Raw genomic sequence first — 72,089 nt, 5'->3', positions numbered from 1 at the left:
GCGGCACTGATAAACACTGGTAGGCTGCACTAGTGAGCACTGGTAGGCTGCACTAGTAAGCACTGGTGGGCTGCACTGGTGAGCACTAGTAGGCTGCACTGGTGAGCACTGATGAGGCTGCACTGATGAACACTGGTAGCCTGCACTGATGAGCACTTATAGGCTACACTGATGAACACTGGTAGGCTGCACTGATGAGCACTGGTAGGCTGCACTGATGAGTAAGATGAAAAGGTGGGGCCTAAAAAGGAAGGGGTGTGGTTTACAGATGATAGGGCATGTCTTAAACAGGAAGAGGTGTGGCCTTGATAGGAAGGGGTGGGTTGTATTTAAATTAGGGGGTGCATGAGTTTAGTCAGACCTAGGGCAGAACAAAACCTAAATACATAGGGCCCCATAGCAAAAATGTAATGGGCCCCCCAAAAGGAAAACATCACACCATTGTATGACATCCTAATTACCACAACAAATAATGAAGGACTGAAGAGGATGTGGTGATACTATTAGGGTAAATACTGATGTGTGGGGTGGGGAGGATGAGTCTCTTTCAGCCAGGGGACCTAGATAACAAAAGAAAAGTGTACTTTAAAAAAAATACACTTATTCTTTAAAGGGACCCTATCACTCACATGCCATACCCGGATAAGAGTCTTTTAAAAAATTTCAGGGGACCTCATTTTTTTTGTTTAAAGTGTCAGTACACAATAAAAAAAAAATAGCAAAGGTTCTCCCTGAAAATACATAAATTAATAGGAGGGGGTGCAGGCTAGGTGGCCAGGAAAGGGGGAAGCAATGTGTGGCTCTCCCCTCCTGAACCATACCAGGCCATGTGCCTCCAACAATGGTAAGGTACCTCGCAAGGGAGGGCAGAAGAACTACCCCAACATGCAAGGCACTTCGTCCCCAATGTTGACAGGACAAGGGCCCCATCCCTATATTCTGCCCCCCCAAAAGGGGTGTAGGAGTCTGTGAGGGGGGCTTATCATAATCTGGAAAACCCCACATACACAGCCCCCCCCTGGATGATTAAGGAGTAAAAAGAATAAATAAAAACGCTTACAATATGAAAAAAGTCCTTTATTAGAAAAAACTGTCAGCTGATGTAAATCCAACATCAATCATATCATCTGGCAATGTAGGTCCATGTCAATTACATTAGCTCACCACCTGACGATATTGACTCATAAACACAATGAGCCACTGCTTCCAGAAATATCCATGTGCTGCTATCCCCAGCTAGCTTCTGTTTGTAAACAAAGGGTCAGGAATTTTGGGTGTGGTCATTGACCAGTTTAGTCAATAATACCATCAAGGATCCCTGGCCTGTTTGTTTACAAACAAAAGTCAGCAGTTATCTGCCATTTAGCAGCAGTAGTGCTACTGCTGAAAAATTACAGAATTCCATGCAAAAAAAAAACAAGAATTCCATACCTGGCCCCTAATTCGAACATGCAGCCTGGTTCGCCAGCAAAGGGGGAAGCAGGGGGATGAAAGTGCCCCCCCCCCCACCTCATGGACCATACCAGGCCACATGCCCTGAACATGGGGGATACCTTGCCACTTGGGACCCCCTGGCAACTTCACTGGTTGTTAAGGACTCAGAGGTGTTTGCATCCACCGGTGTCTTAAACAGCCATTGACAGAGGGAAGCTGTCATGTATAACTGTAGTAATACAATGATTATACATGGTGTTTGGCTTACGTACTTCCAAATGCCCAAGCAGCCGAAGTTAGGTCCGAACTTTTGTTAGGACTGAACCTTGAGCTCATCCCTATCCATAATATACTCTTACAGACACACATAAACCTCATAGCAAAATATAATTTCTCAAACTCTTCCATTATACATTTCTGTCTGAGTGTATCTTAACAACTTCAATACAGGGCACTTATACCCTTTCCCGCCCAGACCAATTTTCAGTTTTCAGTGCTCTCACACTTTGAATGACAATTACAAGGTCATGCTACACTGTACCTGAACAAAATTTTTATCATTTTTTTCACACAAATAGAGCTTTCTTTTGGTGGTATTTAATCAGAGCTGGGCTTTTTATTTTTTGCAACATAAGCGGAAAAAGAGGGAACATTTTGAAAAACAAACACTTTTTTCGTTTTTATTGTAAAATTTTGCAAATATGTAATTTTTCTTTATAAATTTGGGCCAAAATTTATACTGCTACATATCGTTGGTACAAATAGCCAAAATTAGTGTATATTATTGAGTCTGTGTGAAAGTTATAGAGTCTACAAGCTATGGTGCCAATTACTGAAAATTGATCACACCTGATCACACCTGATGTACTGACGCCTATCTTATTTCTTGGGACACTAACAAGCCAGGAAAGTACCCCTTTTCGGAAAGTAGACAGTCCAGGGTATTTAGTAAGAGGCATGGTGAGTTTTTTGAAGTTGTAATTTTTTCCCACAATTCTTGGGAAAATTAAGATTTTTTTTTTTTTTTACACAAACTTGTCATATTAACAAGTTATTTCTTACAGACAGCATATGCATACTTGCAATTACACCCTAAAATACATTCTGCTACTCCTCCTAAATATGGTGATACCACATGTGTGAGACTTTTACACAGCCTGGCCACTTACAGAGGTCCAACATACAAGCAGCACCTCCAGGCGTTCTTGGAGCATTTATTACACATATAATTTTATGACGACCTATCACACTTTTGAAGGCTCTGGAGAACCAGGACAATGGAAACGCCCACAAAATTACCCTATTTTGGAAAGCAAACGCCCCAAAGTATATTCTATGAGGCATTATGAGTCTTTTTGAACAGTTCATTTTTTTCCACAAGTTTTCGGAAAACGTGGAAAGAAAATGAAAACGTATCTCTTTTACACAAAGTTGCCAATTATAAGATATTTCTAACACACAACATGTACATAGCAAAATTGACACCACGAAATGCATTCTGCTACTCCTCCTGAGTATGATAATATCACATGTGTGAGATTTTTATACAGCCTGGCCACATATAGAGGCCCAGCAGCAAAAATTATACATATAATTTCATGACAACCTATCAAACTTTTGAAGGCCCTCGAACACCAGGACAATGGGAACACCCCCAAAATGACCCCATTTTGGAAAGCAAGCACCCCAACGTATATTCTATGAGGCATTATGAGCCTTTTGAATGGTTCATTTTTTCCCACAAGTTTACGGAAAATGTGAAAAGAAAATGAAAAAGTCTTTTTTTTTACACAAAGTTTTCAATTTTTAAGATATTTCTAACACATAGCATGTACATAGCAAAAATGATACCCCAAAATACATTACACTACTCCTCCAGAGTATAGCAATATCACATGTGTGAGTACACAGCCTGGCCATATACAGAGGCCCAACATTCAAGTAGCACCTCCAGGCGTTCTATGAGCATAAATTACACATATAATTTTCTGAATACCAATCACATTTTTGAAGGCCCTTCATACTTTTAAAGCATAGCATGTACATACTAAATAACAAAAGATTACCTGTGATTTTAGTAGTGCAGTGGTCCAGAGAGGAGAGCATCAGTCCAGGCAATAGACAGTGATGTGATCGGCAAAAGCAATCATCCAGGCAGCAGGCAGGAATACTGTCCATAGTTAGTACAAGCAGAGATACTGTCAGCACAGCCACAGCATTGGTCCAGGTAGCAGGCAGAGATGTCCAGGCAGAAAAACTGACTGGACAGTCAGTAGAGGCAGCAGGCAGAGATATGGTCACCACAGCCAAAGTATTGGTCCAGGCAGCAGGAAGAAACATGGTCCATAAAGTTCTGGGTCATTACAGGCAGCTATATGATCAGCACAGCCAAGGTATTGGTCCAGGCAGCAGGAAGGACCATCAAGCTTAGGGCCAGGGGGACAGGGGTAGAGGCTTTCCTCCACCCAAATCTCTTTGAAGCCTGTGGCCACCAGACCCTGTTCAGGGAACACAGAAAACCAAAAACTGTTTTTCTCTACTCAGAACTCTATTCTGAAGCTCCTCACATATGTACTGAAAGTAGAAGGGCAAAAGATCAGTCCAAGTAGCAGGCAAAAAACATTGTTGATTAACAGGCCAAGAATGGTGCACGTGGAAGTCAGAAACGTGGTTTAAAACGGCAGGCAAAGGCATCGTCGGTAAACAGGCCAGAGTCAGTTAGCATGGAAGGTAGAAACAGTTAACCTGGAAGGTAGAAACAGCCAATTTCATTGGCTGTTTACCCTGATTGGGGATGGGCTATGTCCAAGGGACATGAGCTATCCCTGATCACCGTGGTGCGCGTCCCCGGGGTCGCACATTGTGTATTGTTTACAAATGTGACCGGCTCTGATTGGACACAGCTGATCATGTGATAAACAGCCAATTTCATTGGCTTTTTACCCTGATCGGGGATGCACTGCATCCGAGGGACAAGTGTCATCCCCGACCGTTAGGGTGCATCCTGCCCGACGTCATATGATGTACGGTCAGGATAATTTAACCACTTTGAGCACTTCATTTTGTTATATGGCGGGCTTGAAATGGTTAAAGAAGAACTTAATTTATATAGTTGGGGACCACTTAGCAACCAGCAACCAGACAATAAATACTTAAGTCGGGAGTATGTATCATAAAACAGATTGTACAGAGTTCAGTAGTTTAGGATTATGTAACATAGTGGCCCTTACAATGCTGGTCAGCAAAAACAAAAAATTCCCAGGTGTTGGTAGTCAGTGGGAAAAAAGTGTCCAGCAGCATTGGTCAGTGGGAAGAAAAATAACTCAGGTCACTGGAGAAAAAAATAATGTCCCACTGCTAGTGGGCAGTGGGAGAAAAAATGCCCGGCATCATTGATCAATAAATAACCTCAGATCAAGTTCCTCTTTCTGTCTAAACAATTTCAGACCCCAGATCAGCTCCTCACTCTTTTCTACTCTAACCCTTTTCAGTCCTCAGATCATCCTTTCCTCCACAACCAGCTACACCACTGTGGCAGCACAGTGGTGTAGTGGGTAGCACTCTCACCTAGCAGTAAAAAGGGTCGCTGGTTCGAATCCCAACCACGACACCACCTGCCTGGAGTTTGCATGTTCTCCCTGTGCCTGCGTGGGTTTCCTCCGGGTACTCCAGTTTCCTCCCACACTCCAAAGACATGCTGGTAGGTTAATTGGCTTCTATCCAAAATTGGCACTAGTTTATGAATGTGAGTTTGGGACCTTGGACTGTGGGCTCCTTGAGGGTAGGGAGTGATGAGTGTGGAGTGCTGTGTAAATTGATGGCTCTATATGGGTACCTTAAATAAATAATGATATAATAGATGAGTATCTTAATGAGACACAATGTATGGGGATAGGCAGTCACTCAGGTTGAACTGGATGGACTGGTGTCTTTATTCAACCTTACTATGTTACTATGTAACCACTTCATATCACTTCAAATCAGCCACCCGATCAGAAACAGATTTCCCCACTGCCCTGTACTTGCCTTACACAGTACACCCCTGATTCTTGGGTCCCCCCTATCCGAGCCTCATATCAGCTTCATGGGCTTTTATGGCGGTAGTGCCCCCACTGTTAAAGAGTGAAGTAATCAACCCATACTTAGCCTTCATAGGCCTTTCCTTGTTTACTGCTGAAGCTCATGCAACCTTAGATGCATTTCTTGGTTTACAATGGTTCACCCAATTCCCATAGGATGAATAGTTCTAACTTCACAGATAGTCCCTGCAGTAACTAGTATTTTCCAAGAGAACAGACAAGCCCTGTCATCTCCACCTGTGGTGGAGGATAGCCAGGAGTCAACCTTAAGCAGAATAGTTTGCTATACCTTTTGCAGTTATATATACAGTAATGAATAAATGAATAAATGATTTCGCACAAAACACAAGAATAAACCTAAAATGAAATAAAATGAAAACTTAATCACATACGTGACGTTGTGTAAAAATGTGTACTAAGTCACCAGGTGATGTTAATAAATATACGCATCCGATGAATAATCCAATAGTGAAAATCTATGGTGGTCATGTGTACACTATAGATTTTGTAGCAGTACACCCAAGTTCTTTTACAAGTTAGTTTATTGGTCATTGAATAGTAGCGCAGAGGTCCTTTCACAATTATATATACAGTACCCGTAGATAGAAGGGTCCTGTCACCCCTTACACATCAATTGCCTCTGAGAATAAAAAATGTTGCCCTGGTTTATAATATCACAACAATGGTAACTATAGAATGTCTATCCCCGGGAAGTTATCTTTAAATAAACAAATTAATTATCTGAGAGTTTTGCTGTTGTCAGGGGCTAGGGTCTAAGAAACGATACTAATAAATCTAGTCATTGTCTTTGATAAATATGCCAAGCTGTCAAACAGGTTTATTGATTATTGACTTCCTGCTGGCTCTAGTACTGCAAAATACTCTGATTTATTTTACAAGCTCAAAGCTCTGCAGTTGTGTGACTTGATTCTTTTCACAATGTGAATTAATGACTCTATGGAGGGCAGAGCTCTGTGTCAGATAGCTGAATTTTTGATGTAATAATATTTCACATATTTCTACAGTGCAAATGGAACACGGCACAAACTAATCATTCAGCACCCCATCCATGACTCCTAAACAGTGCAACCAATAAACAAAAATATATCAGTACATATTGCAGCCAAGTACATATCTTGGATAACAAAATATAAAGCTTAATGAATGTGCATTCTTTGTAAATAAAAAACAAAAACAAAAAAACAACAGGGATTTCTTGTAGCCCCCCGGAGTGGGTGCTCGAAATATACAAGTTTTTCTTATCTGTTAAGAGGCTGCCAGCCCAGGTACCCACTCCAGAAGCACACCAACAAACTCAGTCTGGGGGTGTCATTTTATTGCAGATCTTAAATATGAGCAGGAAGGAGGGATAATAGTTTAGGACAGGGATATGCAATTAGCGGACCTCCAGCTGTTGCAGAACTACAAGTCCCATCATGCCTCTGCTCTGGGTGTCATGCTTGTGGCTGTCAGAGTCTAGCTATGCCTAATTGGACTTGTAGTTCTGCAACAGCTGGAGGTCCGATAATTGCATATCCCTGGTTTAGGAGAAGCAAAAGCACATGCAGATCTTGGAGGACAGATTCCTGGAAAATCTTGTTTCAGCAGTATTGGGGCCTTCAGTAGTGGCCTAAAAGCAATACTGGTAGTAGAGGAGACAGCCAGTTAATCAGTTAAACTGAGACTCTGTAAGAGCAGTCACAGTCCTTGCAGCAACCTGTGGTGTCTAACCCTCAAAACACTTTCACACCTGGAGCTTTAGTAATCAAAACTGCATGGTTTATCCTCATGACACGCCACAGGGAGCACCCTCATGGCTACAGAGGATAAAATTAGAAATATGCCTAACAAACTTAACACAAATAAGTCTCTGGGACCAGATGGCTTGCAACCGAGGGTCCAGTCAAATGATTGCCAGACCATTGTTCCTAATCTTTAGGAACAGTTTACTGACATGAATGGTACCAGCTGATTGGAGAAAAGCCAATGTAACACCAATATTCAAAAAAGGGCCAAGATATATCCTGAAGAACTACAGACCAGTTAGCCTAACGTCAATAGTTTTCAAGCTCTTGGAGGGGATAATAAGGGACTATATACAAGATTTTGGTAATAAAAACTGTATCATTAGCAGTGATCACTGTGGATTCATGAAGAATCATTTTTGCCAAACCAATCTATTAACCTTCTATGATGAGGTGAGTTGCCATCTAGATCAAAGAGGGGCAGTAGACGTGGTGTATCTGGATTTTGCAAAGGCATTCAATACAGTTCCCCATAAACGTTTACTGTACAAACTAAGGTCTGTCGGCATGGACCATAGGTTGAGTACATGGATTGAAAACTGGCTACAGGGGCGAGTCCAGAGGGTGGTGATAAATGGGGAGTACTCGGAATGGTGGGGTGGTAAGCGGGGCCCTCCAGGGTTCTGTCCTGGAACCAATCCTATTTAATTTATTTATAGACGACCTGGAGGATGGGATAAAACAGTTCAATTTCAGTGTTTGCGGACGATACTAAGCTAAGCTGGGCAATAACTTCTACACAGGATTTGGAAACCCTGTAAGAAGATCTAAACAAATTAATGGGGTGGGCAACTACTGTACATAGCAAATAAGGTTTAATGTTGAAAAATGTAAAATAATGCATTTGGGTACCAATAATATGAATGTAATCTACTCGCTAGGGGGAGAACCTCTGGTGGAATCTAGGATGGAAAAGGACCTGGGGGTCATAATAAATGACAGGCTCAGCAATGGCATGCAATGCCAAGCTGCTGCAAGCAAAGCCAACAGAATATTGACATGCATTAAAAAGGGGATGCATTCCAGATATGAAACGGTAATTCTCCCACTATACAAGACTCTGGTCTGGCCGCATCTGGAGTATGCCGTCCAGTTCTGGTCACCAGTCCTCAGGAGGAATGTGCTGGAACTGGAGAATGTCCAGAGAAGGGCAACAAAGCTAGTAAAGGGACTGGAGGATCTCAGTTATGAGGAAAGACCGCAAGCATTGAACTTATTCTCTCTGGAGAAAAGACGCTTGAGAGGGGATATGATTTCAATTTACAAATACTGTACTGGTGACCCCACAATAGGGATAAAACTTTTCAGAGCAAGGGACTTTAAAAAGACACATGGCCAACGGTTCTTTACTGTAAGAGCAGTAAGGATGTGGAATTCTCTTCCACAAGCAGCAGTTTCAGCAGGGAGCATTGATAATTTCAAAAAACTATTAGATAGGCACCTAAACTACCACAACATATAGGGATATACAATGTAATATTAACATGAAAGCACACACACAGTCTGGACTTGATGAACTTGTGTCTAAAAAACCTTTTTGCAGCAGCCCCCCCCCCCAATAGTTACCCGAGCCCCCTCTCGATCCAACAATGTCCACGAGAGTCAGGCTCTCCGGGGACTCGCACTTCTGGTTGGCTAATGACAGCAGTGAGAACCGTTAGCTCCCACTGCTGTCAATTACAGAAATTGGGCCAATCAGGAAACAGAGGGGTCAAACCACAGCTTCGTGTGTGTGAATGGACACACAGAGCAGTGTCTCAGCTCGGGTGCCTCCATAGCAAGCTGCTTGCTGTGGGGCACCCAATGGGAGGGAGGAGCCAGGAGCGCCGGCGTGGGACCCAAAAAGAGGAGGATCCGGGCCACTCTGTGAAAAACATTGCACAGAGCAGGTAAGTATAACATGTTTATTATTTTAATGAAAAAAAAATTAAACCTTTACAATTACTTTAACCACTTCACTACCCGGCCATAGACAAATGACGTCCACAGATGGGATCTCTGGCCGTCTAGGACCCGGTGCGTGTGCACCCGCGATTGCCCGTTAACCGTGCCGGACCGTGGATCTGTGTGTGTAAACACACAGATCCACGTCCTGTCAGTTGAGAGGAGACCGATCTGTGTTCCCAGTACAGAGGAACACTGATCGGTCTCCTCCCCTTGTGCATCCCCTCCCCCTACAGTTATATTCACTCCCCTAGGAAACATTTAACCCCTTGTGTCCCCCTAGTGGTTAACCCCTTCATTGCCTGTCAAATTTATACAGTAATCAATGCAATTTTATAGCATTGATCGCTGTATAAATGTGAATGGTCCCAAAAAGGTGTCAAAAGTGTCCGATGTGTCTGCCATAATGTCGCAGTCACAAAAAAAAATCGCGATCGCCGCTATTACTAGTAAAAAAAATCAATAATTTTTTTTTTTTAATGCCATAAATCTATCCCGTATTTTGTAGACGCTATAACTTTTGCGCAAACCAATCAATATACGCTTATTGCGGTTTTTTTTACCAAAAATATGTAGAAGAATACATATCGGCTGAAACTGAGGAAAAAATTTGTTTTTTTTTTTTAAAATTGGGATATTTATTATAACAAAAAGTAAAAAATATTGTGTTTTTTTCAAAATTGTCGCTCTTCTTTTGTTTATAGCGCAAAAACTAAAAACCGCAGAGGTGATCAAATACCACCAAAAGAAAGCTCTATTTGTGGGGGAAAAAGGACGTCAATTTTGTTTGAGTACAACGTCGCACAACCGTGCAATTGTCGTTTAAAGTGCGACAGCGCTGAAAACTAAAAATTGGTCTGGGAAGGAAGGGGGTGAAAATGCCCTGTATTGAACCGGTTAAAGTAGAACTATAGGCATTTTTTTTGTATTTTGGATAGAGCAAGTGAGGGTTATAACCCCTTGTCAGAATTTGTATATTTTACCATCTGTGTCTCATTTTGAAGATTTCCCTTCACTTCCTGTCCCATATACAAACAGGAAGTGAGAGGAAATCCCTGCAAATTAAGGGAACTACTTGGGGACCCCCAGCTCACCAGGACTAGTGTAAGATTTCCCCTCTATTACATTTCTGGGGACAACCCAAAATTTGCAATTTTCTTTCACTTTCAATAATAATGGTAAATGGGACAAATAGAGAGGGTGAATCTCAAAACCGAGGGCACAGACAGCAATAAAAACTGACAGGTGTTCTAATCCACCTCTCCTCTATCCAAAGCTAAAAAAAGTTTTGCTTTTAGTTATACTTTAGGGCTCTGGAGAAAGTCCAAAGAGGTACAACACAGAAGCTCCTAAACTGAAATATGCACATGGGTATTACTGGTGTTTCTTGCATTTGCTAAATAATTTGTAAAACATGATTACATTTTTTGTTTTTAAGAATATAGTTTTCCCTTTACTTTATTTCATGGTTTTTCTCTCCAATATTTGCATCCTGTACACTTGTATGATCATCCTGTGGATGCGTGTGTGCTAAAAAATAAAATTGGAAATTTATGACAAACTGTACCAGAGCTCTATGTGTTGGCATAGCTGGTTGTAGTTGAACTCTGGAGTACACAGGTAAAGGTGACAACACTGCATTTGAATTGAAGTGTTGTCACCCTAGGAAAGGTAGTGATTCTTGATACATTTTGCTTGTAAGATGTAATTAAAAGCAGGACAAAAAAAAAAAAAAGATATTTTTACATCTCAGGAATATGCGCAACAATATATTAAACAGGATTCTAATAATATTCTTGCATAGGAGCGATCAAATTCATTCTAGTTTGATTTGCAGGGGGTTAATCAAATCCTTTTATTTTTAACAACATACCTACCTTGTGTCTGAGCCTTTTCCCTCCTTATTCTGCTTACAAAAATGCCCTCCTGCTGGTCATTTTTTTGTTTTTTTTTTCTTTTCAAGATGATACACCTAATTTTCTTTTTTTTTTTATTCTGATTTTACTTTTTATTTTTTAAAAGGAACACATAGACATATACAAAAAAAAAAGACAGAAAAAGCATTTCTCCAAAATCCATAGTAAGCCAAAAACAACCACAAAATATACAAAAAAACGAAAAAATACCACAAAATATTATAACAATCTGCAAACATCCAACATTGCCTATGATACCTACTTTTAATAATGTGAACAATACAGCCATGGGCATAGCATAAGGGTTTGCAGAAGTCACAATTGCAACCCCGCCCCTAGCTCCAGGGGCCCCTGCAGCCTCCCTGTCATATTATCATATCCTCCACAAAATCCAGCTCCGATCTGCCCTAGGGCTCCAAAGCCACACTTCAGTACTGGGCTTCTACTTTGCCTTCCACAGTCTACACCCCCTCCCCATTGTCTGGGGAGAAGCTGTGAGCAATTTCCTGAATGGAGAAGAGAACGAGGTGAGAACAGCCCAGGATGGGGAAGTGTTTTTGCTGTGTGCTGGCAACATGGAATGGTAACCGAGCTCAGCGAGGCAAGAGGAGGAGAGTGCTGTCCTGTAGCCATGATGGGACCGATGTTACTGGTGAGGTATGACACTGCTCAGTGTCTCCTAGTCACCAGATGGGATTCTCTGTACCCCTCCACCTGGGGATGTCTACTTACCCCACCTCCCTGACAACTGGGGTAAAGACAGTGACCTTCCCCCAAAATTGACAGAGAAACTTTCAGAAATTGATAAAACAAATCCCTTAACACCTCCGGGGACCCCTGAAGGGCTGCAGGCTCCAGATTTTGTCACATGGCTTTGCCCTCCCAGATTTAAATTGCCTCCCCTAAAGTCCCCTGACCACCCCCTCCACCCTGAATGCTGTACCCGGCTGCTGAGCTCCTTTCCCATTACAGCACTTTATACTGTTCCTCCTCTGCAGGGCTGAAATCACATTCCTTTACAACATAGCTAGTCAGCCACGATCTGCACAGGGTGTATCTGCCTACTGCAACTACACTACCGTTCTGACCAGAGAATTTTGCAGGTCAGAAGGGCAACATAAAAGCCAGATACTCCCTGTGAAGACTGACAGACTGTGTGTAAAGGAATGTGATTTCAGCCCTGTGTAGTGTGGGGGAGAGGAGCTGTATACAGTGCTGGGATGGGAAAGGAGCTCTGCCAAGTGACTTACCAGGGGTCCCTGTCCTCCGATTCTTTAGCGGTAATCCCGGTCCTCTAATATAAAGAGGAAATCCAGGAACTCAAAACTCTTAAGCCACTTTGAGTATCTTGGCGTGCGGTGGGTGTATCTGCATGCACGTTGGAAGTAGTGGAGGGGCCCAGGTCAACTTTTGCATCGGGGCCCACAAGCTTCAAGCTACGCCTCTGAATACAGCCTTACATAAAGTGGTTGTAAACTCTCACATATACCCATTGAAGTGACTGGCCTCAGATGATACACAGAGATGAAACAAATCCTGCTACATAAGTTTTACATGTATATCTGCAATCTTCCCCTTTCTTCACCCCTTCCAAAGTGCAGATCGTGTTAAAAATCTTTCAGCAGTACATAGGGGTGGGTGGGGAGACTGGATTTACACTGTGTGAGAGCTGATCAGAGGAGACCCCCTCCACATAGGCAGAGGAATGAAGGAACATGCAGAGCTGTATTCTAAATAAACAAACTCCCTCCTTATCTCCCTCTAAGCTTCCTCCCCAACACAAATGTTAAGCTCCTGTTATATCATGTGCATACCTGTCAACTTTTGAACTTACAGAATGAGGGACACTTTAGCTTGAGGGAGGAAGCGACCTGTGGTACGCTACGTGCACTGCGGCAAAAGTGGGTGTGGCCAAGATTAATGGTGGGAGGGGCTAAATGGGCGTAGTTAAACAAAACCCAGGTTTCCTTGTACCTATAAAATATGCTTTGATTTCTGTGCCACAAGCAAGAATCACAGGGATACATATAAACCCCAACATAATCATTAAAAAAAAAAAAAGAATAAAGAGCTTCTATTACAAATGGTTTCGCATAAACTATGGAAATTTGAGTTACACAAAGTGTAGAAGGATTCAGGAGTCCATTGCGTACAGAGTACAGGGTTCTGGAATGCATTATATACAGAGTACAGGGTTCAGGAATGTGTAACGTACAGAGTGCAGGGTTCAGGAATGCATTACGTACAGGGTGCAGAGTACAGCAATGCATTACATACAGAGTGTAGGGTTCAAGAATGCATTACGTACAGAGTACAGGGTTCAGAAATGCATTACGTACAGAGTGCAGGGTTCAGCAATGCATTACGTACAGAGTGTAAGGTTCAAGAATGCGCTACATACAGAGTGCAGGGTTCAGGAATGCATTACATACAGAATACAGGGTTCAGGAATGTGTTACATACAGAGTGCAGGGTTCAGGAATGCAATACATACAGAGTACAGGGTTCAGGAATGCGTTACGTACAGAGTGCAGGGTTCAGGAATGCAATACATACAGAGTGCAGGGTTCAGAAATGCATCACATACAGAGTGTAGGGTTCAGGAATGCATTACGTACAAAGTGCAGGGTTCAGGAATGCATTACGTACAGAGTACAGGGTTCAGGAATGCGTTACGTACAGAGTACAGGGTTCAGGAATATGTTATGTACAGAGTACAAGGTTCAGGAATGTGCTATGTGCAGAGTGCAGGGTACAGGAGTGTGTTATTTACAGAGTGCAGAGTTCTGGAGTGTGTTATTTACAGAGTGCAGAGTTCTGGAGTTTGATATGCACAGGGAGCAGGCTTTTGGAGTGTTTTACTTACATAATGCAGGGGTCAGGAGAGCACTAGGTACAGACTGCAGGTTTATGGAGTGCCTTTTGCACAGGGTGCAGGGTTCAGGAGAGTGTGAGGTATAGAGTGTAGGGTTCAGAAGAGTGCTTGGTACAAAGTGCAGGGTTCTGGAGTGCATTATGCAAGGTGCAGGGGCAAGGGAAAGTGCGAGGTACAGAGTGCAGGGTTCAGGAGAGTTCTGGATACAGAGCGCATGGCTCTGGAGCGCATTATGCACAGGGTGCAGGGTACAGGAGAGTGCAAGGTACAGAGTGCAGGGTTCTGGAGTGCATTATGCACAGGGTGCAGGGTTCAGGAGAGTGCTAGATAGAGAGTGCAGGATTCTGGAGTGCGTTGTGTACAGGAAGGTGGGTTCTGAAGTGCATTATGTACTGGGTTCTGGAGTGCGTTATGTACAGGAAGGTGGGTTCTGGAGTGTGTTATTTACAGGAAGGTGGGTTCTGCCGTGCATTATGTACTGGGTCCTGGAGTTCATTATGTATATGAAGGTGGGTTCTGGAGTGCATTATGTACTGGGTTCTGGAGTGCATTATGTATTGGGTTCTGGAGTATGTTATGCACAAGGTTCTGGAGTATGTTAAGCACAGGGTTCTGGAATTCATTATGTACAGGAAGGTGGGTTCTAGCGTGCGTTATGTACAGGATGGTGGGTTCTGGAGTGCGTTATGTACAGGAAGGTGGGATCTGGTGTGCATTATGTACAGGAAGGTGAGTTCTGGCATGTGTTATGTACAGGAAGGTGGGTTCTGGAGTGCGTTATGTACAGGAAGGTGGGTTCTGCCATGCATTCTGTACAGGAAGGTGGGTGCTGGCATACGTTCTGTACAGGAAGGTGGATTTTGGCGTGCATTATGTACAGGAAGGTGGGTTCTGGAGTGTGCTATGAACTGGGTTCTGGCATGCGTTCTGTCTAGGAAGGTGGGTTCTGGCATGCGTTATGTATAGGAAGGTAGGTTCTGGCGTGCATTATGTACAGAAAGCTGGGTTGTGGCGTATGTTCTGTACAGGAAGGTGGGTTCTGGAAGGCGTTATGTACGGGAAGGTGGGTTCTGAAGTGTGCTATGTACTGGGTTCTGGCATGCGTTCTGTACAGGAAGGCAGGTTCTGGTGTGCATTATGTACAGGAGGGTGGGTTCTGGGGTATGTTATGCACAGGAAGGTGGGTTCTGGAGTATGTTATGCACAGGGTTCAAGAGAACACTAGGTACAGAGTCCATTCATCCATTTTCATCCCAATATTGCACCTCTCCTCCGCTGCTACAACCTCTGCAACACACACACCTCTCCTCTGTCCTCATCCCCCCCCCCCCCCCGCCCAAAGCTCCACCATCCTCCACATAATTTCCTTTGTAAAAGCACTTTTCTGTAACTGGCTCTGTCACAGATTCCTTTTCAGTGCATACCCCTTTTCAGCTCCTGACCTCCCCGGTAGATGGGAAATAAGGATCGTGGTACAACTCTAAGTTCAGAGCAGGGAGAATGTTGAAGGAGCCATGGGAAAGCTTTCACTTTCACCTACTGCAGAAAGCTGAAAAACCCTGCCTTGGCACCTTTTCCCTGCCAGCAATGTAACACTATCTCTTTACCTATGCAGTGGTTGCTTCACAAAGGGGGCGGGTCTGGGTAGCAGTCCCACCCATATCCAACATCACAGCTCAGATCTGACAGGTGCAGTCTCTCATCCTGGCTGCACAGTGAACATCCAGCTGGCTTGCTCGCCAATCCTTGGCTTTGCTGAATGTTCACACTGCTGCAGGTCCTATTCAGCCAGAAGTTGAGATATAAGCAACAGAATTATGTGGAACAAAGCCCCTGTACAGCGGGACAGTGGAACAGTGGGACAAAGGTGTGAATGCGGGAAAGTCCCGTCCAATCCGGGACTGTTGGTGGGTATGCATGAGTCCAATGTGCTATAATCACACAAAGTTATAATCTAAAAAAGGGTGAAAAGACCATAATTAGTAGAAAAGGTGTTGACTATTGAAGAGCTTACTATCAATCAGTGGTTGTGGTCAGATATTTGTTCTCAAAAGGATTCTTGGGTTACGCAGACAGAGCACATAAGAAAATGCACCCCAAGAACTCAAGCATAGGTTGTTTAAGTAGATGTAAACCCAACTACTAAAATACATTTTAAAATGATAATATCACTTGGAAAGCTTTTTATTTTAATCGCCAGCTTTCATGAAAATAACAGCTGAATATACTGATATAAAGATCCTTGTTTGAAAGAATTGTGTTATACATTGTCAATAGTCTGTGTCTATAAAATGAAAGAATGAGGCGCTAAAAAGTTCAATGGGAATAATATGTAACTTTGGAAAGAAAAGGTTGAATACAATGCTATGATCACCCAACACTGTTAAGTGATACAAAATATATAAAATACATGAATAGCAAGCTATGAGTCCATAAGTGATATAATCCCAACACCAAAGTAAATTGCTCTGAGATGTAACTTCTAGTTCTTCTACCACAAGTGCTCAATGGGAAGGTGGCCACTCACCAGAGATGTTTGACCCCTTTTTGCAGGATGGTCAAAAAGTGCTTTTGGAATACCAATTTGATTCCACTGTCAGCACAATTCCACTCCGATGGCCCCTCGAGATGAAACTAGGATGTGAAAAATGACTCCACTGGAGACATGAATAAAAGTCTCATATTGTAGTAATTTTAATTTCCCCACTGGGAAATGAAAAGTCTCTCTATCCAAATTGATCAACAAGGGATCTCTACTAGGAATACGCAACAAAAAAGAAGTCAAATATCTACTACCCAAAGTTCCTAAAATTCCGGTCATTTACCAAATTCCCAAGATACACAAGAATAGAAGTACCCCTCCAGGTAGACCCATCGTCAGTTGGATTGATTCCCTATATTGCAGACTAGGGGAATATATTCTTTTGCAGCCTACAACTACGAAGGGTAAAGCATATCTCAAGGATAGCAAGGATCTCATTAATATGACCAAGGAGATGGTGATAGTAGTGCATACGTTGTTGGTTACAGTGAACATTGAATCCCTATATACCAACATCATACAACAGGATGCTCTCGATGCTGCCCTCTAGGCATTGCAAAAATATTCCAAACTTAAAACCCCTCAAATAAAATTTCTTGTCGAAGCCTAGGACATGGCAATGACCAACAACTATTTTTGGCATGCGGGAGACATTTACAATCAAATAAAATGGGTGGCTATGGGTGCCAGATATGCACCTAGCATTGCAAATATTTTCTTAAATAAATGAGAGGAGGAATGTATTTTTACTAATTAGTGGCCCCAATTACAAATGTACCAACGGTACATAGACGATATAATTATCGTTTGGGAGGATTCACAAGAGGAATTGGAAAAGTTTATAGTACAATAAAAAATTATATTTACTAGCACCTGGCACCAATCGTGCATTCAATTTTTGGATCTCTAGATCTTTAATGTAGGTTCTGGCTTGGGAACTCGGACCCACTTTAAAGAAACTGACCATAATGGATACATTTCCACTCATAGTTGCCACCACTCAAACTGGGTGAGAGCAATCCTAAAGGGCCAATTCCTCAGAATTAAAAGAAACTGTGCAAGTGCAGAAGATTTTATAGCCCAGACTATCATGCTTATTGGCAAATTTGTAGAGAAGGGATACAATAAACGGCAACTGGAAATCATGAGGGAATAAGTCAGGCAAATCGATCGCCTAACCCTTTTGAGACCTAACATTAAGGACCCCATAGGGGATCAGTTTAACCTCGCCTTTATTTCAGGCATTCACCTTCAATACAAAGAAGTAGAAACACATTGGCACATATTGAAAAAAGATCATACCCTTAGAAAGATTCTTCCTAACAAACCAAAAAGTTTATTTATAGAAGGGCCCCAGGGTTACGCAATTTGCTAGCTAAAAATATTATTTGGCCCCCAAGAAACCTCCCACCTTTTTGGATCGTATAGGATTCCACAAATGCAAAAGATGCAAAGCATGTAGAATTATTATGGATAAAATCAGGAAAGCCACCAGCTCTCCATCAGTAGTCACGGACGGGGAATATGACATAAGACAGTTTATCACCTGCGACATAAGATATGCTACTTACCTTTTAATGTGTACATGCAATTTCCAATATGTTGGCAGAACTACCAGAACCATGGCAAAAAGAGTGGGGGAGCATGTAGATAATATAAAAAAAGGGGTTAAATACCAAAGTGTATCCAACCATCTTAGGGTTGGATACACTATGTAACAAGGACCCCTCTCTGCTTAGGTTCTGGGGTTTTGATAGGGTTTGCCAACATCGGAGAGGCACTGATATGACCAAGAAGGTGTCCCAGATGGAAACATATAGGTCCATCATCTAGATCCGTTTTCATCAGATCCCCCATAGAGGAAAGCAGAGATCTGACAGGTCCGTCTCTGCACACTTTGTCTCTGGACCTGTCATCCACCTGCTCAGCGGAGATCAATGGAGCAATCCCTGCTGAGCAAGCGGAGGAGTTAAAACGGATCTGCACGTGTGAAAGAGCCCTTAATGTTCACATACCAGCCGGAAGGCTCGCTTGGATTAGCTGTTGGCGCCCCGCAGGGAAGGCATTCTTCAGTGTGGTGTGTAGTAAAGCTGGAGCCTACCAAGAAGATGGTAGCTCACAGAATGGAGACAATAATGCAGCAAGCCAAGGAAAATGACTTTATCAGTGCGCATATAGCCTTTGTGTTGCTGCTAAGAAAAATGTGCACTAATTTTATTAATCTTTAAAAAAAAAAAAATCATGAGCAAAGTAATCGCATTTATTTAAAGTTGAAATGCAGAATCCAAAGGAATAAAATAAGTAATCAAGTGATAGTAAAAGTAAAAAAGCAGCTTTGTTGTCCCTTCCAGCACTTTTTTTCTTTTGCTAGATGTCCTCATTGTTTTTGGGTTGAATGATGATCAGTATCATTCCACCCATTCCCTCTGAGCTTGGGCTATCATGAACCCAGCCCTGAGACAGCAGCATCATGCAGAATTGGCTCAGAGTATTACTGCACTGCATGGGGCTCATGTGTCTTCATGCACATGCCATTTTGTGCAGCTATGAGGTTGGAGGAAGTATCAATGGACTACAAGGTGGTCACATCACTTGTGCTCCATTGAAAATGACAGCTGGCCAAAGGGGAGAAGAACCAATCCTGTAAGCAAGGACTTTCCACTGCCACAGGGCCAGCCAGAAGACCAATGCCAAAAGAGAAATGTACAGAATGCACTATATATAATTTTTTATATATTTTTCACAGTCTATGTGAAGGGTAATTGACTATTTCATGTAGACTTTTAGCTTTAAAGCGAAACTATAATTTAAACAGGGTTTCATGACTCCCATCTCCAGCCTCTCCTTTCAAGCACATAAACAGTAACAGAAACGCTGAAATGCTTACATTGGCTGAAAAATATATATGAATAGAATTGATATAGTGAAATATAAAGGTATTTTAAATGTAAAAGCTTTTGTAATATTAATGATGTGTAATTCTGAAATCTAGTTAGGTTTTAGGTTGTCTGCCAATTTTTTTCAGTAGTTATAAATCATGATCACACGCAAATGCTAATTTGACCTTTTATATGTTGTTTAATTTTGAGCTTATATTTAAGGTTTAATATGAAACAAGATCAGCATGTTCATCTACCCCCAGACCATCCACCTTACTTACAGGATTGGTTCTTCTCCCCTTTGGTTAGCCGTAGTTCGGAGCACAAGTGATGTGACCTCCTTGTAGTCTATTGATAATTCAACTCCATAGCTTCAAGTCTATACATCAGTACAGACCTGAGTTGGAGGCAGAGGCTGCAGGAGCCAGACCAGGAGCCAGAGATTGTGACAATGCTTTGCAGGCTCAAATGCGAAAAAAGATAATACATGTGCATGTGTTTTTTGCAAAATGGGTGTGCTTATTATTATTTTTATTTTTTTTGCAGAAGGTGGAATTCTGGCACTGCACACTAATGCTGGGTACACACGATCGGAATTTCCGACAACAAATGTTCGATGGGAGCTTGTTGTCGGAAATTCCGACCGTGTGTAGGCTCCATCGGACATTTTTTGTCAGGATTTCGGACAACAAAAATTTGAGAGCTGGTTCTCAAATTTTCTGACACAAAATCTGTTGTCAGAAATTCCGATCGTGTGTACACAATTCTGATGCACAAAATTCCACGCATGCTCGTAATCAAGCAGAAGAGCCACACTGGCTATTGAACTTCATTTTTCTGGATTTTGTTGTCGGAATGTACGATCGTGTGTACGCGGCATTAGACTCTTTTTGTTCATCCTGTAGGGTGAGTGAAAAAAAAAAATCTAGTTGCTCAACCATCCGCACTATACACCACAGGCAAAGGTAACTCCCGCTGCACCTATTGTACTCTGCCAACCACTGCCGGTAGCTTTAGAATACCCAAACAACAGTTTGGATACTAATGCTGTTCGGCTGACAATTTTCGGCCCTGTTTTTGAATTGAAGGCAGTCAGGCAGGAGGGCACAGACAGAGCCACCCACTTAGCAAAATTTGCTGAGTGTTAGGCCAGCTTTGGATCCCCTTTCACCTTTGGTAGTACAGAAGCTTGTCTTTTAACTATCACAGTGAGTGTGTAAATGTAATGCCCCGTACACACGGTCGGACTTTGTTCGGACATTCCGACAACAAAATCCTAGGATTTTTTCTGACGGATGTTGGCTCAAACTTGTCTTGCATACACACGGTCACACAAAGTTGTCGGAAAATCCTATCGTTCTGAACGCGGTGACGTAAAACACGTACGTCGGGACTATAAATGGGGCAGTGGCCAATAGCTTTCATCTCTTTATTTATTCTGAGCATGCCTGGCACTTTGTCCGTCGGATTTGTGTACACGCGATCGGAATTTCCGACAACGGATTTTGTTGTCGGAAAATTTTATCTCCTGCTGTCCAACTTTGTGTGTCGGAAAATCCGATGGAAAATGTCCGATGGAGCCCACACACGGTCGGAATTTCCGACAACACGCTCCGATCGGACATTTTCCATCGGAAAATCCGACCGTGTGTACGGGGCTTTACAGTTACAGAAGTAACTAATTTTAGTACTTTAAGAATAACTCTATTCTAAATCATCTTCTCTATACTGACAGAGGTGGTTGAAATCTCTAAATATATTTTAAGCTTTTTATCATGCCTCTGAGACAAATCATAGCATGCTGTAAGTACTCTGCCACCATAACAGATTAATTGTCTGTGCCACCCCCTCTCCTTGTGTCAGGATGGCTGACAACAGCTCAGTGAAGCATAAAGGAGAACAAAGAAGCATTTTGTTCAATTTTGCACCATACATGTTACATATAACACACAACACATCTGTTGTTATTTGAAGAAAATTTGATTTGTCAGAGGTATAAAACAGTCATTGCAGTAATTTTTTTTTTTTTTACTGCCTAAACTAGTTAATTCCAGGGGGGATACAGTGTATATTATTTGAAAGATTTATAGCTCTAATATCTAAAGTGTGCTTGTGCTTCTGTACTTCAGAAAACAACAGGTGTCCCAATCTGTTATCAAACACACAGAGAAGCTAAAAACTGCAGAGGAATCTCAAAAGTTCAAACATGGGCATGAGAAAATTACAAAAAGGTCCTAGCAAGGGTTTTAAAACAAAAGCAAAAACCTGAGCGCCAAAAAGCAGAAGCACACAGTGCTCATACCCAGTTTGATGGATGTATACATTCTGTGCATAAAGATGGGTGACAAGTAAACAGGAAATACAAATATTAAAATATTAAACATAAATTAAAACACAATAAAAAAAGTTATCCTTAAAATCCTCAAAAGTGGGTAGCCTAGAAACAAGAAATGTAAAATAGCACTAAAGCCAGGTCTGCTGCTGTGTACTGCAGTTTTTCTGAAATTATTGTGGTGTTATGTGGCCATCTAATGCCGCGTACACATGATCGCACATTCCGACAACAAAATCCATGTTTTTTTTTCGACGGATGTTGGCTCAAACTTGTATCTTATATACACACGGTCACACAAATCTTGTCAGAAACTCAGAATGTCAAGAACGCGGTGACGTACAACACGTACGACGAGCCGAAAAAAAAGTTCAATAGCCAGTGCGGCTCTTCCGCTTGATTCCAAGCATGCGTGGAATTTTGTGCGTCGGAATTGTGTACACACTATCGGAATTTCCGACAACTGATTTTGTTGTTGGAAAATTTGAGATCCAGAGCTCAAATTTTGTTTGTCGGAAATTCCGACGAAAAATTGTCCGATGGAGCCTACACACGGTCGGAATTTACGACAACAAGCTCCCATCAAACATTTCCCGTCAGAAAATCTGATCGTGTGTACGCATAAGATAAAAAAAAGTTTCTTAGCTAAAATCTTGAAACTGTTCTGCTAAAAAGCCATTTTCACATATGACTTATGCAACAATTGTATCACTTATGTTACAAAAGTGTTAAAGTATTATATATAATATGGCTTTGTATGGGGGATGGGGGGGGTAAAGCAAGACAAGGCTAAAGTCCACTATACTTGTTACACCCTCACTATACAACCAACTCTATATCACCAGCAATGTGTGTGTAGTGTAAGGGGCAGGGCCTGCCTGATATGATACAAATCGATTAGACAGTTTAGATCTGTCCTCATGAGTCATAGTGGACATAGTGGACTTAGTTTTGGTAAATATAAAGTAGACAGTACAAATATTGTACAGTCAGATTGTAGGATTAATTTATGCGTTCAGTTGAAGGGATGTCTTTAGTAAGTTAATTTTTTTTTCTTGATTCATTTCAAAATAGCTGGATTGGAGATGGAACTTCCGTCAGGTAGGTAGTGTGATGATTGTGACGAAGTGAAGAGTACCTAGGCAAGTTCACATAGGTCTTTGGTTCATTGCAGAGTATGTCCAATCTGGTATATCAGAAGGTATGCTGAAGGAGTGATGAAGTGTTTTATTATGCGACCAGCAATTTGTACAATCAACATATTACTAAACAGAATGAAATTACAATTTGATAGACACAAACTACAATATGGATCTTTTGCACAGTTTGCTTTGGGGGTCTATTGTGTCTCATTAGCTTACTGAATATTGCAGCATAGGCTACGATGTCCAGCAAGCTGTTACATCATCAGTAATCTAATACATACATCAGTGTAATCAATTTTTATGAATGGAACTTCCCCACAATAAAAATTCTATGGATTTATGAAATTTAGCTCTGTGCAGTACATCAATTAGATGTTTCTGACAACTGAAGGCAGCTAGACTTGGACAGTGAATATGGCATACATTCAGGGTCATTTATTTAGTTCATAACCAATACAAACTGAAACATAATCTTTATGTTTATTTATTTATTTATTTTTGGTATTAGTGAAAACAAGATACCTACACTATATTATCAAAAGTATTGGAACGCCTGCCTTTACATGCACGCGAACTTTAATGGTTTTCCAGTCTTAGTCTGTAGGGTTTAATATTGAGTTGGCCCACCCTTTGCAGCTATAACAGCTTTAACTCTTCTGGGCTTAGAAGTGTGTCTATGGGAATGTTTGACCAGTCTTCCAGAAGCGTATTTGTGAGGTCAGGCACTGATGTTGGATGAGAAGGCCTGGCTCACAGTCTCCACTCCAACTCATCCCAAAGGTGTTTTATCATGTTGAGGTCATGGCTCTACGCAGACCAGTCAAGTTTCTCCACCCAAAACTCGCTGATCCATGTCTTTATGGGCCTTGCTTGTGCACTGGTCCAAATCATTTGACGGACGGGGGTATTATAGTGTGGGGTTGTTTTTCAAGGTTGTGCTTGGCCCCTTAGTTCCAGTGAAGGGAATTCTAAAGGCGTCAACATACCAAGACATGTTGGACAATTTAATACTCCCAACTTTGTGGCAACAGTTTGGGGATGGCCCCTTCCTATTCCAACATGACTGCGCGCCAGTGCACAAAGCAAGGCCCATAAAGACATGACTGAGCGAGATTTGAGGTGAAGGAACTTAACTGGCCTGCACAGAGTCCTGACCTCATCATAATAAAACACCTTTGGGATAAGTTAGAGTGGAGACCGTGAGCCAGGCCTTCTCGTCCAACATCAGTGTCTGTCCTCACAAATGCGCTTCTGGAAGAATGGTCAAACATTCCCATAGACACACTCCTAAGCCTTGTAGACAGCCTTCCCAGAAAAATTGAAGCTGTTATAGCTGCAAATGTTGGGCCAACTTAATAGTGAACTCTATGGACTAAGACTGGGCTGCCATTAAAGTTCATGTGCATGTAAAGGCAGGTGTCCCAATACTTTTGGTAATATAGTGCATATAAGCTACTGGGAATTCTAACCAAGTCCTTTGGATATATTGGATGAGTCATCATGTCTGAGATCCCATTATTGTTATGGTTATAATAATAATTTCTGTATAGACCGATCATTTTCCCTGGAGCTGTACAATTAAGCCTTACAACCTAGGATAAACAATACAAATCAAAAAACTGAAGCAATAGAATTGATTTACTAAGGCCCCATTTACACCAATGCAGTGCATTAACACACTCACATTAGCATGTTATGTTATGTCACGCATTAATGCGCATTGTGTTAAGGCAGCCCATTTATCCATTCACTGTCTATTTTTAATTACATTGAATTTGATTGGGCATTCAGCATGAACCCAGCCAGCCTCCCTATATTTGCAAAGGCTAACTTTAAAAAATGAAGATATGGTTTGCATAGCGTTTACTGCTTTAGTAAATCAAACCCAATGAGTACACACAACTGGATAGAAAACTGATTAAAAAACAAGATACAACAAGAATAGGAGCTCAGCAAATAGTAGCTGTTTCCCTAGATTCACTGATCCTATATGGAAACTTTTTGATCTACTAACTTTATTAATTATTGTTAATGCCACATGCTTTATACTTTAGTATTTCCTGTTTGTGTATCACTAAAAAAAAAAAAACATGACTGGAACAGAATTCACAGCAGAAATAGAGGGTAAAAGAAAATTTTAATAAATATATCTGATGCTTTAGTCAGCTTCAAGCCTTTATAATAAAGCCAGCCAGTTGCCTCATGAGTTTATGTGAAATCTCCATTAATAGCTGTAAAATATTGTAATTATGAATATATTTCATTTAGCTTGTATATATGGAGGGCATGCAACATAGCTTCACAAAAGTGTCTGTTAGACCAGACAATTCAGTGCCTAGGCTTGTGTATCTAAACAATGGGACCCAAACCTCATTGTTCTACACATGTTCACTTCAAAGGATCCCATGTTTGGATATGCAATGAAGGGAGGCCAACCCGCAATCAATAATTAACTTCCCGGGAAAAGGTCACGTTAATCTCCTGCTCAGAATAGTCACAAGTATTTGCATTAAAGGGGGCTGACTTATGCAAAGTATAGGGATTGGAGATGTAGCCAGTCCTTAACCAGGAATAGGGAAGCCCACCAATCAGAGCCACGCCATGCCAACCAATGAGGCATCAGCCTGTAATGATATACACAGACTAGATGGGAAGGAAACACACACTCTATGGCAGAGCAGTCACGTGAATGGAACCTCTAACGGAATGGTAAATATGGGAAATCTCCCTTGTACTTGTATCTAAATATGTTGGTCTTAAGTCTTTTATGTCCTACTGTTTGCAGATTAATGTTTTAAGGAATATACTCTGTTATTCCTTCATGTAATCCATGATTTTTACCCTTTTCCTGTACAATTAGATAGCCTGATGTGTATTAGTCTAGGTCTACTTTACTATATACCAATACATTTTTGTTATTGTTGTAAAGATTTCACTCATGGTCAAAGAACTCTCATGTCATTTTCCATTTCAGATATCTCAATAATATGTACATATGTGATTTTATCATTTTTTCTAGCAGAAATGAAATATATTATGCAGGAAATATTTCAGATAATTTAGGCATTGTGCTGAAAAGCTGTGGGATTTATGGCACAGAATTTCCCAAGTAACTCTGACAGCATGACTGATGACTAATGATGTGCAAATCACTCACAAAACGATGTGCCATAAGGCTTTATATATCAGTGCAAAAATAAATGTGCACATTGCAAAGCCCTTACATACAGTGAAAATGCTGTGTGGAACTTCACCTTAGCTATCATTGTTATTAAAATTTACGAATCAGGCCTGATCTGCCTGGGCATTCTTGTTTCTAAAACTACATAATTCCTTGTATTATCACTGTCTTTGTTTAAAGTCCACTCGAACAAAACTTCTTTAAGTCTTCCATCAGTGGTAGAAAACAAAAAAACACCTCTGCTCACCGCGTATTTGGCACTGTCCTTCACAATAATTCAGTTTCACCACTAGATGTCCTCAGGGTTTAGGATGCATGACACCAGGTACCTGACTGAGGACATACTATGAGTGCAGGATGTCATGGACCCGCCTCCTGAGAGGAAGTCACTATGGTGTCTGAACTCACAACATAATGATGCAAAAATCCAAAGAAGAGGCTGAAGGAAATAAGTAAAAAAAAAAAAAGAAATAGAGATGAGGGAAACCTTGGGGGATAGGAGAGGTGAGCCAGAAGTTGGACTTTAATTAGCTTCTTTTTTGATTAAGTTTTATATAGACTCAAGGGCTGCATTTACACAGCATGCTGCCAAGGCATACATACATTTTGACATCCTATATTTAATTTGCTAAATTTGTCATTATGGCAAAAATTGCACTGACTATATTAAAGTCTATGTGAACTTTAATAACATCTCTTATTTGCTTGCTTTCTGTCTGTTAAATATACCACTAAAAGTGTGTTCAATAAATGCAAAAAATACCTGAAGAGTTTGCCAGAAATCTTGTGATCTAATAATGTCTAACGCAGTGTACACAGGGGCGGACTTTGCGACCGGACTGGTCCGACGGGACGAATCCGTCAGACAATACGACCGTGTGTGGGCTTCATCGGACCTGCAGCGGACTTTTTCGGTCGAAAATCAGACGGACTTTAGATTTGGAACATGTTTCAAATCTTTCCGATGGACTCTAGTCCGGTCGAAAAATCCGCTCGTCTGTATGCTAGTCCGACAGATGAAAACCGACGCTAGGGCAGCTATTGTCTACTGGCTATGAACTTCCTTATTTTATTCCGGTCGTACGTCATCACGTATGAATCCGTCGGACTTTGGTGTGATCGTGTGTAGGCAAGTCCGTTCGTTTGAAAGTCTGTCAGAAGTCCGTCAAAAGTCCGCCGAAAGTCCGTCGGAAAGACCGTCGGACCTTTGATGCCGAAAAGTCTCCACCCGTGTGTACACGGCATAAGGCTGCTTTCCCACTGGGACGCCCGGCTGTTAGTGCTAAAGTGCCACTAGTTTTAACTGTGCTTTAGCGCTGTTTTAGTGGCGCTTTTGCTGCACTTTTCAGTCGCTAGTGGGGCTTTTTTTAACAACAAAAAAATGGTAAGAAGTCCAGTTTTCGGGTCATTCATTGCAATGGGCAGGGCATTTTGGGAGTGCTAAATACAGCGCTCCCAATCCGCCCCAAAGATGCTGCTTGCAGGACTTTTCGTAACGTCCCCAGTGCACCTCCCCAGTGTGAAAAGACACACTGCAATGAATGAGAGGTGGTTTTCAGGCGCTTTTCAGAGGCTATTTCTAGTGCTAAAGCACCTGAAAAACCGCCCCAGTGTGAAAGTAGCCTTACGCTCTCTGTACACAAGGATTTATGGAGATGATGGGGTGAGGAGATGAGGGAAGGTCTGTGTTTTTATACCGCATCAGATGTGAAGTAGGCAGGGCTGACAACGCATGATTTAGGATTCAGACCCAAAGATACACTATGTTGTCATTTCAAAGAGATACAGTTATTTTTCTGCACTTGTTATGTATTTATAGTGATAAGGCATAGGGAAATGTGCATGCATTGCAGAGATGTATTTTGCCTTGACATCTGCTTTAACTGTCACCTCACTGCCACTAAGTTGCTATCGTCCACATACTAATTCCAAATCATTGCAATACCTATCCACCCTTTAATGAGGGTGACAAGCTCCTGCATGTAAATGACATATCTGTTTTAACAAATATTTTTTAAATGCTGTTATGCATTGAAAGTACAAGAAAGAAAGAAATGCAACTTTAAAAGTTAGTTTCATCAGGACAACAATTCGGTACTCTATTTTTTTTTCATATCTGCTCAAAATTATTTTTATATTATAGGGATGTTTACTCTCACATTTAACTTGTCTTTGTAGCTTATTTTAACAAAGTATGCATTTTTATAAATATGCACAGGGCGTTATATGTAAATTGACATTCTTTCATTTAATTTTTTTTTCAATTAAAGTGGAACTTTAGTCAGAAAATTAAGTCTTTATAGATCACTTCAGGCTGGCTCCTTTTGCAGGTATACGTAGCTATGTAAAACATTACAAATAAGTGCCGGTTCACACTAGACGCGGCACGACTTGCAGGTCGCCTCACCGAGGCGACCTGCACACGACTGCCGGGGCGACTTGCAAGACGACTTCTGTATAGAAGTCTATGCAAGTCGCCCCCAAAGTAGTACAGGAACCTTTCTTCTTGCGTCGCTCCGATTAGAACGGTTCCATTGTACAGAACGGGAGGCGACTAGTCAGGCGGCTAGGTCGCCTGACAAGTCGCCCCCGTGTGAACCGGCCCTAAGTGTCTATAGTGTTTCAAATACACTGTTTCACCCTGCTTAGCACATGCTCAGTTTCTCTCCATTTTTAGGCATTTTTAGGCACTACTGAGTTTGTAGAGGCTGATCTGCTGACAGCCTTAAAGCAGAATTAAACCCTCCTATCCTTTACAGCCACGGAAGCTGCTTCAGTTTGATCTGCAACTGCCATGGTGCTGCACATGTAATCAGTTATGACACCAGCCATTAGATGGTTTGACGGTTTGGTTGAAGACACAAGAAAATGTGACAGTTTGCAATCCCTTTCTTTCTACAAGTGATATGCACTTCAATCTCTGCCTCACCTGATCATTCCTTCTGTCTCTTTACAGGTATGTGTCAGCTCATCCACATCTTCCACCGTTAACTGCAATTGGGATCTGCCTGCTGTCTCTGTGTGTGTGTCTCTGGTATGTGGCCTTCTCTATCTGCTGCCCTGTGCGAACAACCATGACATTATTTGTTTTTCTGAACTGTCTTACCAAAGTTTTATGTGTTGATCTTGTCTTGGCCTCTTGCTATTCTGACTTTTGAAGCAAAAAGTTCACTTTGATTGCTAGGCACTCTTATAGTCACTCATGATTAATTAACGAACTTCAACCCCACCCTTATAACAGTATATATTTGAGCATCCTTAAGGGGTCAGCACATTGCTGGGGGGTGCACATTGCAGGGGCTTCTATCTCTAAGTGATTCTTTCTACAAGTGATATGCACTTCAATCTCTGCACTTCAGCGATTGCACGAAGCAAACAAATACAGCAATCTGCACTGGAAAGCTGCTAACAGACTGCAGGTGACCCTGTCTCTCTATTAAGCTCTCTTTCCACTCTGTAACATGCACTCTCTACCACTACTTCTGACACTCCTGTCCTCTCTCCTCAAACTCTCTTACCTTCAGCCCCCCTCTCCACCCGCCTGCTTATACATATCACCCTGCCTTCTGTCTTCCCCCTACTACTGCTCTTACCAACTCTCACTCGTTCTACATCCATACACTGATAAAACCTCCAGTACTCTGAGACATGCCCCTTCACATAAATCACAGTCCCACATTACCTCCCTCACCCTCCTGCTTCTCCTAATCTCTGGTGACATATCCCCAAACCCTGGGCCACCATCATCTGTCCTTGCCCAACGCTCCCATCCCCCCACACCCTCTGGCAGGAGCCGCAACCCACAGAACTTGGTCTCTATTCCTCTTTCCAATACCAGCCCCCCCTTTTCCTGTGCCCTGTGGAATGCACGTTCTGTCTGCAACAAACTCACCGCCCTCCACGACCTCTTCATCGCAAATTCCTTTAACCTACTTGCCATTACTGAAACCTGGCTTCATGAATCGGATACTATTTCTCCTGCTTCCCTCTCCCATGGGGGCCTTCTCTGGACTCACTCCCCCAGACCAAGTGGACGGAAGGGAGGTGGAGTGGGAATCCTTCTAGCTCCATGCAGTACCTATCAGGTTCTTCACCCACCTCCCTCTCTGATACTCTCCTCTTTTGAGGCACACTGCATTCGTCTTTTCTCTCCCATTTCTCTAAGAATTGCTGTCATCTACCGGCCTCCTGGACCAGTATCAGCCTTTCTTGACGACTTCTCTGCCTGGCTACCCTACTTTCTCTCTTCTGAAATCCCCACAATTATTCTTGGGGACTTCAACATCCCTGTCAACACTAACACTACTATTACTTCTAAACTTCTCAGTCTAACCTCATCGCTTGACCTGAAGCAATGGATACAGGCTCCTACCCACTCCAATGGCAACACCCTTGACCTTGCCTTCTCCTATCTGTGCACTCCGTGCAACCTTTCCAACAATCCACTCCCACTCTCTGATCACCACCTTATTAGTTTTGCTCTCTCCTTGTCTTCCACCTCTTCTCCCTCCAACCGCCTAACAGTTACACGCAGAAACCTTCGCCACCTCAACCCTTCTCTTCTCTACTCTGCTACTGATCACCTCTATGACAAAATCTCCCCCCTGTCCTGCCCCAACCTAGCTACCTTCGTTTACAACAGCTCACTATCTTCCTCCCTAGACAAGCTCGCCCCCCTCACTACACGCAGAATTAGGCCCCGACTGCTACAACCCTGGCAAACAGATGACACCAGAAGTCTCAGAAAACGTAGCCGCGCTCTTGAGCGCCTGTGGCATAAGACTAAGACCCAGGAAGACTTCACACAATATAAATCTGCCCTCCTAAAATACTACTCCTGCCTTCACACTGCCAAACAGACCTACTTTATCACACTCATCAACACCTACTCATCCAGTCCACGTCAACTCTTCTCTACCTTCAACACTCTACTCTGTCCTCCACTGCCTCCACCCACCAACTCACTCACTGCCCAGGAGATTGCCAATCACTTCAAAACTAAGATTGATACAATTCATGAGGAGATCGCCAATGCGCAAAAACCTCCCCCATGCAACACCCCATGTCCACAGATACAATCATTACTTCCCTCATTCAACCCTGCTACTACTACTGAGGTTGCTAAACTTTTATCTAGCACTCATCTAACCACTTGCCCCCTGGATCCTGTTCCCTCGCAAATGCTACGCTCACCCTCTGACTCGATTCTACGCTCTCTAACTCACATTTTCAACCTCTCCCTCTCTTGTGGCATCTTCCCAAATGCTCTAAAACATGCGCTAGTCACCCCCATACTAAAAAAGCCCTCACTGGATCCCACCAATCTCAACAACTTACGTCCCATCTCCTTACTCTCCTTCTCCTCCAAACTTCTTGAAAGACTGGTCTACAACCGACTAAGCGACCATCTGACCATGAATAAACTTCTTGATCCCCTTCAGTCCGGTTTTCGCCCTCAACACTCCACGGAAACTGCTCTCCTTAAACTCTCAAATGACCTACTAATGGCTAAAGCCAATGGACACTATTCCGTACTACTTCTCCTGGATCTCTCTGCTGCCTTTGACACAGTGGACCACCCCCTCCTCCTCAAAAAACTCCACTCCTTTGGTCTCCGTGACTGTACTCTTCGCTGGTTCTCATCCTACCTATCCCACCGCTCCTTCAGTGTCACTTACAACTCTACTTCCTCCTCTCCTCTTCCTTTTTCCGTCGGGGTCCCCCAAGGTTCTGTTCTCGGACCTCTCCTTTTCTCAATCTACACCACCTCCTTGGGTCAGTTGATTGCCTCCCACGGCTTTAAATATCATCTCTACGCTGATGACACACAAATCTATCTCTCCACCCCCCAGCTCTCTCCATCTGTCTCCTCACGCATTACCAACTTATTAGCAGACATATCAGCCTGGATGTCACATCACTTTCTCAAACTCAACCTATCCAAAACCGAGCTCATGATATTTCCTCCCTCAGGTGCCACTTCCCCTGATCTCCCTGTCAAGATCAACGGCTCAACTATCAACCCATCTCCCCACGCCAAGGTCCTAGGTGTAATCCTGGACTCTGAACTAACCTTTCGACCCCACATTCTATCACTATCCAAAGCTTGCCGCCTCTGTCTTCGCAACATCTCCAAGATACGCCCCTTCCTAACCAATGACACCACAAAGCTTCTAATCCACTCCCTGGTCATCTCCCGCCTTGACTACTGCAACTCCCTCCTCATTGGTTTACCTCTAAATAGGCTATCCCCGCTTCAGTCCATCATGAACGCTGCGGCCAGGCTCATCCACCACACAAACCGCTCAGCGTCTGCTACACCCCTCTGCCAATCCCTCCATTGGCTGCCACTCAGTCACCGAATTAAATTCAAGATACTAACTATAACTTACAAAGCCATCCACAACCTGGCCCCTAGCTACATCTCTAACCTAGTCACAAAATACCAACCTAATCGTTCTCTTCGCTCCTCCCAAGACCTCCTGCTCTCAAACTCCCTTGTCACCTCATCCCATGCTCGCCTTCAGGACTTCTCCAGAGCCTCCCCCATCCTCTGGAATGCTCTTCCCCAATCCGTCCGATTTTCTCCTACCTTATCCACTTTCAGACGATCCCTGAAAACTCATCTCTTCAGAGAAGCCTATCTGGCCCCCACCTAACAACTGTACATTTATCTTCTCAATCAGCACATCACCCACAGTTATTACCTCTTGTATCTCTTGACCTTCCCTCTTAGATTGTAAGCTCCAAGGAGCAGGGCCCTCTGATTCCTACTGTATCAAATTGTATTGTATTTGTACTGTCTACCCTCAAGTTGTAAAGCGCTACGTAAACTGTTGGCGCTATATAAATATTGTATAATAATAATAATAATAATAATAATAATAATAATAATAATCCCAGCATTCAAGGAATGTAACTGTTTTTTGAAACCGTTAAATTGGTGGGTTTAGTTCAGCTTTACGATTTACTGCTATTCGTGGGATCTGGGCTTCAGAAAAATGGCAACCTCCAGCAAGGAGAAACAGGCGCAAAGCTGGAGGCAATCTACAGCACACACTCATTTTGGTAGCATAATTATTATTGTGTTCCTTCCTAAATAACATTGTTCTTTATGAAGTTGTTATGTGTAAAGTTCCACTTTAAGTAAGAAGAAAGAATTTTAAAAAATCACCTATTGTTTTACAAACACTACTTACTTAACAATTATAATAGTGACAAAATTAAAAAATGTTAAGCAGCGCTATAGTGTTTCAAAATTAATAAATGTCACACATAAATACTAAAGTGCAACTATCCAATCAATAAAACAAATAAAAAAATCTCTATGTGAAATGAATCCATAAATGAACCACATTTAGTAGTGAATATACATACAGTGCCTTGAAAAAGTATTAATACCCCTTGACATTTTCCACATTTTGTCATGTTACATCCAAAAACGTAAATGTATTTTGTTGGGGTTTTATATAATAGACCAACACAAAGTGGCACATAATTGTGGAGTGGAAGAGAAATGATAAATGGTTTTCAACATTTTTTATGAATAAATATCTGAAAAGTGTGGCGAGCATTTGTATTCAGCCCCCATTACTCTGATATCCCTAACTAAAATCTAGTGGAACCAATTGCCTTCAGAAGTCACCTAATCAGTAAATAGAGTCCACCTGTGTGTAATTTCATATTAGTATAAATACAACTGTTCTGTGAAGCCCTCAGAGGTTTGTTAGAGAAACTTAGTGAAAAAACAGCATCATGAAGGCCAAGGAACACACCAGACAGGTCAAGGATAAAGTTGTGAAGAAGTCTAAAGCAGGGTTAGGTTATAAAAAAAAATATCCCAAACTCTGAACATCTCATGGAGCACTGTTCAATCCATCATCTGAAAATGGAAGGCGTATGGCACAATTGCAAACCTACCAAGACATGGCCGTCCACCTAAACTGACAGGCCGGGCAAGGAGAGCATTAATCAGAGAAGCAGCCAAGATGCCCGTGGTAACTCTGGAGGAGCTGCAGAGATCCACAGCTCAGGTGGGAGAATCTGTCCACAGGACAACTATTAGTCGTGTACTCTACAAATCTGGCCTTTATGGAAGAGTGGCAAGAAGAAAGCCATTGCTGAAAGAAAGCCATAAGAAGACCTGTTTGCAGAAGCCATGTGGGGGACACAGCAAACATGTGGAAGAAGGTGCTCTGGTCAGATGAAACCAAAATTGAACTTTCTGGCCTTAAAGCAAAACGCTATGTGTGACGGAAAACTAACAATAAACATCACCTTGAACACACCATCCCCACCATGAAATGTGGTGGTGGCAGCATCATGTTGGTGGGGATGCTTTTCTTCAGCAGGGACAAGGAAGTTGGTCAGAGTTGATAGGAAAATGGATGGAGCCAAATACAGGGCAATCTTAGAAGAAAACCTGTTAGAGTCTGCAAAAGATTTGAGCCTGGGGCGGAGGTTCACCTTCCAGCAGGACAACGACCCTAAACATACAGCCAGAGCTACAATGAAATGGTTTAAATCAAAGCATATTCATTTGCTAGAATTACCCAGTCAAAGTCCAGCCCTAAATCCAATAGAGAATCTGTGGCAAGACTTGAAAATTGCTGTTCGCAGACACTCTCCATCCAATCTAACAGAGCTTGAGCTACAGTGCATTGCAAAAGTATTCACAACCCTTGGCTTTTTACATATTATGTTACATTACAGCCTTTGGTTCAATGTCTTTTTAATCTGAATTATATGTAATAGATCAGAACACAATAGTCTAAGTTGGTGAAGTAAAATTAGAAAAATATATACATAAAACTATTGTTCAGAAGTAAAAAACTGATAATTGGCATGTGCGTATGTATTCACGCCCTTTGTTATGAAGCCCATAAAAAGCTCTGGTGCAACCAATTACCTTCAGAAGTCACATAATTAGTGAAATGATGTCCACCTGTGTGCAATCTAAGTATCACATGATCTGTCATTACATATACACACCTTTTGGAAAGGCCCCAGAGGCTGCAACACCTAGGCAAGAGGCACCACTAACCAAACACTACCATGAAGACCAAGGAACTCTCCAAACAAGTAAGGGACAATGTTGTTGAGAAGTACAAGTCAGGGTTAGGTTATAAAAAAATATCCAAATCTTTGATGATCCCTAGGAGCACCATCAAATCTATCATAAGCAAATGGGAAGAACATAGCACAACAGCAAACCTGCCGAGAGATGGCTGCATACCAAAACTCACGAACCGGGCAAAGAGGGCATTAATCAGAGAAGCAGTACAAAGACCCAAGGTAACCCTGGAGGAGCTGCAGAGTTTCACAGCAAAGACTGGAGTATCTGTACATAGGACGACAATGAGCCGTATACTCCATAGAATTGGGCTTTATGGCAGAGTGGCCAGAAGAAAGCCATTACTTTCAACGAAAAACAAAATGGCACGTTTAGACTTGCGAAAATGTATGGAGCAAGGTGCTCTGGTCTGATGAGACTAAAATTGAACTTTTTGGCCATCAAAGAAAACGATATGTCTGGCGCAAACCCAACACATCACATCACCCAAAGAACACCATCCTCACTGTGAAACATGGTGGTGGCAGCATCATGCTGTGGGGATGTTTTTCAGCAGTCGGGACTTGGAAACTGGTCAGAATTGAGGTAAAGATGGGTGGTGCTAAATACAGGAATATTCTTGAGCAAAACCTGTACCACTCTGTGTGTGATTTGAGGCTAGGATGGAGGTTCACTTTCCAGCGGGACAATGACCCCAAACACACTGCTAAAGCAACACCTAAGGAGAAGCATGTAAATGTGTTGGAATGGCCTAGTCAAAGCCCAGACCTCAATCCAACAGAAAATCTGTGGTCAGACTTAAAGATTGCTGTTCACAAGCGCAAACCATCCAACTTGAAGGAGCTGGTGCAGTTTTGCAAGGAGGAATGGGCAAAAATCCCAGTGGTAAGATGTGGCAAGCTCATAGAGACTTATCCAAAGCGACTTGGAGCTGTGATAGCCGCAAAAGGTGGCTCTACAAAGTATTGAATTTAGGGGGGTAAATAGTTATGCACATTGACTTTTTCTGTTATTTTGTCCTATTTGTTGTTTGCTTCACAAAAAAAAAAAAAAAACATCTTCAAAGTTGTGGGCACGTTCTGTAAATTAAATGATGCAAATCCTTAAACAATCCATGTTAATTCCAGGTTGTGAGGCAGCAAAACACGAAAAATGCCAAGGGGGGTGAATACTTTTGCAAGGCACTGTATTTTGCAAAGAAGAATGGGCAAAAATATCACTCTCTAGATGTGCAAAGCTGGTAGAGACATCCCCAAAAAAACTTGCAGCTGTAATTGCAGCGGAAGGGGGTTCTACAAAGTATTGACTCAGGAGGGCTGAATACAAATGCACGCCACACTTTTCACATATTTATTTGTAAAAAAATTTGAAAACTATTTATCATTTTCCTTCCACTTCCCAATTATGTGCCACTTTGTTTTGGTTTATCACATAAAATCCAAACAAAATACATTTACGTTTTTGGTTGTAACATGAAAAATGTGGAAAATTTCAAGGGGTATGAATACTTTTTTAAGGCACTGTATGTTTAAAAGTTCATATTTAGAAGTAAAGTGCAGAGCATCCACAAGTCCATACAATATAGGCATGATCCGCAGTCACTAAAAAATGTGCCAAAAGCAAGAAATATTTGAGAGACAATCACAGCCACCCTAGACGTGTTCTTCTGTGCCACTTGGTGTCACTACCAAGAAGTCAGCGCACTCACCAGAGCCCCATGACCCTATAAGCTAGTAAAGGGTCTACAAAGCGTTTTCTGAAAGGTTCACTGCTCCAGCAACCAGTAACCCTTGCATGGGGGTCTCCCCCAAAATCCATACCTGACCCTTTTCCGAGCATGCAACCTGGCAGGCCACAGGAAAAGGGGGGGACGAGAGAGAGAGCGCCCCCCTTCTGAACCGTACCAGGCCACATGCCCAGGGACAAGGGCCTCATCCCCACAACCCTTGCCCGGTGGTTGTGGGGATATGCGGGCAGGGGACTTATCGAAATCTGGAATCCACCTTTAAAAAGGGGACCCCCAGATTCCGCCCCCCCCATGTGAATGGGTAGGGGTACATTGTACCCCTACCCATTCACCAAAAAAAGTATCAAAAAAGTAAAAACAACAGCAGACAGTTTATGGCAATTCCTTTATTTTAAAAAAAAGGGCCCCACAATGTAAATCCATTGTCAATCATGGCGTCCAACGGTCCCGAGAAAAAAATGGCTCAGGGGGCTAAGTGACCCGCCTCCTTCTGACCTCATGTTATGTAAGAGAGGGGAGGGCTGGGTCACCCGTTTACGTCACCGGGTGGCCCCACCCTTGTCTATATAACAGATGTCAAAGCGGAAAGACGGAAGTCATGGAGACGCCTCCCATCAATATATATATGGCCGCCGAGTAAGCAGCCTTATATAGTGTGGGGCATGGACTTAGCCCCCTGAGCCATGATTGGCCAAAGGCACCTTGCCTTTGGCCAATTATGGCTCGCTCAGCAGAGCGTGCTGTGATTGATCAAAGCATGCAGGTCAGGTACATGCTTTGGCCAATCATAAGACGCCAATGCACTGCGATCTCATGCATTATGGGGTGTTCTGCGGCGCTCAAATTTGCCATGAATGCCCCATAATATTCGGTATTCTGCGAACGCCCAATGTTGGAGTCAAACTTACATAGTTACATAGTAGGTGAGGTTGAAAAAAGACACAAGTCCATCAAGTCCAACCTATGTGTATGATTATATGTCAGTATTACATTGTAGATCCCTGTATGTTGCGGTCTTTCAGGTGCTTATCTAATAGTTTTTTGAAACTATTGATGCTCCCCGCTGAGACCACCGCCTGTGGAAGGGAATTCCACATTCTTGCCGCTCTTATGCCCCGTACACACTGTAACGATATCAAGTACGGGACATGACAAGCTGTAGCTAGCTGCCATCTTGTGTGGAAGTAGCCATGACAGTTTTGCTAACCATGTAACCTCACAGAGAACTCTGAACTCCGTCTTCCCCACCTTAGGAATTCAAAGCTTTTTAAGTTCAACAGAAAAGGTTATCTCAACAGAGAAAACAGAGCAGGCTAAGTCAGTAGGAAAACATTTGTTGTAAGGGCAGTGTTCAGGCCTGTCGTAAAACTGTCACCCTCCCCACTCAGAGCCCTAACAGACCTCGGTCGTAAAGTCTTCTGAATACACCTCATAAGAATAAGTATGAAATTTCAGCATGTTTCATAACTTCTGACTTAGTAATAGCACAGACATAATCTGGACATATTTAGCTTCCTCAGATAATATGGAACATTTCAAGTCCAGACACCCCTATGTCAGGTCATATGGGAAACCCCTGGGACCACTTATTCCTCCAAAGCAGGCTATACGTTATAGATATGGCATGTTTAGACTTGTTTTGAAGGAAATCTCAAGTTGAATAATAATATGGATATTTGAAGTCTGTAAACACTATAGATGCAGATATATGAGTATGTATTACCAAAATCACCTGGGATGTGGTCATGAGTGTAGACACCTCCCAGCAACCAACCCCTAAAACCAGCTGATCAGATGATTGGTTACTGGTCGCTGTCAACACCCCCTTTGATTTGACAGAAAAGAGGAGATGCCAAGACAATGGGGAGTTCTCCTTTTACCATCCAAGAAGAAACATCTGCCAAGTCGAGAACCAATTACCTAGCTCATCAATCGAACTCTGATCAACCCTCGGACATTAATTGCAAGTATCCTTCCTTCCCAATTCTACCTTATTGCTTTGTGGCTGTATATTGTCTTTATTTTTTGAAACATCTTTTTTTTTTCTGTAAATATTTTATTTGCATCAACTTTGACCTTTTCATAATAAACCCTTATGTTGAAAAGTGTTAACCTTGTCTCTAAAGCTCTTAATGCAAGCTATAAACGAACCTGCCTCTTGAAGGGCGCTACTGTTGTAGAGTAAGACTCTGAGCAGATCTGTCTGTAGTGGCAGTGTGTGTGGCAGACGCTTATTCTAAAATTATAATTGGTATTGCAAAATTACGAGTCTCCCCCGGCTCGGTCTTGTAAACGGGGGTGGTGGCAGTTAAAGGGTTAATTGTGTAATTAGCCCAGTGACAATCACTCTCAGGCTGCTCGCACCTAGATTGTGGTCCCGCAAGCTGGAAAATCTTTGTGCTGGGCGCAGCTGAGAGTGGCATTGTTACGTAAGTGACAGCGTGGTGTGAGGTTGGCCGGTCCTTTGTCGCGAGTTAGCGAGGAGGGCAGGGATCTGACACCCGCGTTCGTCACACACACGATCGGACATTGATCGGACATTCCGACAACAAAATCCATGGATTTTTTCCAACGGATGTTGGCTCAAACTTGTTTTGCGTACACATGGTCGCACAAAGTTGTCGGAATTTCTGATCGCCAAGAATGCGGTGACGTACACCACGTACGACGAGACTAGAAAAGGCCAGTTCAGAACCAAGCGCGCCACCCTTTGGGCTCCTTTTGCTAATCTTGTGTTAGTAAAAGTTTGGTGAGAGACGATTCGCGCTTTTTCAGACTTGTGGTTTTCAGATCGTTTTCTGCTATTCAGTTTGTGCTTGTGGGTTTGTATCTGCTCTTCAGTGCGTGCAGCAAGCTACGCGTGACTCTGTCATTGTGTTCTTGTTCGTTCGTTACTGTTTTTCAGGTCGCTCTTCCCAGGCCTTGCTGTTCTTCAGTGCCTTCTGTTACTTCGTTCTGAGCAGCCGACCATTTTCTAGCCATGTTGCGTATACGTACTCCTCGTAGAGTTCGTGCTGTGCGGGGGCTTGGTGTTGGGGTCCTGACCTTGACACAAGTCCAGTCCATGAGCAGGGTGGGGAGGAGTTCATGGACCAAGGATTGGTTGCTCCAGCGTGACCAGTTCTGTCATATGCCTTTTCTCCGTGAGATCCGTGAGAATAATCCTGATGATTTCAGGAACTTTCTCCGGATGACGGACCCCGTATTTTACCGTTTGTTGGCTTTGCTGACCCCCTATATCAGCAGGCAGGATACCTGCATGAGGAAAGCCATCACTCCGGAGCAGAGGCTCATCGCCACCCTGCGGTACTTGGTGTTGGTGAGAAGCCTGCACGACTTGAAGTTCTCAACAGGCATCTCCCCCCAGGCTCTGGGGATCATTATCCCAGAGACCTGTTCTGCCATCATACATGTCCTGCAGAAGGAGTATATTAAGGTAAGATTTTTATCCTTTAACATCACATTTTGTTGTATATAATGTTTGATAATATATTGTATTTCTTTCCACATTCCCTAATTACCATGATTGTAATATGCTGTGAATGTCCCCTTTGTCCTCATGCATGCTGGATTTTTAGGTAATTATTTTTTTTGTCCTTCATACATATTTGCCTTCACTTACCTCCCCAGCATGGTCTCCTGGTCCTATATTCACCTCATGTATTCACTTAACAATGTATTTTATCAGCTCCATAGTAGTGCTTTACCCTAAATACCCCCTAAAATGTTATAAATGTGATTTGTGCTTTAAATTCAGGCAGAGTGCCCGAGGCTTTTTTTGGGTGTCCCTAAATCATTTTTAACCCTCCCTCCCCCAACTGCTAAGTCAGCTGATACCAATTCTCTATCCTCAATCATCTATCTGCTGACTTTGGAAAACCCATACACCCTATACCCATCTCTTTTGTGGTCAGATTTATGGATGAATTCCCCAAAGCATGTAGTGCAAGGGCCTGCTTGTATACTTTCAATTGGTACTGTTTAAAGTTTTTGTATCCTATTATTATCTTGATAGGTAATAGCAGAATGTCTAAATGTGCTCAAATGTGTACAATGTGTATTTATATCTTTGTATTATGACACTTCTTACCTGTCCAATGGGCTGCCAATAGTGTAACTAAGGAGGGGCTGTTCAAAGCAATACCCATTATTTAGGCATCCATCTCTCAATGAAGTGGAGAGGGTTACCTGTCCAAGAGCTCCCCCCCCTATAATGTTAGAAATGGCCCATGAGAGGGGAGAGGGGGAATCTGATAGGTGTACCTTATAATTTGGTCTTTAAAAACTCCCTCAAATGATGTTATCTTGATGTTGGGCAAGAATGTTTGTCTGCTTCCCCTGTTTATGTGCAAAATGAATAATTTTTTTTTTTTGGTTTGACTCCACAGTTTCCTTCCACGCCACAGGAATGGCAGACTGTGGCCTCCCACTTTGCCCAGCGGTGGGACTTTCCTAACTGCAGAGGGGCAATTGATGGGAAACACGTCCACATCGTCCCACCACCCAACTCGGGGTCATACTATTATAATTATAAGGGGTTCAATAGTATTGTGATGTTGGCGGTGGTGTCGGCTACTTATGAGTTCCTGTATGTGGACGTGGGGAAGAATGGCCGGATGTCCGATGGTGGAGTCATCGCCCAGACGGAGTTTTACAGGCACCTCCAGAATGGCAGGTTGGACTTGCCATCTCCAGAAGACAATGTGGAAGGACTCCCATTCGTCTTCGTTGCGGATAAAGCATTTGCGCTGGGGGACCATCTTATGCGGCCATTCCTGATGAGGACCCTCACCCCGGACCAGAGGGTTTTTAATTACCGGAGCCAGAAGAGTGGTGGAGAACACGTTTGGAATCATGGCCAGCCGGTTCCGCCTATTGCTTACACCCATACACATGGCGGAGTACAAACTGAATCATATTATCCTGGCGTGCTGTGTTCTACACAACTTTTTACGGCAACATTCTGCCAACTATGCTGGCTCAGTTGGGCCTGAGGCTGGAATTCCAAATGATCCAACCCTGACGGCGCTTGAAAGTGGCCATCCTGGCTTGCCCCCCCTGAGTGCCCGTGATGTCCGGCTAAGATACCTTGAATTCTTTGCGAGTAGGGGGGCTATCAATATGCCAGACAATGTCTAAAACCTTTTTCAAATAAAAAAAAATACTCAAATCTTTGGTGACATTTACTGCTTGTGTTTGTTTTAGCTGACCCTGACAAAAAAGTGGTGAGTCCTGAAAATGGCGTGATTGTGTAACCTTACAAAGCACTGTTGGGTGTTATTTACTAAAGGCAAATACACTTTGCACTTGAAACTGCACTGAAACTGCACTTGTAGTGCAAAGTGGATTTGCCCTTAGGAAATAGCACCCATTGTCACAGAAAACACCAATTAGAGCACCACGAAAGTATTGTAGCGTTGAAACAATAATCCACACATTCTTAATTAACCTTTTTAATACCAGCACAATCACATGTGCATTTAGAAAAGGTTTTTAAAACAAACCAACATGTTTGTTGTATAACAATTTTTGGGGTCACATTAGAAAAAGTAGAAATGTCCATTTAAGATAAAACAGGCATGTTTAAAACCAACAAGAAAGACACAAATCTAGAACTTACAAAGTTCACATTTGGTAGAACTTGAAGGCAATATCAGACATGAGTATTTACAAACTGTGTTTGATATTGCGTTCAGATGGGGTGAAGTCACCCCAGGAAAGCCAAATTTTGAAGATGCACACAAATTTACAAATGTCAACATGTGCTACCTGCCATCACGGGGGATCAAGGGACGTGTTTGGGGGGTGCAACCCCTTCCTCACAGCTACTTTATTATTGAGGAAGGGGTTGCACCCCCAAAACGCGTCCATTGATCTCCCGTGATGGCAGATAGCACATGTTGACACACTGTGTGCCTCTTCAAAATTTGGCTTTTCTCAAATTTGTCAAAAAATGTCAAAAATTTGTAACACACAAAAAAACAAATGGATTTGGAGGGGTTTTAAACTCTCCCTAAAACATCAATGATGTTCTTCATTTTTTGAAGAACATCATTGATGTTTTTCTTGATGTTTTCCAAGTCCCTGTTATACCCCATGATCTCCCCGATCAGGATCTGTGCACTTTCCGAGGTGAAAGGATCTGGATCCACAACATCACTATCACCTAAAACGATAGAAACCAAAAAACACCATGTATTATAAATATACCGGCATCCATCTCTTACCTGAGCCTGTGGTCGCAGACACTCACCTGTTGTAGTGCCAATTTCCACCATGTCTTCCTCCTCCTGCTCTGCTTGGCTTGGGTGGATTTCCCCTTCTTCCAGAGGTGGGGGGTCTCTGGTCTCCTCGGATGAGGGATGTCCTCCAAGTCTTTTCTCCCCTATGTAAAAAAAAATTGGTATACTTAGCACACAGATATTTGATGGCAGAACTATAAATATGAAACATTGCTTGGAAGTGGGGTCTATTTTGGCAGAGTTCCAAGATGTAGAATTTTTAGTGTCCTTTGTCAAGCTTCAATACTTTACCTGTTTTGTACAAGCTTCACAGATGGAGACACCCCTATAGTATACACTGGAGCACCTGTGTGGGTCCCCTAATAAAAAGGGTGTTCTTGTGTCCCACACTAGTGCTCCAGCGTCCAGATGTGTAACCAGCTGCTGAGTGTCCTCTCCTTACACAGAATCTAGTTTGCATTTCATTCTAGTAACAAACACATCTATACAACCAAATTAGTTTCAGACAAGTAGGCCCTAAAAAATGTGGGCAAATGCATATGGCCAAAACAATGGTGTTTTCTACGCCGAACAAACAATGTTTTATACGAATGAATAATGTGCCCATGAACATGAAAGTTGCCTTTTGGAACTGGATAACAGTTAAGAAAAGCACATGGAGCAGCACGAACATAATAAACATAAAGAATAGGAACACAGGACAACTACTTACTTTTTTGCAGCACTCTCCAGATCTTTCGGTACTGCTCATGCTCTCTTAATTTCAGTTCCGACCACCGCTTCCTGAGCTGATCTTTCGATCATCGTACCCCGAAATTCCGGTGCAGACTCTTGACCACTTTCGCCATGATCTTGGCCTTTCTGACATTGGGGTTGGGGTAAGGTCCATACTTCCCATCAGTTGGCCTTCTTCAGGATGTCGACCATCTCCAACATCTCCCCAAAGGACATACTCGATGCCTTAAATCTTCTCCTTCTTGATGCAGACGTTTCAGGCTCCGGGCTTTCCTCCTCCTCGTTGCTGTAATTAGCATGCACCTGTTGTGTCTCCGCCATGTGCTCTTCCCCCATTGCGCCAAACGAAAAGGGGGCGGGGAATAGACTAGAAAGAACGTCAGGGGCGGGCGGAGTTACACGCATGCGCAGTGTGTATAAAGCGTAACACGCGTGCATAGTACGTATGATCTGTGAGCGGAGGAAGGAGTATCGGAGGCGCTGATCGTGATAACGAAGGTAAGATCTAAACTTGGGCCTATACTGCTTCTAGATTAAGCCCTATATTGTAACAAGATTAGTAGAGTTTTGCCTGACATTAGGGTTTGTCTCGTGTTGTGTCTTGCAGATAAAATGGATGGCTTCATTGACCACAACTTCCTCCCCCTGTTCATAGACAAGTACAGGGAGCTGCCCTGTCTGTGGCAGGTGAAACATCCACATTATAATCATAAACAAAAGAGGCAGACAGCGCTGGAGAAACTGCTAGAGTTGGTGAAGCCAGTGGTCCCCACAGCAATCATCCCCTATTTAAAAGCCAAAATTGGTGGCCTGAGGAGCACTTATCTAAGGGAGCGCAAGAAGGTCACAGATTTCCAGAGATCAGGAGCTGCAGCAGATGACGTTTATGTCCCCAGGCTGTGGTACTATGAGAGACTGCGATTTCTGTCAGACCAGACTGGAGTCAGGGAATCCCTCCCAACCCTTCCTTCCACTCTTCCTTCCACCCCAGCTGAGGCTTCCAATGTCCAACCTGGGACTTCCAGCCAGGAAGAAATGGAGGAGCCCAGCTTGAGCCAGGTATAGCTTTGTTCTACAGATTTCTGGTCAATAAAGAAATGATGTTTACTAGATGTTCTTATTGATCACTAATTGCTGATTTAATACAGTGTGGCACACAGGAGGAGGCTGTGGAATGTGGCAGCCAGGAGGAGGCGGGGGTTAGTGGCAGCCAGGAGGAGGCGGGGCTAAGTGGCAGCCAGGAGAAGCCTGGGACCAGTAGGAGCCTGACAGAATCGCAGGTTCCTCCCCTCCGCCTTCCAAACAAAAGACCCAGGAAGGGGAGTCACGTGCAGGATTCAGCTCTCAGGCTCATTCGGGAGGCTTCTGCGTCCCTCAGAGCCTTACCCACTCCTGAAGAGGCCTTTGCCTACATGGCTGCCATCAAACTGAAGGGCATGCAGGAGGGTCAACGCCTCATGTGTGAGAAACTTCTTTATAAAGACCTAACTAAGGGGGTGAGTGGCGAAATCACACCCAATACCGACGTGATTGAGTTGGACCATCCTCCTCCTCCTCCTGCCACAACTACACCACCACAGCCACAGCATGGAAGGAAGCGTGGAAGGAAGACCAGAGAGTGATGGCCCTGGGTTCAGTCTGGTGTGACAAAAGATGCAGGCTCTTGTAGTACCACAGCCTGGGGACACAGATGTCATCTGCTGCTTTCAGGATCTCTGGGACTTCTGGACCAGACTGCACCCCCTTATATATGGACTCCTCAGGCCACCAATTTTACTGGAAAATAATTGATGTCTGCCTTGGGGGCCAAAGGCTTTGCCAATATCTGCTGTTTCTCCAGCGTTGCCTCCCTCTTTGTTTGGTTCTGAGCCCTTAATAAAGGAATTTTTGTTTCAATTATACTCGCCTATGTGTGTTTTCCTTCAAAAAGGACAGTTTGTTTATGAGGAGGCAGGTACATTAGTAAACTACAATGTGAAATTAACAAGAGACACCAACACCAAGCAACCTCCTTGAGATTAAATAATACAAGATAATAATGGTGTTGTGGTAACTTGACACACAAAACGGACACAAAAATATTATGGAGTAAAACCCCCAAAAAATAAAAAAATACATCAGCCTTGAAAAAAATACAAAACAAAAATAAAACAACAAAAAAAAAATTTGGTCAGATGTGACAAATCAAAGTATATTGAGGGAATCACGATAAATAATAAAGAAAGAAGTTTGTGAGAAGTCTGTGTGAATATGAGCAGCAAAACGACTTCATTCTTCTCACATTATAAAGAAGATGAGAGTGCGCTATATTAAAAGATTTAAAACATTGCAGCGTGACGAAAGTGCTGTATCCATTCTGAATGCTAATTTTACCAGACCGAGCTGTTCCGTCTCAGAATTTCTTCTGAGCATGCGTGGCACTTTGGCCACACACGGTTGGAATTGATGCGATCGGATTTTGTTGTCGGAAAATTTTATAGCCTGCTCTCAAACTTTGTGTGTCGGAAAATCCGATAGAAAATGTCTGATGGAGTCCACACACGGTCGGAATTTCCGACAACACGCTCCGATCTCACTTTTTCCGTCGGAAAATCCGACCGTGTGTACGGGGCATTACAGTAAAGAACCCTCTACGTTGTTTAAGGTTAAACCTCTTTTCTTCTAATTTTAATGAGTGGCCACGTGTCTTGTTAAACCCCCTTCGGCAAAAAAGTTTTATCCTTATTGTGGGGTCACCAGTACGGGATTTATAAATTGAAATCATATCCCCTCTGAAGCATCTCTTCTCCAGAGAGAATAACTCGCAACCTTTCCTCATAACTAATATCCTCCAGATCCTTTATTAGCTTAGTTGCCCTCCTTTGTACTCGATCCATTTCCAGTACATCCTTCCTGAGGACTGGTGCCCAGAACTGGACAGCATACTCTAGGTGCGGCTGGACCGGAGTCTTCTAGAGCAGGAGAATTATTGTTTTATCTCCTGAGTTGATCCCCTTTTTAATGCATGCCAATATTCTGTTTGCTTTGTTAGCAGCAGCATTTCATGCCATTGCTAAGCCTATCATCTACTACTACCCCCAGGTCCTTTTCCATCCTAGATTCCCCCAGAGGTTCTCCCCCCAGTGTATAGATTGCATTTATATTTTTATATATATTTATATATTTACCTCATTTGCCATATAGTTGCCCACCTCATTAATTTGTTCAGATCTTTTTGCAAGGTTTCCACATCCTGCGGAGAAGTTATTGCCCTGCTTAGCTTAGCATCATCCGCAAATACAGAGATTGAACTGTTTACCCCATCCTCCAGGTCGTTTATGAACAAAATAAATAGGATTGGTCCCAGCACAGAACCCTGGGGGACCCCACTACCCACTTCTGACCATTCCAAGTACTCCCCATTTATCACCACCCTCTGAACTCGCCCTTGTAGCCAGTTTTTAATCCCTGTACTCACCCTATGGTCAATGCTAACGGACCTTATTTTGTACAGTAAATGTTTATGGGGAACTATGTCAAATGCTTTTGCAATATCCAGATACACCACGTCTACGGACCTTCCTTTATCTAGATGGTAGCTCACCTCCTCAAAGAAGGTTAATAGATTGGTTTGGCAAGAACGATTCTTCATGAATCCATGCTGATTACTACTAATGATACCGTTCTCATAACTAAAATCTTGTACAGTGGGGACGGAAAGTATTCAGACCCCCTTAAATTTTTCACTCTTTGTTATATTGCAGCCATTTGCTAAAGTCACTTAAGTTCATTTTTTTCCTCATTAATGTACACACAGCACCCCATATTGACAGAAAAACACAGAATTGTTGACATTTTTGCTGATTTATTAAAAAAGAAAAACTGAAATATCACATGGTCCTAAGTATTCAGACCCTTTGCTGTGACACTCATATATTTAACTCCAGTGCTGTCCATTTTATCTGATCATCCTTGAGATGGTTCTACACCTTCATTTGAGTCCAGCTGTGTTTGATTATACGGATTGGACTTGATTAGGAAAGCCACACACCTGTCTATATAAGACCTTACAGCTCACAGTGCATGTCAGGGCAAATGAGAATCATGAGGTCAAAGGAACTGCCTGAAGAGCTCAGAGACAGAATTGTGGCAAGGCACAGATCTGGCCAAGGTTACAAAAAAATTTCTGCTGCACTTAAGGTTCCTAAGAGCCCTATAATCCTTAAATGGAAGAGGTTTGGGATGACCAGAACCCTTCCTAGAGCTGGCTGTCCAGCCAAACTGAGCTATCGGGGGAGAAGAGCCTTGGTGAGAGAGGTAAAGAAGAACCCAAAGATCACTGTGGCTGAGCTCCAGAGATGCAGTCGGGAGATGGGAGAAAGTTGTAGAAAGTCAACTATCACTGCAGTCCTCCACCAGTTGGGGCTTTATGGCAGAGTGGCACGACGGAAGCCTTTCCTCAGTGAAAGACACATGAAAGCCCACATGGAGTTTGCTAAAAAAACACCAGAAGGACTCCAAGATGGTGAGAAATAAGATTCTCTGGTCTGATGAGACAAAGATAGAACTTTTTGGCATTAATTCTAAGTGGTATGTGTGGAGAAAACCAGGCACTGCTCATCACCTGTCCAGTACAGTCCCAATAGTGAAGCATGGTGGTGGCTGCATCATGCTGCGGGGGTGTTTTACAGCTGCAGAGACAGGACGAGGGAGGGATGAATGCGGCCAAGTACAGGGATATCCTGGACGAAAACCTTCTCCAGAGTGCTCAGGACCTCAGACTGAGCCAAAGGTTTACCTTCCAACAAGACAATGACCCTAAGCACATAGCTAAAATAACGAAGGAGTGGCTTCACAACAACTCTGTGACTGTTCTTGAATGGCCCAGCCAGAGTCCTGACTTAAACCCAATTGAGCATCTCTGGAGAGACCTAAAAATGGCTTTCCACCAACGTTTACCATCCAACCTGACAGAACTGGAGAGGATCTACAAGGAGGAATGGCAGAGGATCCCCAAATCCAGGTGTCAAAAACTTGTTGCATCTTTCCCAAATAGACTCATAGCTGTATTAGATCAAAAGGGTGCTTCTACTAAATACTGAGCAAAAGGTCTGAATACTTAGGACCATGTGATATTTCAGTTTTTCTTTTTTAATAAATCTGCAAAACTGTCAACAATTCTGTGTTTTTCTGTCAGTATGGGGTGCTGTGTGTACATTAATGAGGAAAAAAATGAACTTAACCACTTGACAACCGGGCACTTAAACCCCCTTCCTAACCAGACCAATTTTCAGCTTTCGGTGCTCTCACACGTTGAATGACAATTACTCAGTCATGCAACACTGTACCCATATGAAATTTTTGTCCTTTTTTTTCACACAAACAGAGCTTTCTTTTGGTGGTATTTAATCACCGCTGGGTTTTTTATTTTTTGCACTATAAATCAAAAAAGACTGAAAATTGGATAAAAAAAAATTCTTTGTTTCTGTTAAAATTTATTGCAGAGTATTGGCGAGTATTGGCAAAGTATTAGCGAGTATTGGTAGAGTATTGGCAAGTATTGGCGAGTATTGGCAGAGTTTTGCAGTGTTGCAGAGTATTGGCAGAGTATTGCACAATGTTGCAGAGTATTGCACAGTGTTGCAGAGTATTGCAGTGTTGCAGAGTATTGCAGTATTGCAGAGTATTGCCATTATTGACATTGAGCAGCGCTGTGGGCACTAAACATTCAGCCCGCAGCGCTGCTGCCATCTCTGTTAACCATGGAGGTGCTTCCTGTGATGTGTCATAAGGATAAACACTGCATTTTTGGTTACCGAAGCCCCCCGATTCCCTCGTGAAGACTGAGGAGAAGAATAAATTCAATACCTTCACCATTTCCCCATCCTTTGTCACCAGATGGCCTTCCTCATTCTTTATGGGGCCAATATGGCCTGTCCTCCCTTTTTTTACTGTTTACATACTTAAATAATTTCTTGGGATTTTTTTTGCTCTCCTCTGCTATATGTCTTTCGTGTTCTATCTTAGCCATCCTAATCGCACCCTTACGTTTCTTGTTGCATTCTTTATAAAGTCTGATTGCTGATGATGATCCCTCAACCTTGTATTTTTTGAAGGCATTCTCCTTTGCTTTTATATGAATTTTTACATTGGAGTTAAGCCATCCAGGACTTTTGTTCGCTCATTGGCTAATGCCCTTATTTAATATGCTCTTAAAGCAAACCAATCTCTCCTCCGTGTTCTTTGTTCCTAAGATTGTATCCCAATTCATGCCTTCTAACAAGGTTCGTAGTTTAGGGAAGTTGGCTCTTTTGAAATTCAGTGTCTTTGTATTCCCCTTATGTTTCCTATTTGTGTGATTTATACTGAAGCCAATTGACCTGTGATTGCTGTTTCCTAAATTGCCCTGTATTTCCACATCCGTGATCAGGTCTGTATTGGTAATCAGTAGATCCAGTAACGCTTTATTTCTAGTTGGTGCGTCTACCATCTGAACCATGAAATTGTCCTGCAAGACATTTAGGAACTGGCAAGCCTTAGACGAATGCGTGGTCCCCTCCGCACAGTCTACGTCTGGATAATTCAAATCCCCCATTATGATAACACTTCCCATCCTTGCTGCTAATCCAAATTGTGATAGGAGGTCCATCTCCCCCTCCTCCCTCAGGTTAGGGGGCCTATAGCTTACTCCCAGTAATATTTTACTCTTAGCTTCATCCCTTTGGAGCTCTACCCATAAGGATTCCACCTACTCCCTAGCTCCCTTAGTGATGTCATCTCTCACATTCACTTGTACATTACTCTTGATATATAGGCAATACCCTCCCCCTTTCTTAGCCACTCTATCCCTGCGATAAAGGGTTTATGTGTTTTAGTCAATCTACCACTAATGCCCCCAATACTACCCTCTGGAATATGTTCCACGCTGACTATCTCTACCTCTGGGCCCTCCACCCCGTCGCCTAGTTTATAAAACCCCTCTAACCTTTTGGCCATCTTTACTCCCAGCTGATCTGCACCCTCCTCATTTAGGTGCAGTCTGTCCCTTCTATAGTACTGGTAATCGACTGAGAAGTTGGCCCAGTCCTCCAGGAACCCAAACCTCACCTTACTACACCATCTCTTCAGCCACTTGTTTACTTCCCTAATCTCTCTCTGCCTTTCTGGTGTGGCTCGATGTACCGGTAGTATTCCTGAGAATACTACCTTGGAGGTCCTTTTCCTCAATTTAGCTTCCAAGTCCCAAAAATCATTATTTAGGACACTCCATCTGCCTCTCACTTTGTCATTGGTGCCAATGTGCACCATGACAGTCTTCCCCAGCCCCTCACAGTAATCTGTCAACCAGATTCGTGATGTGCTAAAACCGAGCGCCCGATAGACAACTTACAGTTCGGCCCTTCAGGTCCTTGTTGCAGATTGCCCTCTCTGTCCTTCTAAGAATTGAGGCCCCTGCCACCAGAATCTGTCTTTCCTTTCCCTTCCCTCCCCCCCACTCTCACTGGAGTTCTTCCCCCCGGCAGCTAGGAGAGTCCCTCAGCTCCAGCAGTGCTGGTCCCTGACTGGTTTCACCAATGTCACTCAATGGAGCGTACTTATTGGGATGTTCCAGCCCTGGATCAGCCTCCCTGGCACTTCCCCCTCTACCCTTCCTGACTGTTAGGTGTATGCTTACATTCGATTTGAACATCGGGCTCATCCCATAGCCAAATATTTAAAATTTTCAAGATTGCCCCTAGCTGTTACAAGCCATGTTGAACCTCTTAAAGGGACTTGTGCATCCAATCTCTGGGTTTAGAAATTACATCCATGTGGAGGAGAGACCATAGTTACTGATAACGCGCTTATGACCTATATGATTTATGGGTCTTACCCTGAGGAGACCGAGTAATTTGTCTGGTGGTGGGACACCATATAGTTGGAGAGCAGCATTTCCTTACACATGCCTAAAACTTTTAAACAGTACTGTGTATACAGTATATATACTAGGGGTGTTGAATTTAATCGCAGCATCGATGCATCGCAATTCGGCCATCCGCGATTCGGCATCGATGCTGTGACCGAAATAATCCATTTTTCTGATGATGTCATCTGTTCGCCACGCTGTGCCTTGCCACTCCGAATGGAGCTGAAAGCAGCCAAAAGGCGTTGTGCCCTGCCTCTCCAAACTGAGCCGTGGGCGTTAGCCACGCCTTCTTTTCCTGCCTCCCACTGACGTCATCCCCAGCCGCGTTGCCATGTGTTTAGCTGGCTGCTATAGGAGAGGAGAAAAGAATTTAACAAAAACACGTGACCCGAGGAAGGGGTTAATCCCCAAAACGTAGTCTCTGCACTGTGTTCAAGACTGAGGCATCCATTCTTGGTTTTCTTTGCCTTCTGACTGTGCAAACATCCCTGGAGCCTGCTAAAGTTCGTTGGAAGTTCGCTGGAGCCTGTCACAGCTTGGAGGTGTGACGTGGCTGGTCAGGGGACTGTAGCTCCTGGAACATGGAAGTCGAGCCGCGAGAGGTTTGCTCCACTCTCCCTGCCCAACTGCAGTGGTGCTGGTGCTGCCACTCTCCCCAGAGGACATCGAGGCTACAGGGTTGGCCCCCCTTGTTCCATCCCCTGGCGTTCTGTGCTGTGAGGCTGGGGGCTGGTGGACAGTCCCCCACCCCTGACACTTAGATCCCGTGCTACTTCCTGAGCACCCCCAGGCTCCGTCGCTCCACTGGCATTGTTATTCCCCTATTCGAGGCAGGTAGTCTCCTCTCTGGCTCCCGTGTGCTCCTGCAGCAATCATTAGTTACTGTTTATGCTCAAGCAAGTTACTTTTACGCATATACTTTTTTATCATTATTATTTTTTATCCTTATCAATAATTTTTTATTGATCCTTATTGTGCTGGTTTTTAATGCATTTTCTGGCTGCCCCTATTTAATTTTTGTTTTCTTGCCAAAAAAGAACTTTCATTACATTTGGGAACTCCAATATGGTTAATTTATCACCCCTTGGATCAGTGCTTCCTTATCTGTTTTTATATAGCTACAGGAAAGGAGACATGTGGAGCGAGTGTCCCCGACTCCCGATCTCCAGAGAGTCCTCCTCCTCCTCGGCTCACTGTCACACAGGCTGCTGCGGGAGACTGTACATTTTTATTTTACTCTTCACTACCTATCACAATTTTGAAGGCCATAGATAGCCCCCCAAATTACCCCATTTTAGAAATTAGACACCCCAAGCTATTTGCTGAGAGGCATGTTGAGTCCATGGAATATTTTATATTTTGCCACAAATTGCGGGAAAATGACAAACTTTTTTTTTTTCTTTTTTTTTGCACAAAGTTGTCACTAAATGATATATTGCTCAAACATGCCATGGGCGTATGTGAAATTACAGCCCAAAATACATTATGCTGCTTCTCCTGAGTACAGAGATACCACATGTGTGAGACTTTTTTGGAGCCTAGCCGTGTACAGGACCCCAAAAAACAATCACCGCCTTCAGGCTTTCTAAGGGCGTACATTTTTGATTTCACTCCTCACTGTCTATCACAGTTTAGGAGGCAATGAAATGCCCAGATAGCGCAAACCCCCCCCCCCAAAATGACCCCATTTTGGAAAGTAGACACCCCAAGATATTTGCTGAGAAGCATGTTGAGTATTTTGCAGATCTTGCTTTTTGTCACAAAGTTTTGAAAATTGAAAAAAGAAAAAAAAAAAGTATTTTCTTTCTTCATTTTTTAAAACAAATGAGAGCTGCAAAATACTCACAATCAGGGGCATCGCTAGGGGGTGGCTTTGGGGCTATAGCCCCGAATCTAGGGCCAATAGCCCTGAGTCTCTGCAGGGGTCCCCAAGGGGAGGGGAGGCTCTCTGGGGACCCTTATGTAAGTGAGGGGCTCTCTGGGGACCCTGATGCAAGGGAGAGGCTCTCTGGAGACCCTAATGTAAGGGGGGCTCTCTGGGAACCCTGTTGTAAGTGGGGGGGCTTTGGGTACCCTGATGAAAGGGGGAGGCTCTCTGAGGACTCTAATGTAAGGAGGAGGCTCTCTAGGGACCCTGTTGTAAGGGGGGCTCTCTGAGGACTCTGATGTAAGGAGGAGGCTCTCTGGGGACCCTGATGTAAGGGGGCTCTCTGGGGACCCTGATGTAAGTGGGGGGCTCTCTGTGGATATATATACACACACACGTATATTACTGTATATACATGTGTATGCTCGCCCAAGCGTATGACTTTCTTTACTTTCTTTACTACGCTGCTATGGGCTCTAGCCCCAGATCTTTTGTAGACCTAGCAACGCCCCTGCTCACAATGCCCCTTAGCAAATACCTTGGGGTGTCTACTTTCCAAAATTGGGTCATTTGGGAGGGGTTTGTGCTATCTGGACATTTCAGGGCCTCGGAAACCTTTATAAGTAGTGAGGAGTAAAACCGAAATTTTACGCCTTTCGAAAGGTTTTTGGGGTCCTGTACGTGGCTAGGCTCCCAAAAAGTCTCACACATGTGGTACCCCAATACTCAGGAGAAGCAGCAGAATGTATTTTGGGTGAAATGTTATATATGCCCATGGCATGTTTGAGCAATATATCATTTAGAAGCTTATGTCAGACATCACCCACTCTTCTAACCACTTGAAGACAAAGCCCTTTCTGACACTTTTTGTTTACATAAAAAAAAATATATTTTTTGTTAGAAAATTGCTTTGAACCCCAAAACATTATATATATTTTTTTTAAAGCAAAGGCCCTACAGATTAAAATGGTGGGTGTTGCAATTTTTTTTTTTCACACAGTATTTGCGCAGCGATTTTTCAAACGCAATTTGTTTGGAAAAAAAACACTTTTTTAAATTTGAATGCACTAAAACACACTATATTGCCCAAATGTTTGATGGAATAAAAAAGATGATCTTATGCCGAGTACATGGATACCAAACATGACATGCGTTAAAATTGCGCACAAACATGCAGCGGCGACAAACTACATACATATTTAAAAGCCTTTAAAATCCTTTACAGGTTACCACTTTAGATTTACAGAGGAGGTCTACTGCTAAAATTACTGCCCTCGATCTGACCTTTCGCGGTGATACCTCACATGCATGGTGCAAATGCTGTTTACATATGACACCAGACCGACGCTTGCATTTTGCCTTTGCGCGTAAGCACGGGGGGAAAGGGGTGCTTTTTTTTATTTTTATTATTTATTTTGTTTTTTTTTATTTTATTTTTAAACTGTTCCTTTCATTTTTTTTTTTTTTTAATCGTTTTTATTGTTATCTCAGGGAATGTAAATATCCCCTATGATAGCAATAGGTAGTGACAGGTACTCTTTTTTGAAAAAATTGGTGTCTATTAGACCCTAGATCTTTCCTCTGCCCTCAAAGCATCTGACCACACCAAGATTGGTGTGATAAAATGATTTGCCAATTTCCCAATGGCGCTGTTTATATCCACGAGATCTAAGTCATAAAATGCTCGTAGCTTCCGGTTTCTGCCATAGAAATGTTTGGAACCATTCTGGTCTCCGATCAGCTCTATGGTCAGCTGGCAGAACCACCGGCTGCATTCTCGGGTTCCCTGTTGAGACAGAAGAGCCAGAGAAAACCACGGAAGAGGGTGGGAGGGGGGGGACGTTCCCTCCCACTGCTTGTAAAAGCAATCTAGAGGCGACCGCTGGCTGAAAATAATGATACCAAGATGATACCTAAACCTGCAGTTATGCAGGCATTCTGGTATAACCACTCAAAGTCCAGCAACATACCAGTATGTTGCTGGTCCTTGTTAGGCATATATTGTAATGTTCTTTTTTTTATGCACCCTGTGGGCTGAACCAAAATAAGAGATTGATCGGTGGGTATGCCCACCATTAGAATACCACCCTTCATTCACCCACTTCTAATGATGGGCATACATGCACCATTATTTCTTTTAACTGTGGTGGTGAAATCACCTCCTACAATGCTGGAGTCGCTGATTTACGTATCATGAGAACAAACGCTGTTGCTGTCAAGATAAATAAATCAGTGCTGCAGCTGAATGGTGTACCTGCTAAGCAAATGATGGTTAACAATAAAACAAAGTAACATTACTGTATAACAGTACGACATACCATACCTGCAAAGCAAATACAATAAAAACATAGTAAAAATAAAACATTTTTAATGCAATCTGTGCCTAAAAAAAATATATGTCGAAGCATGGGGGCAATCCACCCCTAATGTTAGGAGCAAATCGCTCCTCCACCCCTGCCCCCATGCTTCAGCACATATGCTCTTTTTTTAACTGTGGTGGTGAAATCACCTCCTACAGCACTGGAGTCATGGCTTTAAGTAACATGGGAGCAAACGCTGTCGCTGTCAGAATAAATAAACCCGTGCTGCAGCTGAATGGCGTACCTGCTAAGCAAATGATAGTTAACAATAAAACAAAGTAACATTACAGTATAACAGTATGACATATAATGCCTGCAAAGCAAACACAAAAAAATACAGTAAGGCTGCTTTCACACTGAGGCGCTTTGCAGGCGCTAAAGTGCTAAAAATAGCGCCTGCAAAGCTCTCTGAAAGATCCGCTCAATGCACTCCAATGTAAAAGCCCAGAGGGCTTTCACACTGGAGCAGTGCACTTGCACGGCGGTCAAAAAAGTCCTGCAAGCTGCATCTTTGGATCACTGTAGGAGCGTTGTATTTACCACTCCTAAAGCGCCACTTCCCATTGAAAACAATGGGGCAGCGCTGCAAAATCGCCCGCTGCAGCAGCGCTTTGCGGGCGGTTTTAACCCTTTTTTGGCCGCTAGCGGGGGTTAAAACCACCCCGCTAGTGGCCGCATAGTGCCCCTAAAATGACAGTAAATCGGCGCTATATTCAGTGCTGCTGTACCGCCAGCGCCCGCACGCCTTAGCGTGAAAGCACCCTTACAATAGAGAGAGAACAATAGAGAGAGAACAATAGAGAGAGAACAATAGAGTGAAAAATAGAGAAGGAACACAAGAGAGAGAACAATAGAGAGAGAAGAAAAATAAAACCACAACTATTTTTGGCTTTTTTATTTTTTTGGTGTTTTTGTGTGTTTTTTTTTGCACTTTTATATAAACTGTAAACTGTAGGTATTCCTGGTTAGGGTCTCTCAAAATGTGATGACCATCTCATCTTTCGAGACCCTGTGTAAATGTGCCCTAGGACTGTGCAACCCTTTACCCTTTGCTAATACTCCACTAGTCTGTGGTAGCATTTGAAACAGTCACCGATGGAAAGACCAGGTTGGTCAGGACAGGAGGGACAATAAAAGTGAGTGTCACACCTAAATCAGAGTTTTCTGCAGACACGACATATTCTTTGGGGATTTGTTTGGGTAGGGGTACCAGGGAGGACATACGGAAGATGCCTCTCATGCACCCGGCTCACTGCATTTGCGTTGGGAAGGTGGGCCACAGCACAGTCTGGAAACAGAAGGGATGTGATGATCTCTTCCTGGAATTTTAGGAAGGATCCAGTTCATCCTGAAGCTTTGTATAGCACATAAGCATTCAGCAGAGCCAATTGGAATAAATATATAGAGACTTTTTTATACCAGCGTTATGGGCAATTAGGTGCTGCGCCAACAACTGGTCGTTGAGGTCCACCCCTCCCATGTTAAGGTTGTATTCATGGACACAGAGGGGTTTCTCCACAACACCAGTCGTCATAGGAATTTGAACTGTCGTATCTGCGTGAAGGGAGGACAGAACGAAAACATTCCGTTAATCCCTCTACTTCACTGCTAACAAATTATTACATTTCAAGCAGGCTCTCTCCCCCCGTCTAAGGATTCTACAAGCCGTTGGGGGAAGCCCCAGCGATTAGACGGTTGCCACATACGCCAATTCCACAATCAAAAAGGAGACTAAAAAGTGGCAGGCTTGTGTAATATTTGTCCACATACAAGTGGTACCCTTTTCTGAATAAGGGTGACACCAAGTCCCACACAATCTTACCCGCGCTCCCTATGTAGTCTGGGCAGCTCCACATGACTATCTCTTCCCTCGTAAACCATAAAATTATATGTATAGCCTTATACATCTTGACCCCATATCTGGCACGCTTGATGGGAAGATACTGTTTGATAGACAAGCGGCCAGAAAACTTAACCAGGGACTCATCAACACAGACAACTTGATCGGGAGTAAACAAGGCTGCAAACTGTTGGTTGAAGTGGTTTACGAGGTGACAATTTTCGCAGAGACAATCAAATTCAGGGTCACCCCAAGAGTTCATTGCCATTGAAATGCATGAACCGCAACATCTGCTCATATCATGTCCTGGTTATGGAGGCAGAGAACACAGGCATATAGTGAATTGGGTCAGTAGACCAATATGACTGCAACTCACTTTTTTAAACTATGCCCATAAGCAGGGATAGGCCCAGGAAGGTCTTAAATTCAGAAACCGTAATAGGTATTCAATCTCTGGCAAGGGCCAACTGGTGATTAGCGGCGATGAATTGACAAGCATACAAATTGCTTTGGTCCACAACAGATCTATAGAGATCTTCAATGAAAAACAGATGAATAAAAAAAAAATTAAAATCAAGTGATGTAAAATCAACTGTTTCCACCTGAATTCCTGGTTGGCCAGTGAATGGGGGAAGTGCGGGTGCTGCAGAAGTGGTGGGCTACCAATTCAGATTGGCAAATGCATCAGGAAGGGCACTATGGGCTCGACGGGCCTGTCTTTGTCTTCTTGGTGGCTGTGGGACACTAGTTGTGCTAGCCACATCACCAGCTTGAACTGCACTTGTGGGACTTGCCACGTCACCATGTGATACTGCAGTGCTGGATGTAGGACCAGGATGTACTAGGCTGCTGGTGCTTGCCAGTTCACCAGAAGGATGAGCGGCACTAGTACTGGCCTCAACAACAGCAGAAGAACGGGGTCGGATACACCTGACCCTGGCAGGGACCACTACTCCATCGTCAGAGCTATCTGTCAGGGTGCCGCTGCTGTCTACTGGTTTGTATTCTGAGGCAGAATCGAACAAATGGGTGACTTCCTCTTAACTCTCATCTGTCAGGCTCAGAAACGTGTAGGCCTGTTCACTAGAGTACCTTCGATTGGACATTTTGGCCTCTAAATTTACTGTTACACGAGTGAGACTCACAGGAAAGAAGAGCACCTGACTGTCAGCAACTGATTTAAACGCTAACAAAAATACTGCTAATGTTCGCAAGGGATCAGGCCTGACTCTGCGAATGCTGCAATTATGTGTTTAGTGTTTTGTAAGTGACAGTGATCGATTGATACTGCACTTGGGTGGGCTGGGCTGGGTTGGGCGGAGGGGCTAAACGCAGGTGCTAGCAGGTATCTCAGCTGATCCCGCTAACGGTGCATTTTTGGGAACCCTAAACTTTCAGGGACGCTAATAGAGTTCTGATCAGATCAAAGATATCAATCCGTTCAGATACTATATTACTAAGGGAGGTGTATGGTGTGTGGGTGTTAGAGCTACTGGCACTAATCTGACACTGCCTGGAGCGACACAGACCCTAACTGACGCTAAAACCTGACTGATGTCACCCGCCGGGTGATCAGGGGGTTAAACCTTTTATTAGGTAATATACGGTGGGTGCCCTGATGCTATAAAAAAATAACTAACTAACTAACCAGCGTCACCCGTGACACTAATACGGTGATCACTGGTGACAGGGGGTGATCAAGGGGTTAAACCTTTATTAGGGGGGTTTAGGGGGTTCTAAGACCTATCTGGGGCTACTACTAAGTACCCTAACACTGATTATTATCACAAATGACACCAGTACAGTAATCAAACAAAAATATGAACACTGCTCTGGGTGACACAGTGATAGGGGGTGAAGGGGTTGACTGGGGGATGATCGGGGGGTGATCGGGGCTTGAAATGTGTGCCTATGTGTACTGTGTCAGTGTAGTGTTGGTGCAACTTACTCTGAGGTGTCTTCTCTCCTCTCTCTGAAACGAAAAGACTTCCACGAGGGGAGATTACATCACTTCCCCTGCCTGTGTTTACAGTTACACAGGCAGGGGAAGGATTTAATTCGCCACAACCAATCACCAGGTCCAGGCCAGAAATCATTGGCCTGGGCCTGGAGACTGATCGGTTCTGAAGTGAATCCAATCTGCCGTAAGGTAATGTCACTTCGCCCAGCCGGGCCAACCTGCCGCAGTAAAACTGCGGCGGCTGGTCCGGAACTGGTTAAAGTGATCATGCCATTTCATTAATTATGGCTTATGTATGTCTTATTGTCTTAGTGATTGATTCAAATCACAACTTCATTGATACCTTTTTTTTGTATGATTTATGGTTTTGCTCATCACTGACCCCACACATGCAGCCATGCATTGCATGTGTGGGGTCACTGATGAGCAAAACCATAAATCATACAAAAAAAAAAAAAGGTATCAATGAAGTTGTGATATGAATCATTCACTAAGACAAATAAGACATACATAGACCATAATTAATTAAATGGCATACAGTACATTGTCGTTTGGAGGGATGTTATGGGGACGCTGTCCAAAGTTTCTGTCCATCCCTTGTATCATGTCCTCAGTCTCTGAGGATCTCTTGTATCATGTCTGCAGTCTCTGGCCATCTCTTGTATCATGTCTGCAGTCTCTGACCCTCTCTTGTATCATGTCTGCAGTCTCTGACCATCTCTTGTATCATGTTCACAGTCTCTGACCCTCTCCTGTATCATGTCCGCAGTCTCTGACCCTCTCTTGTATCATGTCTGCAATCTCTGACCATCTCTTGTATCATGTCTGCAGTCTCTGACATCTCCTGTAATAGGTCTGCAGTCTCTGACCATCTCCTGTAGTAGGTCTGCAGTCTCTGACCATCTCCTGTATCATGTCTGCAGTCTCTGACCATCTCCTGTAGTAGGTCTGCAGTCTTTGACCCTCTCTTGTAGTATTTTGAGGGCAGTTTGGAGCTCCTCTTTAAGTTGTCTGCTGTGTTTACACTTTGCCACATGCAGGGAGTGTTGTCTTTTTTTTTTAAGAACAGATAAAATAAAAAAAAATTGAGTTATTCTGACTGCTTGAATTTTTTGGATAAAAACCGCGTGCAGTAATCGGTATGCATCGTGATGCATCCGGGAATCGAATTGTGGACAGGATAATCATAATCAAATCAAATCGTGAGGCCAGTGAAGATGCGCACCCCTAATTTATACAGTACACATAAGACCTGTTGCATTTCCTCTTTAAATATATAAGAAGCAACAAACGTGCAATAAACAACCAAAATATACCATAACTTAATATATAATATCTCGATAAATAAATACTAGTTAACAAATCAGTGAATAAAAATGCATTCATAAAAAAATTAATATCCCACAATCGCAAACAAATATATTAATATAAATGAAAAAACACAATAGAAACAAAGTCAATCCAAAGGTGAAGAAGTGATGGTTGGAAATTACATGTGATCACTCCTGTGATCCAACACCAAACACAGTCTCTTATCAGAAATATCAGACTTCTAACATAAAGGTCATAAATGTATATGGACTATCCAAGGTAACTGCAAGATGACCCCCTCAGGCAGGCATCACAACTGCGCTTCTGGAAGAATGGTCAAACATTCCCATAGACACTCCTAAACCTTGTGGACAGTCTTCCCAGAAAAGTTGAAGCTGTTATAGCTGCATAGGGTGGGCCACGTCAATATTGAAGCCTACGGACTAATGCCCCGTACACACGGTCAGACATTGATCGGACATTCCGACAACAAAATTCTGGGATTTTTTCCGACGGATGTTGGCTCAAGCTTGTTTTGCGTACACACGGTCGCACAAAGTTGTCGGAATTTCCGATCGCCAACAACGCGGTGACGTCAACCACATACGACGAGACTAGAAAAGGCCAGTTCAGAGCCAAGCGCGGCACCCTTTGGGCTCCTTTTGCTAATCTTGTGTTAGTAAAAGTTTGGTGAGAGACGATTCGCGCTTTTTCAGACTTGTGGCTTTCAGATTGTTTTCTGCCGTTCAGTTTGTGCTTGTGGGTTTGTATCTGCTCTTCAGTGCGTGCAAGCAAGCTACGCGTGACTTGTCATTGTGTTCTTGTTCGTTTGTTACTGTTTTTCAGGTCGCTCTTCACAGGCCTTGCTGTTCTTCAGTGCGTTTTGTTACCTCGTTCTGAGCAGCCGACCGTTTTCTAGCCATGTTGCATATACGTACTCCTCGTAGAGTTCGTGCTGTGCGGGGGATGGTGTTGGGGTCCTGACCTTGACACAAGTCCAGTCCATGAACAGGGTGGGGAGGAGTTCATGGACCAAGAATTGGTTGCTTCAGCGTGACCAGTTCTTTCATATGCCTTTGCTCCGTGAGATCCGTGAGAATAATCCTGATGATTTCAGGAACTTTCTCAGGATGACGGACCCCGTATTTCACCGTTTGTTGGCTTTGCTGACCCCCTATATCAGCAGGCAGGATACCTGCATGAGGCAAGCCATCACTGCGGAGCAGAGGCTCGTCGCTACCCTGCGGTACTTGGCGACGGTGAGAAGCCTGCAGGACTTGAAGTTCTCAACAGGCATCTCCCCCCAGGCTCTGGGGATCATTATCCCGGAGACCTGTTCTGCCATCATACAGGTCCTGCAGAAGGAGTATATGAAGGTAAGATTTTTATCCTTTAATATCACATTTTCTTGTATTGAATGTTTGCTAATATATTGTATTTTTTTCCTCATTCCCTAATTACCATGATTGTAATATGCTGTGAATGTCCCCTTTGTCCTCATGCATGCTGGATTTTTATGTAATTATTTTTTTAGTCCTTCATACATATTTGCCTTCACTTACCTCCCCAGCATGCTCTCCTGCCCCTATATTCACCTCCTGTAGTCACTTAACAATGCATTTTGTCAGCTCCATAGTAGTGTTTTACCCCAAACAACCATTAAAATGTTTAGAAATGTGATTTGTGCTTTAAATTCAGGCAGAGTGCCAGAGGCTTTTTTTGTGGTGTCCCCAAATCATTTTTATTAACCCTCCCTCCCCCAACTGCTAAGTCAGCTGATCCCAATTCTCTATCTATCCTCAATCATCTATCTGCTGACTTTGCCAAACCCATACACACTATACCCATCTCTTTTGTGGTCAGATTCATGGATGAATTCCACAAAGCATGTAGTGCAAGGGCCTGCCTGTATACTTTCAAATGGTAATGTTTAAAGTTTTTGTATACTATTATTATCTTGATAGGTAATAGCAGAATGTCCAAATGTGCTCAATTGTGTACAGTGTGTATTTATATCTCTGTATTATGACACTTCTTACCTGTCCAGTGGGCTGCCAATAGTGTAACTAAGGAGGGGCTGTTCAAAGTAATACCCATTATTTAGGCATTCATCTCTCAATGAAGTGAAGAGGGTTATCTGTCCAAGACCCCCCCCCTTATAATGTTAGAAATGGCCAATGAGAGGGGGGGGGGGATATGATAGGTGTACCTTATACTTTGGTGTTGTAAAATTCCCCTTTATAAATGTTATCTGGATGTTGGCCAAGAATGTTTGTGTCTAATCTGCTTTCCATGTTTATGTGCAAAAATACTAAGTTTTTTTTTTCCTCAACAGTTTCCTTCCACGCCACAGGAATGGCAGACAGTGGCCTCCCACTTTGCCCAGTGGTGGGACTTTCCTTATTGATGGGAAACACGTCCACATCGTCCCACCACCCAACTCGGGGTCGTACTATTATAATTACAAGGGGTTCAATAGTATTGTGATGTTTACGGTGGTGTCGGCTAATTACGACTTCCTGTATGTGGACGTGGGGAAGAATGACCGGATGTCCGATGGTGGAGTCATGTTTGTTGTATAACAATTTTTGGGGTGGCATTATCAAAAATAGAAATGTCCATTTAAGATAAAACAGGCATGTGTAAAAGCAACAAGAAAGACACAAATCTTGAACTTACAAAGTTCACATATGGTAAAACTTGAAGGCAATATCAGACATGAGTATTTAGGAACTCTGTTTGATATTGCCTTCAGATGGGGTGAAGTCACCCCTGGAAAAGCCAAATTTTGAAGATTTTTTTTGCACACCAATTTACGAATGTCAACATGTGCTAGCTTCCATCACAGGGGATCAAGGGACGTGTTTTGGGGAAGCAACCCCTTCCTCACAGCTACTTTATTATTGAGGAAGGGGTTGCACCCCCAAAACGCGTCCATTGATCTCCCGTGATGGCAGATAGCACATGTTGGCACACTGTGTGCATCCTCAAAATTTGGCTTTTCTAAACATCGCTAAAACATTTTTAAGATTGTAGCACACAAAAAAACAAAGTGATTTGGAGGGGTTTTAAACTTGCCCCAAAACATCAATGATGTTATTTTTTTTTTAATAACATCATTGATTTTTTTCTTGAGGTTTTCCAGTTCTAAATTACACCCCATGATCTCCCCGATCAGGATCTGGGCACTTTCTGATGTGAAAAGGATCTGGATCCACAACATCACGATCACCTAAAAAGAGAGAAACCAAACAAAAACAGGTATCAAAAATCTGCCGGCTTCCATCTCTTACCTGAGTCTGTGGTCGGAGACACTCACCTGTTGTGGTGCCAATTTCCACCACATCTTCTTCCTCCTCCTGCTCTTCTTGGGTTGGGAGTATTTCCCCTTCTTCCCGAGGTGGGGGTCTGTGGTCTCCTCGAATGAGGGGTGTCCTCTGAGTCTTTTCTCCCCCATGTAAAACAAAAATGGTATAATTAGCACACAGATATTTGATGGCCGAAATATAAAGATGAAACATTGCTTGGAAGTGGGGTACAATTGTCTATTCCAAGATGTAGCATTTTTATTGTCAGTTGTCAAGCTTCAAGACTTTACCTGTTTTGTACAAGCTTCACAGATGGGGACCCCCCTATAGTATACACTGGAGCACCTGTGTGGGCCCCTAATAAAAAGGGTGTTCTTGTGTCCCACACTAGTGCTCCAGCGTCCAGATGTGAAAACAGCTGCTGAGTGTCCTCTCCTTACACAGAATCTAGTTTGCATTTCATTCTAGTAAAACAAACCCATCTACACAACCAAATATTTTTCATAAAAGTAGGCCCTAAAAAATGTTGGCAAATGCATATGGCCTAAACAATGGTGTTTTATAGGCCGAAAGAAAAATGTTTGATACAAACGAATAATGGGCCCATGAACATGAAAGTTGCCATTTTAAACTGTACAACACTTAAGAAAAGCATATGGAGCAGCACGAACGTAATAAAGACAAAAAGAATAGGAACACAGCACAACTACTTACTTTTTTGCAGCACTCTCCGGATCTTTCTGCACTGCTCGGGCTCTCTTAATTTCAGGTCCGACCACCACTTCCTGAGCTGATCTTTCGATCGTCGTACCCGGAATTCCGGTGCAGACTCTTGACCACTTTTGCCATGATCTTGGCCTTTCTGATCCGGGCTTTCTTCCTCCTCGTTGCTATAATTAGCACGCACCTTCTCTGACTCCGCCATTTGCTCTTCACCCACTGCGCCGAACGAAAAGGGGCGGGGAATAGACTAGAAAGAACGTCAGGGGCGGGCAGAGTTACACGCATGCGCAGTGTGTATAAAGTGTAACACGCGTGCGTAGTATGTACGATCTGTGAGCGGACGAAGGCGCATCGGAGGCGCCGATCGTGATAACGAAGGTAAGAGCCAAACTTGGGCCTATACTGCTTCTAGATTGAGGCCTATATTGTAACTAGATTAGGAGAGTTTTGCCTGACATTAGGGTCTTGTGTTATGTCTTGCAGTGAAAATGGATATCTTGAATGATACTGACTTCATGGCAATCTTCATTGACATGTTCAGGGAGCTGCCTTGTCTGTGGGAGATCAACCACCCACATTATAAGAACCAAACAAAGAGGAAGGCAGCGCTTGATGAATTGTTTGAAACTGTGAAGCAGGTGATCCCCACGGCAGACATGACCTATTTGAAGATCCTAATTGGTGGCCTGAGGAGTACATATCTAAGGGAGCGCAAGAAAGTCCAGGATTCGCAGAGATCCGGAGCAGCAGATGACATCTATGTCCACAGGATGTGGTACTATGACAGGCTGCATTTTCTGGCAGGCCAGACTGTACCCAGGTCATCACTCTCCAGTCTTCCTTCCACGCTTCCTTCCCCCCTAGCTTCTGACGCCCAACCTGGGCCTTCCAGGCAGCAACATGTGGAGGAGCCCAGCTTGAGCCAGGTATAGCATTCCTCTAAATAGTTCAGGTTGTCCAATCAATGATGTTAACTAGATGTTAGTTTGGAGTACTAATTTATGATTGTGATTGATGATGAAAAAACTAAAACCATGTCCCTTTTTCATACACAGGGAAGTCTCAGCCAGGAGGTGGCCGGGCTGGGCAAGGCTGCCTGATATGCAGGTCCCTCCCTTACACCTGCAAAGAGAAAGTGACAGGAAGAGGAGTACCCTACAGGAGGCTGCCATAGGCCTCTTTTGGAAGGCTACAGAGGCCCTAGGAGCACCACACACTGTGGAGGAGGACTTTGCTGGCATAATTGCATGTAATATGCAGTGGATGGAGGAGGGCCAACAACTCATGTGTGATTCATTAATTTTGGAAGCTCTCAATAAGGGGTTGAGGGGCCAAATAACATCTGATACCCACATTTATGACCTCACACATGGTCCTCCTCCTCCTCCAGGTCCTTCTACTTCTCCTCCTCCTCCAGGTCCTACTAGTCCTCCTCCTCCTCCAGGTCCTACTCCTCCTCCTGCCACATCTCCAACAGCAGAGCCACAGCCGGGAATGAAGCCTGGAAGGAAGACCAGAAAGTGAGGACCCTGGATCCAGTCTGGTCTGGCAAAAGATGCAGCCTCTTGTGGCACCACAGCCTGGGGACACAGATGTCATCTGCTGCTTTCCGGATCTCTGGGACTTCTGGACCAGACTGCACTCTCTTACATATGGACTCCTCAGGCCACCAATTTTGATGTTCAAGAATTGATGTCTGCCCTGGGGGTCTAAGGCTTCGCTAATTTCTGCTGTTTATCCAGCGTTGCCTCCCTCTTTGTTTGGTTCTGAGCCCCTAATAAAGGATTTTTGGTTTCAATTATACTTGCCTATGTGTTTTTTCCTTCAAAAAGGACAGTTTGTTTGTGAGGATTCAGGTACATTTCAAAAATACAATGTGAAGTTAACAAGCGACACCAACACCAACACCAAACAATCTCCTTGAGATTAAATAATACAAGATAATAATGGTGTTGTGGTAACTTGACACACAAAACACACACAAAAATATTCTGGAGTAAAACTAAAAATAAAACAAAGATCAGCCTTGGACAAAATACAAACCTAAAATATAAAAAAAATCTGCCTTTAAAAAAAAAAAAATAATAAAAATATTTTTGTCAGATGTGACAAATCAAAATATATTAAGGGAATCCCGATAAATAATAAAGAAATACGTTTGTGAGAAGTCTGTGTGAATATGAGCAGCAAAACTACTTAATTCTTCTCACATTATAAAGAAGAAGAGAGTGCGCTGTATTAAACCATTTTTAATACACGGTCACACCGTGACGAAAGTGTTGTATCCACTGCGAACGCTAATTTTACCAGACCGAGCTGTTCCGTCTCGGAATTTCTTCTGAGCATGCGTGCCACTTTGTGCGTCGGAACAGGCCACACACGGTCTGAATTGACGTGATCGGATTTTGTTGTCGGGAAATTTTATAGCCTGCTCTCAAACTTTGTGTGTCGGTAAATCCGATGGAAAATGTCCGATGGAGCCCACACACGGTCGGAATGTCCGTCAACACGCTCCGATCGGACATTTTCCATCGGAAAATCCGACCGTGTGTACGGGGCATTAGACTGGGGTACCATTAAAGTTCATGTGCGTGTAAAGGCAGGCGACCCAATACTTTAAACAATATAGTGTACATTTATATATATTTTTTTTATATACTGTTACAATAGTAGCGAAGTATCACCAGAATAGTGACACTGTGTTAGTCTGGGAAGGTGGTCTGGATTTTTTTTTTACACTAATTTTTTTTTTTGCTTGTACAGTAATGATCACTTTAAAATCAATTGTTTTAACTGTCATGTATGGCTTTCATTCATGATTTATTGCTTAATATTGTGATTGCTGTACCATGTGCTCACTGTGACAAATCACAGAGGTTACAATATCAAGCAAGCTATCTTGAATGAAAGCCATTCACGACAGTTGTGTTTACTTGTTGATTGTTCACAGCAATCACATGGTACCTGGGCCAAACACAGCAACCAGGTACTAAGCACTGTGATCCAGATCACACTGCTAAGAACCTCAGGGAGCATGCACGAGGACCTGAAGGACATTAAGGGATGAGAGCACCCACCAAGCCGTACATATACGTGGAGCGGTAAAGGCCTACGGCCGAGGATGTAGTGAGCAGGCCTATGACCAGGTGTTTGATACAGTATGGCAAAGGGTTCCATCTACCAGCAGGTGGGTAGCTGTCCTATCTAAAAAGAAGCGGGTGGGGACTTGCACAGATGGTGCTAACACACAGTCAATCATAGTTTTCCTTACATGCATCCCTTTGTGTTTTTCGCTGCTTCTTCTCTGACCTTGACTAAATCTGCAGTTTAGCCTCTCTTTGGCTACTATCAACACCTTCCCTTGTAGTTGCCAACATTACCTTCATCTTTGTTGGGTATAAGAAGTAAATAGAATCCCCATAACTATCATCGTGAACATGATAAACTCTTTCTTTAACTGAAATATTTTATTTTCAACAGCACAGAAATCAGCTACTTACAATGTAAGAGAGGCAAAGATGTGGAATTCCCTTCTACAGGCTGTGGTCTCAGTGGGGGGCATCGATAGTTTCAAGAAACTATTAGATAAGCACCTGAACGACCACAACATACATGGATATACAATGTAATACTGACATATAATCACACAGATTGGACTTGATGGACTTGTGTCTTTTTTCAACCTCACCTACTATGTAACTATGTAACGTCTACGATCAGGTAACAGTTTTATATCATAAATGGTGTCAAAAAGAGGAACACTTCTCATCAGCCCACTCACTCTTTATGTAGGATAGGGAACTCCCCTACATGCTTATCTCTAGAGGATGCACATTTTAAACCTGATCAGTCAAGAATGGGAAATGATGCCACAATGTCTGGGATGGAGAAACCCAAATGCTAACTATATTTCACCTCTCACTTGTAGAATATCTTAAGGGATCAAAATGATGACCTCTCACCAATCAGGTCTCTACTACACTGTGGCACACACCTACGTATGTTGGTTTGCACTTTCTTAATTGGGTAAATCCACCAATCAGAGAGGACAGCACAGGGGACTCCTTATGAAGGTTGACAACATTCCCTTAAAAGGTCCCACTTTTACATATACTGTGCACAGAATGCACAGCATACCTGTATGAGTTGTCAGAATTTCCCTTACATTTCTTTATTATGTTTTGTTTATGCTGTTGTACAGAAACTGATGAAAGATTTAGTGTTAACAGCCGCAAATATCGGTCTTGTTTATGTTGGAGGATGCACTGCATGGAATATTATGCTATCTGGTCATTGTACTTGTAACATTTCAATAACTTCACTAACGTATAAATTCTGTGAATTTTGTCCACAAAATATATCTTGTTTCAAGACAACACAAATGTCATGTTCAGTTTAGAACTAATTTATTCAGTTCCCTGTCCAGCATGCATTAAGCTAAAGAAGAAAACACAATGTGCCTGTTACAATTTGTCAGGATCGCTCCTTCTTTCAATGTTATTCACTTCTTCTCTGAAGCACTTGACCCCAGAATGGCAGAAAACAAGTTGAACTTCAAGGAAATTTAAATTATAGTTGCTATTGGAACATTTTATGCATCTGTCTAGACAAGCAATAAATCACTTTTCTGGTGCAAAACCTATCATTTAATCTTATATAGGATAATCCATTTTATGGAGGCTTCAAAGGTTGCTTCACACCGACAAGTCTATACTGCTACAAAATAGGACGCAGATTGCTTTTATTTTACAAATTATTTTTGTTATATGGACTGAAGTGTGCAAAATATTTTTTTATTTTATTAAAAAAAGCATAAATGTATTCCTTCAATCACATTAGCAAAGTAAACCTGCAAAATGTTTGCATTAATATCTATCAGAGAAGTCTGAGGAGGTTGCCTACATCAATGACATGCTACTACACATTGTAAAAAGTTAGTACTTTATTTGTCTTACCTTCAGAATACTCATGGTCAAATATATTATCCTTCATCCAAACTGATAGCTACATCCCAGACAGCAAGCACCTGTGCTGCAAGTTTGAAAATTACTTGCTAATCTATTGCTAGACTTGCCAGGCTTCACAAGTTTGTTGCAGAATTGCAGCAAGTCTGCATTACATGACTCAAGATCAACTTTCTTTGCAAACATTCTGCAGGTCTGCTGCAAGTTCTGGTTCAGTTATGTTGTGCAATAGTCATGCCACCACAGGAGTAACTGTGCCTGAATTTTCATGCTGTAGAATTGCAGAGCTCTTGCTCTAGACACACTGCTGCAACTTTGCTCTTGCTAGAGACTTGCCACGCAAATTTGCTACAAATTGAAAAGGTGTCAACTAGAAGTGCTCTGCAAGTGTACAACTTGCCAGTTAAAATGTGCAGCAAGTTAGCAGACTAATGCCGCATATACTGTACACGGTCGGACTTTATGGCAGACTTTGCCCGGCGGACTTTTCGACGTACTTTACGATGGACTTTCTGAATGAACGGACTTGCCTACACACAATCCACCAAAGTCTGTCGAATTCGTACGTGATGATGTACGACCGGACTAAAATAAGGAAGTTCATAGCCAGTAGCCAATAGCTGCCCTAGCGTGGCTTTTTGTCCGTCGAACTAGCATACAGACGAGCGGACTTTTCGACCGGACTCGAGTTCGACGGATAGATTTAAAACATGTTTCAAATCTAAGTCCGTCCAACTTTTGAGCAAACAAAGTCTGCTGGAGCCCACACACGATTGAATTGTCAGACGAAATCCCGTCCGCCGGGCAAAGTCTGCCGTAAAGTCCACTCATGTGTACGCGGCATTACAATTCAACAAATTTTTGGCAAGTTATCTGGCATTGTATTGTAGTGTTTATTTGCAGCTTAAGAATAAAAAAAAGTGTCTGAATGCCTTTCGGCAACCAGTCAAGTAAAAGCAAATCTTTCCCACTGTTAAAAAGAATGTTAAACATTTATTTTTATTTTTTTAAGATAGTGTAGGACCAGGGTCAACAACCCATCGATCGCGAGCTACCCATCGACCACCGACAGGTGATGGGTAGCTCGCTAATATATCCCAGTCTTGCTGACCCGGTCTTTCACTGAGAGCTCCCGAACGGTTGCACATGCACGATCATGCTTTGCCCCACCCCCTCTATCCTAGCCACCCCCCCCCCCCCCTTATTACCTGTGATCCCCTTTATACCATCACCATCATTCCACCATACGGTAAACCCTGTACACCCTCTCCTGTCCCCGCAGTTTCATGTACACCATTTCTCCTCATATTATTCACTTTTGCTGTTTAACAACCCATATAAACCTGTGTGTGTATATGTGTATGTATGTGTATATGTGTATATGTATATATATATATGTGTGTGTGTATATATATATATATATATATATATATATATATATATATATATATATATATATATGTTCTGCACAAAATACCTCCGGTTCACTATTCAAATCATAGTCACACTTTTCATATCACATTACTTTATATGGCTTAATTGGATTCAATAATAGCCTTTTCATTCATGCCCTCAGACCCGCCTCCCAGAGTCTTTTAAACCCCCAGCACAACCTCATCACAAAACCTTTCCTATCCCTAGGCAGCAAGACGCTTTCTATCCAGGCATCAGCTGCCTCAAGGACACCTCCTCCCTCCTCCTCCCCCCCTTTCTGCTGCCAGGATCACACGGCTCTCCACTCCAAAGGATCTTTACAGTTTGCAGCTGTGTCTACACACTTCTCCTGAGACAGGTCAGCCACAATGGTCTTTGTAACTTCCTTATCCTGTTAAACCCAGCAGTGTCCATAAGAGCTTGCTTACTTTCCCTGCTCAACTTATGTTTCACTACAGGCACATCTGACAGCCTAACAGCACCGCAAAAAGAAAATACAATCTATTTA

This window comes from Aquarana catesbeiana, linkage group LG04, assembly GCF_042186555.1.
Source record: "Aquarana catesbeiana isolate 2022-GZ linkage group LG04, ASM4218655v1, whole genome shotgun sequence".
Lineage (NCBI taxonomy): Eukaryota > Metazoa > Chordata > Amphibia > Anura > Ranidae > Aquarana > Aquarana catesbeiana.
Note: the sequence above shows the minus strand (reverse complement) of the source record.